Source organism: Falco cherrug, chromosome Z, assembly GCF_023634085.1.
Source record: "Falco cherrug isolate bFalChe1 chromosome Z, bFalChe1.pri, whole genome shotgun sequence".
Classification (NCBI taxonomy): Eukaryota; Metazoa; Chordata; class Aves; order Falconiformes; family Falconidae; genus Falco; species Falco cherrug.
In genome coordinates, this window is record NC_073720.1 from 51,438,255 (window position 1) to 51,510,343 (window position 72,089).

General features: G+C 41.3%; 3 protein-coding genes across 11 annotated transcripts in view; 1 reads left to right on the plus strand and 2 right to left on the minus strand.

Moving 5' to 3' along the window:
- The first annotated feature begins 6,312 nt into the window (after nucleotides 1-6,312).
- On the plus strand, nucleotides 6,313-31,995 carry MARCHF3 (membrane associated ring-CH-type finger 3). The gene is given in 5 exon segments (XM_005437062.3): nucleotides 6,313-6,468; nucleotides 6,470-6,579; nucleotides 9,030-9,237; nucleotides 23,176-23,385; nucleotides 26,792-31,995. Coding segments are annotated over 5 exon segments (843 nt in total). The 3' UTR covers nucleotides 26,951-31,995.
- Nucleotides 31,996-33,944: 1,949 nt separating this feature from the next.
- LOC102048360 (translation initiation factor IF-2) lies at nucleotides 33,945-56,201 on the minus strand. 9 transcript variants are annotated; one of them, XM_055699580.1, is made up of 8 exons: nucleotides 54,992-56,196; nucleotides 54,240-54,350; nucleotides 51,053-51,157; nucleotides 44,193-44,364; nucleotides 35,884-35,945; nucleotides 35,309-35,425; nucleotides 34,485-34,578; nucleotides 33,945-34,071 (listed from the first exon to the last, which is right to left on the minus strand). In XM_055699580.1, exons 1-4 carry the CDS (start codon nucleotides 55,764-55,766, stop codon nucleotides 44,354-44,356), a joined length of 1,002 nt encoding a protein of 333 aa, XP_055555555.1. In that variant the 5' UTR covers nucleotides 55,767-56,196; the 3' UTR covers nucleotides 33,945-34,071; nucleotides 34,485-34,578; nucleotides 35,309-35,425; nucleotides 35,884-35,945; nucleotides 44,193-44,353. The 9 variants fall into 9 exon arrangements, with proteins under 9 accessions (XP_055555555.1, XP_055555553.1, XP_055555551.1 ...); XM_055699578.1 differs by having other exon boundaries at nucleotides 35,855-35,945; XM_055699576.1 differs by lacking the exon at nucleotides 44,193-44,364 and having other exon boundaries at nucleotides 35,855-35,945; nucleotides 54,992-56,195.
- An 11,628-nt stretch (nucleotides 56,202-67,829) lies between these two features.
- PHAX (phosphorylated adaptor for RNA export) overlaps nucleotides 67,830-72,089 on the minus strand; it is a 10,928-nt gene continuing 6,668 nt past the window's right edge. The window contains exons 4-5 of the mRNA XM_055699360.1: nucleotides 70,840-70,923; nucleotides 67,830-69,180 (exon numbers count right to left, since the gene is read on the minus strand). Coding sequence (XP_055555335.1) covers nucleotides 68,911-69,180; nucleotides 70,840-70,923 — 354 coding nt within the window. The 3' untranslated portion in view covers nucleotides 67,830-68,910. The remainder of the gene's footprint in view (nucleotides 69,181-70,839; nucleotides 70,924-72,089) is intronic.

Here is a 72,089-nt window from a genome sequence, read left to right on the forward strand (position 1 = left end):
AGCAAGTCTACCAATTGCACTGATCCTTATGTCTGCTAAGGCTGTAGGAGAGCTGGCATTTCCCATTACGAGTTCTGGGCTTAGCTGCTTTGAATTCTTACTTCAAAGAACAGCCCTAGAGCATGCACAAGATCACACAACAGGACTGGAACTGAGTCCTGAGAAAAAAGTAAGAGTAGCTGATGAGCTGGGTTCTTTGGGAGGCAAATGCAGAAGGAATGGGGTATGGCCAGATGTGTGCTGCAGGGACAGGAGCAGCAGGTTGGGAGCTTGTACTTGCCCTTCAGACATCTCCCATGGCGCAAGGTTCCTAAGATGTAATTTTCAGCTGACAGTTTTCAGCTGATCTCTAAGAAACATAACGGGAGAAGTGCGGATCTATCCCCCATGTTGGCAGACAGCATCTAGGGCTGCAGCTGGAACAGCCAGTTACTCCATCAGTTTCTTTTCTCAGTAGCCTCAGTAGGATTGAAGCCAGGAGGTGATCCATGCAGCTCTGTGTGGTGGAGTGTAGAAGGAAGTGTCAAGAAACATTCAAAACAATTCCAGCTATGAATGCTTTGGAAATGACGCACAGAAAACTACTTCACAACTGTCAGAGTTACTAGGAGTTTCAAGTGCCCCTGGGTGTTGTGTTCTTTTGGAAAGGTTCTGGCCATGCTGTCTTCACAGTCCCCTGTATTGTTTCTTAATAGGTAAAAAATTAGTTTCAAAGTACTCGGAGTTAGCAATTTTAGTTCTTCTCTTGCATTTTTCAGAGGCAACAATTTTGAGAGACAAAGCAGAAAGCCATCCAGACACTGCAATGCCTGTTTTAATCTCTGGAGCATTTTAACATAGCTGCAGTGGAATGGGGTTCAGTCACAGCTAGATTAACCGCCTAAGTATTTAGCTTCTCACAGAGGTTTCCCAACCAGTCCTGACTTCTGTCCTGCTGTAACTAAACCCCTAATAGTCGTTTAATTAAAGCAGAGTTGCATGGTAGTGTATCTCTATAAGGATCATGCAAAGTCAGAATAACTGGAAGATGAACATGTTCTGTATTGAGAAACTACTAAAAAAAATCACTGCCTTAATAGGCAGGACAGCATAAAGATAATGGCTAAACCTCAGTGGGGGAAAGATGAATTTCTGTTCTCCATTTGAAAAAAAAAAAGCATAATATACATTGTAATACTTGTTTAATAGGTTTGAAGTCAGTGAAGAACACTTTTTACACAGTCTCTGATAACCATATAACAGAGAACTTTGGAAACCAGTAATTTATTCATTACTTAAAATCCAAATATTTGCATTCTGAGTAATGAGCTAGGATTGATAGAAGAAATAAAAGTGGAAGATATTTCTCCACAAGGTGCAGCATTCTTCCAGATTGCAGTATGATGCAGAATTGTATCTGTGTTTCAAGTCTGCTGACCTGTTCTGAAGTGAAAATTTGTCCATTAACACTGGTCACTGGGGGCCAAACTGTTAATCTGTGCAAAAGAGATTGGTTTATATCTGCAGAACCTGTTGGGCAGACTAAGGCAGTCATGGGCCCATGTAGGAGACAGCCCTTTCAAGTCAAACAGTATGAGGCCAGGTTTCACTCCTGGCCTTCAGGACAACTAGTTTACCATTTTGACTTGGTACTGGATTGTAATTTTAATCTTGAACACTGGGTTGTGGGTAGATTGGTAAGAGAACTATTCTGGTATGTGAAAGTACATAATCAGGAAACAAAAACATATATCTGAAAACTGGGGGGGGGGGGGGGGGGGAGGTGTTAATAATGGCTGTGTTTTATTAATAATGCAGTGTTTCTTGGTAAAATGTCCCCAGATGGGAAGGTAGTGGCTTTTCTTCCATGTTTTTAAGTCTTGAAACTGATTGATACATGCTTGAGTTAAATTTCTTGAAACTGATAGGGTGACTTATGAGACCATGGAATAAGAAAGGTGAATGAATTTACAAGTTTGATACTGCATGACTATGAGAGATGCAATATGTGCTATTCTTAGCAAAGATGCTGAAAAAAAGGGAAAGCAAGCAATTCTCAAACAATCTCGACATGAATATGTGTAACTTTACAACCCGATGCTTGAAGTGTTAAGATCTTTTTGTCTTGTGCAAATCTAAGTCACTCACAGCTTCAGCAGAAAAGCACCACAGTCTACTGTGGTAATTTAACCCACCAGCACAATGCTTTATGAGTTTAAGAAGTGAGGTCAGTTCATGCACAGTAGGAAAGAGTGCCACGACGATTCCAGTTGTAGGTGTTCATTGTACATGTAGATGGTTTCTTCTTTAAATTCCTTTTCAGGGCAGTAATGGTAGTTTTTAACATCTCATATTTGAGTAGTATTCAGTAAGAGTAGCAGTGCCTCCCTCACTGGCATTTGTTGAGTCTCGGTTTCTCTTGATACAGAAGTTCTAAATTTCTTAAAAAGGAAAATAAGCGTAAGAGGATATGCTATAAATACCTTACAGCATATAAAGAAATGTTTGTTGATCTCAGTGGGGATGTATTGTTGGCAATAATTAGCGGTTGACTAAGCCCAGAAGTAGTTTGTCTCTGGAACAGATTGCAAGTGTTTGGTGGCATTTGTTTGTGGGACTAAGGAACTTTTCCAAAGTACTTGTGCTCACAATGTCAAGAAGAAAAATACTTCCAAATATCTGCTAATAACTACTGAAGCTCTAAAAAGCAGTCTGGACTTTTGAATGAATTAAAAAACTAAGCAGGGGAGAGAGGGTGGAGAGGCAAGGTAATCAGATGATGTTGACTTACAGTTTAATGCTGGTGGTAACAGGCAGCAGATCAGGAGAGAAAAAAGGAATGTAGGCTATCCCTAACATTTGCTAGAATAGCATCCTGTAAATTATTTGGGGGCAAAGGATGTAGGTTGCACTTGAATCTTCTACTCAGCTCTAACATGACCTCAGGTAATTTGCCTGAGTACATTCTGTCTCATTCCCTTCTGTAGTTTCTTGCTTCATGGTGACAGACAGTTTTAATTTACTAAGTGCATGTGTAGTACCTGCATATTTTTTTGAGGAAACAGGATAAATAACCACAAACGACTGTCATCATCTGCCTCTGTAACTGTATAAATCGAACAGGGGAGAAGACCTGTTATTATGAGACTTGTGATTTTCATGTCTGTAAATCAGAGCGCTGAATGCAAAAGTAACAAGAGCATATATGAGACTCGCAGTGCTTGCTGAGGGGATATTTACCTCTTAAGCCAGTGAATGAAGTGGAAGGAATAGATCACAGCTAGGACACTCTAGTAGAATCTGTTCCACTATGTTCAGCCACCAGGAAAACCTGTACCAACCTCTTTCCAGCCAGGAATCTGAAATTTCTGAGGTCACAGAATAGCTCTGAGAGTTTAACAGTTTTGGGTGTATTTTTTTCCTCACACACTTATGGCACAAAGAAAATATGTGCAATATCTTTAGTTTTACTCTGATACCCATAAACCCACATATATATTTGTATATAAAATGCAGCATATATATATAACACACTAAAAAATAATTCATTTTTATCTCAGGATTTTTCAATTTGTGATCATTAAACAACCCTGAAAACAGGATATTTATATAGCTGATTGAAGTAATTGCACAAGAAAGTGAAGACATATACTAAGAACTATACACTTACCAGTGATGGTTGGAAGATAGTGCTGTAAGTGGAGATTCACTCTAAAAGACAGACTTTGCCAGCTCCCGTCAGATCTCTCTCATGCCATGGAGGTGAGAAGATGGAGTCAGTGACTGGTACCAAAGGCAAAGCAGAAAAACTAGAATAGGGAAAAGTTCTGGTTTAAATATTACACTAGTAAGGTAGTCTTAAAATAGATTTTGCACAGATGAGAGACATGCAAGAGGAGCAGATGTAGTAACAAGAAAAGAAAAAAAGAAATAATCACTAGGTTTCTTCAAACATACATCCGTCATGTAGAATTCAGCCACTTTACTCTGAATTTTCTGACAGCTGAAATAAATGTTGATATTCTGACTTCCCCCACTTAACATTGTTTCTCTCCCTAAACAACATCTAAACACATTTTCCTGCTTTTGTTCTTAATTTTTCCTCTTCTGTTAAGGTACTTGTGACAGATTTCCACCTCTTTCACATGAAAAACATTCTGATGGGACATAATACATACATACGGGTAAATACTGACTTTGGGGTTTGTGGATATTAAGAATTATTATTCCTTAATGAAGTCTTTGAATTCATGTTTGCTTAGGATCTCTGTGCTTCTCAGGACAATTAATCTTTATTATTTATCCTAGGGTTCAGTATTGAAGCACATATTGTCTAAATCTGTAATTGTACTGCTTTCATGCACATACACTGATTTAGTGTCAAAATGATTCTTCTGAAATCAGGAAAATATTTTGTAACTTCCAACTTTCTTTAAAAAAAAGAGTTAGGTAGAAAGAGGTTACATGTATTTGCTATGCCAAAGTGGGATATTAATGCAGTACTGTACACAGAAATTTGAATTAACATCATCGGTGGGATATAGCTACATTATTCCTGGTGTGCTTTAAAGCTCTGCATTTAGTTGCATCATCTGATGCTTCAGCGAATGCTCTGAACTCATCAAGTGGCTGATGGATGTGTTTGTAAAAGCTTGGATTGTTACTTCATACACAACGATAAGCCCACTGTAGAATTTAATGAGGTCAGTGAAGCAACCAGAAAAGAAATACATAATTTAGTAGCATGGGTCTGTAAGCATGGTACCACCTAGGCTTTCTAAGTTAAATGAAGCAGCTACTCAGCTGATGAATATTCTTGATAAACAGTCTCAGCATGGATTTTAAAACTGAAATGTTGCTCATACCATGGTCTCCTTGGAGAGTCCATGGCTCTTATTCTATTAAAAAGTCTGCATCTTTTGTGTGTTAATGGCTTGGAAATCAGCCATTTGCTTAATTTTCATTGTGAATGAGGGCCAGAGTCTGATTCCCTTTCCCATTCCCTGAACACTATATGCCCTGTAAGCTGTCTCATCAGCCTAATTCTGCTCTCTGTGGTATGCACGATCTGAAAATAGCTGGGAAAATCCTGTAAAATAAACACTTTGCTGAGCATTTTGCTGTTTTAGATACCTTTCTAAGTGGTCTAGCATTCCCATCACATCCTTACACTCTACTGCCAAAGACATCCGTTCAGGAGACTGCAGAAAGTTAGCACTGCCATTTGCTCGAATCTAGTGATATCAGATTACAGGATTTCTTTTAAAACCCAGAGAAATACCTCTGTTTAAAAGAGTGTATTAATGTTTAATTTTTAAACACTCTTCCCTGCTGCAATACTGGTACTACACAAGTAACAGTGGTGTCCGGGTTAAATGCAGTGCAGACAAACATGCCTGATTTCGACATGTGAATATCGTAGTAGTAACCTGTAGCATTTAACTGTGACTTCAGCCAAATGCCTCAAAGTACGCTAGGAAGTCTTTCCCTGCTTTTGCAGAAGGATTAATCCACCCATTCCCCATGGAACCAATCCACCCCAACCCATGGTCGGTTGTTGGGTGGGCAAGCCGGCAGGCATGTGGCCTGCTGTTCTGCCTGCTGTCACAGCCTCCTCTCACTGACAAGCACACCCAGCAAGGACCGTCATACAAAAGGTATCAGGAATCTACACTCCCAGGCTCTTTGTTACCAGCATAACCCTTGCTTTCCAATTATCACCATTTCAAGCATCATACAAAATACACTTTAAGTGATGGGAGAAAGAGCAAAGCAGAGAAGAAAGACAGAGGCAGGCTGCCATTTCTACCTCACCTTGTGGCACAATATCACTGCACGATGGCTGTTATCAAGCAGGTCTGTGTGACAAAAGCCCTGTACAGGATTATTTGCCAGGTCTGTGGTCTGCCATGGGTTAGTGATGGAAGGCACTTAGCAGCAGTGGAGTGTTTTCATAGGAGATTTGGTGCTGACCCGCCACTTCCTCCTCCAAGACATAACTTTCCCCTTTGGTGGACAGGGGCAGCCTTTAAATTTACAAACACACAAGGTGAAGATTGTATATTCCTTCGCAGCATTTGCTGGGGGGAAAAGACAAAAAGGTGCAGTTTTTACATTTATCACTCATGACTTCAGGAGTCTGCAGAGAAAAAAAGCAGCACAGAGCCCCAGCCTGCTGTTTCCGAGATGTACAGACTGTTTTTCCATGACACATAACGTTGTAAGCTTCCTTTCCCTGCTGAGCGCATTTCAGAGGGCTGGGGCAGGGCGGAGGGATGTTTTTTCTCATGCCTGGTATCAATCAGTGGGGCAGAATTGCAAACAAGGAGGGACATGCCCCTTTCTGCTGCCACACCACCCTGTCCTCCCTCCTCCCTAGATGGGGACCCGCTGCCCACCACCATGAGGATGAGCTACTGCAGCCACCTGCCAGGAGTCCTGCCGGAGAGCCCACACCCGCCAGCACCCAGCGGCAAGACCCTGCTCAGCGGGTGGCAGCCGTGGTGGCCCAGCCAGCAGCTGCCTGCAGTATGTCATGCAGGTGTCAGCCAAAGATGGGCAGCTGCTCTCCTCCGTCATGCGGACGCTCAACACGCAGAGGTACGTAGGGAGTGGCAGGATGGGCCAGGGCCCTTCTCCCTGCATGGGCTCCCCAGCTGTCACCCACCTACAAATCCCACGGGTGCTTGAAGGGAAGATGCAGTGACATGCTTCATGAGGGCCTTACAGGGTGCACTTGTAATTAAACCCTCATCCTATCTTTATAATAGTTAAGCTGCACATGTAATTAAGCCCTCACCACTATACTCAGCGAAGAAGGGGGAAGCAAGCTGTCTAGCGCTGCTGCTGCTCAAGTGCACCAGCTACAATAATTTGCCTGATACGTAGTGGGAGGCTTCTGTGGGCACCAGCTGGCATGGGATGCAGTGTTTAGCCTGCACGCTGCCACCAGCACTTCTGTGCCACGTTTCCTTCACACTTCCTAAGCCAGCATGCTGAGCAGCCAGACAAAGCTATTTCTGGCAGAGAGGCACACACAAGTGTTGCTGCTTCAGCCATCACCCAAGTGACTGAGAGCAGCTTTTTCTTCTGTTGGTTTAGAATGGCAGATTAGTTGATGAAACATGCCTTTAAACTATACCTTACAAAACGTTAGCCTGCTTCAGGTTTACTTTGCTTTCATTAGAAGCAAGAAGAAGTAAAAGGATGCTTTTCCGTATCCAGACCTGATAATTGGGTCAACATCAAGTTTCGCTTCACTGGTGTGAAGCTGGAAAGAGTGCATAGGTCTTGAAGTTGCCCTGGATTTTCACAAAACAGCGAACATAATCCAAGACCCTGCACTCATGTGAAAAGTGAAATTATTAACTGCTGCTGCATATGTGATGTGACAGTTTGAAAGGGCTTTTTCCCCTTTACTTGTAGCAACTTTTTTAAACCCTGTGCATTCTGCACAGCTCAGATGTGTGTGCAGAGCATTGAGCATAACTTCATACCCTTCTACCAGGCAGGCTGAAAAAAGCAAGTTGGCTTGTTTACACTTTTCTGAGGTTACACTTGAGTGAGTCTACCTGTGGCAGCCTGCAAAGAGCCAGCAGGGGGACAAAGGGAATAGCTGTGTGCCACCACATGCTATCTGCCAATGACAGCAACAGTGACAAAACCTGCTTTTCTGAGGATATCACCTGAGTGGCTATGTGGTAGGGTATGGCATATGAAGGCACGGACTCTGTTTGTGGTGTAACCAGAGACACGTTATTGTACAGAGAAACTCATATTTATATCTCCGAGCCCGGACACAAACCGCAGCTGTATGTACCACCAGGCTCAGGGCAGAAACCCGTTCATGAAGTTACATAGCTATGTACCACTACAAGCATGCAGACACCTTTTTGCTACTAGATAACCATATTTATCTTTCTTGCTTTCCTTCATAATACCCAGCTGTTCTCTCATGTGCCAGATCAGACATTCTCCATCGTCCTCTCACATATCTGTCTTCAGACATTCTCTATCCTCCTCTCCCACAGTAGGGAGAGCTTTCATTTCCCAGACCTCAGCCAAAAGATTGACCTTCTCAGCCTTGACAGGTGCAGGGGCTGAGTTGAAGCTGCAGTGAAGTGTATCCATGGTTCAGCAGCACTGGTGCTTGCAGCCTACAGCTTTCCTTCCACTGTGCGAAGTCTGAGCACCCCAGGCAGCCACATGACTGCCTTCCTCTTTCCTGAAAGAATACTCTGTAAAATAAATAAACTCAATCATTAAAACCAGAGTCTCTAGATTTTCATTGGCAGGAGGACTGCCCGTGCCCCTTTGCACATCAGTACCCCACCAGCAGAAAGACGGAGGCAATGCAGGAGAAATACCCATGGGCAGCGGTGTGCTAGGGATGTGTTTGGCACAGTCCTTTTCAGTGCTGTTGATGTCACTCCTTGAGCTGCTCATGGGCTGTTACCCCAAAGAGAGGGAAACCTTCCCCAGGGACAGGAGCTTCCTGCCTGCACACACCTGCCTGACATGACCCTGCCTTCACAGTGCTACAGGGCAAGGTGCTGTTGTTTCAGGTCCAGCAGTCTTTTGCTGTTGATCACTGAAAACAGCTTACCCTATAGGTCAGGGGATCATCACTAGCACAAGAGATGCTACCCTGTAGGTCAGGAATGAGGGCATGGATCACCACTAGCATAAGAGGTGCCCAGCTGAGGCAGGTGTAAAACTTCCCTGATGCATTTAGGGATTTCTTGAAGTGGCTGCACTGCTGCACTGTGAAGAGGTGGGAAATAGAAAGGTACAGAAGCACTTGGTTGTCTGTCTTTCATCTGCCACTCGATGTTTTTCACTCTTAACATTTTTCCCCCCACAGAAGAGGTATTTTAAACAGTACCAAAATGCCTGTGACCATTAGCCCAGCAGCTTGGTGTACTAACTGCAGAGCAAAGTACACAAGCTGTATGTTTCCCACATAGTTAATTCATGACATACAGAGAGAAAGAGGTAGAGGCTGCAACACAGCCCTGTATACTGACCAGTAATTTTCTCTCCTTCTCCAGTAGCCCCTTCAACGACCAGCCAATGTGCAGGATCTGCCACGAGGGCAGCAGTCAGGAGGACCTGCTTTCCCCCTGTGAATGTACAGGGACCCTGGGGACTATTCACCGCAGCTGCCTGGAGCACTGGCTGTCATCTTCAAACACCAGCTACTGTGAACTCTGCCACTTCAGGTTTGCAGTGGAGCACAAGCCCAGGCCACTGGTGGAGGTCAGTACATGGAGCACATCCCTGAAAGCTTAGCTTTAATGAGTAAATCATGTTTGTTTTTATGTAGGTATCACAGAGCCTTTGCAGCTCCACCAAAGCCAAAGCAAGCTATGAGCTTTGGGCTCTGCAAGATAAGCACAGAAGCTCAGGGAAAGGGCAGGAATAACAAAACCCTTATTTTGAACTAAATCAAAACAAGAAGAATGGGTTCCATGAGTTTGCTTGACTGTAAATGTGAGTGAAGGTTTGGGGAACAGGGTACCAGCCAGCTTGGCAGAGGATGGAAGTAACAGTTTCTGTGGAATGCAAGACAACCACCAGTATTCAGCATATTAAATATAGGTCAGGAATTACTTTTTTTCTCCCTTGCTTCTGAGAGTCGTAACAAACTGAGGACCCTTATAAATCTAGTTTCCATGTAAAGCCCACAAGGAGAAGTTTTTCTTGCTCAGTGTATGGCATGCTTAGCTCTTTGTAAGTGACCTTTTGGCCTCTTCTTGTCTGTGTACCAAATTCAGCAGTGAATTGGACAATTGTTTCTCCCTTACCTATTAGAATTAAATTTTGCCAACTAGAGATGCTTTAGTGGCTTCTTGAAGTTTGCCAGGTTTGGGGTTTTTTGTCCTCAGGAGAAGAAAGAAAAGAAGAAAGAAGCCAAGATCACTATCTTTAAGCTGTTAATGTTCTTTCTCCTCCCCTATTTTAATGGGGACAGGGGGAGTAAAAGTTATGGTTTGTGTTGGAATTAAAGGTGAATTACAAATAATGGCATTTTATAAAATAAGAAGCATCTTATTGTACCGGTTGGTGATACAGGCATTTTAATGCCAAGCATGTGTCCAGGACAGCATGCCTTTCCTGTGAATCTTCATCGTTCCTGTAAACTGTAGTGGAACTGGTTGATAGAGATATGGTATTAAAAATAAGGTGGGGGTTGAGGGAGGCAGATTTTGTTTTCCTCGTGTTCACATTTGAGAGGATACAGGATAAAACTGACTGCTGGGAGGTTGGTCAGGGACCTGTGCAGTGAGGGAGGGAGCTCACTGAAGACTATCAAAACTGCTTTATCTTGGATTAAGTTAGATATGTGCATTTTATATCTAAACCTAAGGATATCTTCATTTTTCCTTAAGATCCACAAAAAAGAGATGTGACATGGTATTTAGCACAAGACCTGTAGTCTTGTCAAGCCTTAACCAGAGCAAGCCTAGGCCAGCTCTGTTCAGTTGCCTCTAGCTTGCTGTTTGGTGCTTCTAGCAGGACTTCAGCCTCTCCCAAGAAGCTGATCCTGGTTTGAGAAATGCTGCTGTTGAGCATTCTCAGGCTGCCAGTGAGTGAGCAGCAAAATCTTTATGACTGAGCATTCTCCAATGAAGATTATAACGTATTCTTTCAGTCAGCTGCTCTGAGCCTGTGCCAAGCAGTTTTTGGTTGTGGTTTTGGCACAAGGACAATGCTACTCTGAATTTGCCTTCTGAAAAGAAAGATAAGTGATACTGAGGCAGTGCAACGTAAACAGTTTCATTTGAGAGTCCAGCTTCTTCAAGATGTTCCCTTGCAACAGCTGTTGTTGAGGCTTGTTTTGCACAAATCACACATGACATTGTTCAGAGCTAATGATGCTTGAAGAAGTTGAAAGCAAAGCTAACCCTGCCCAGGCTGGAGCAGTCTGGTTGCTTCATCATTCCAGGATGAACTGAGGCTTCTCTTTGGCAAAAGCAGTAATAAATAATAGCAACAATAATAATAACAATAATAATGATAAAGCTGTATTTTCTTTTTCAGCTGAGGACAAATGAGAATCAGGTACAAGAACATTTCTAAAACATAGTTCACACTGTTAATTGATGTTTTTCTCTTTACTACCTAATCTTTTCTTGCTTCTCGGCTACTATACCCACAGTATTTTAGTGCAGTAATCAATAATTACATGCAGTTGCAGAGAAGTCATAAAAAAAGCAACTGACTTTTTTGAAGTCTTTTGTGATCTTATATGAGGAGAACGTTTTCAGTTTAGGAGGGAATTGAAGGTGTAATTTTGAAGTTGACAGCAGCAGAGACAGAGTAGCTAAGATGAGCTGTATGCAAGGGGATAAATTAAGCAGAAAGATATTAGCCAAACTTCTTGGTTTCTGTTAGTATAATTTAAGTTTGTCCTTAAAGTTCGTATTTATTTAATACTTATTGCTTTGAAATCCAAAGACCTCCTCACGCAAATAATTGCAGCAAATCTGAACGTTCACAAAACATGACTAAAGCAGATGCAAGTTGCCAGATTCTCCCAATTTCTGTGTCCTAAAAGCACTGTCCTATCTGCTTCCCTGCATTACCTAGAGTATAAGGGGATGGAGGGAGGTGTATCAGGTATAGCAGGATCATCTTTCACAAAAACCTGCTGCAGTGTTTCAATGAGCGACAAGGCAGAGTGGCCACCTCCTTTTAACTCCATTATGTATGTGTGTGTGCATGCATGTGTGTTTCGGGTGGGGATTTTAGTAGGATAATTAGGTCTCCAAAGATTCATCTGAACTAGATAATGGAAATGGTAAATGGCCTTTCAGTGGAGGTGAATGATGTGTTTACCAATGCATTTTAGAAGGTCAAGAGGGACTATTGTACTCTTAAAGTAATTTGTAGAGCATAGCCTATAGAAGTTTATCCAGTAACTCCTCAGCAGGCCCTATCTCGTGCAGAGAATATATCCCATCCATTGGTCAGTGACAGGTAATATAAAAATGCTTGAAACAATCATCATATTCATATTTTCTCCTGAAGATTTTCTATCGGGAAGAAAAAAAAAAAAAAAGCATTTCTGACTATTGAAAAATGTACTATTCACTTTCTTAAAGGGGCCAAAAAAAAAAAGAAAAAGAAAAAGAGAGAACATGGTATTATATTTTCTCCTTATCCCTTCATTGGATTGATCACTGCTTCTTAGTGGCTTAGCTGTGGGCGTGAAGGAAATCTCAATGGAAACAAATTGAGATACTTCATTTGCTTTATCTAGAGATTTGCTTTATCTGACTTCATTCCTGCTGTTGGCTCCCAGGAGAGGCTGTAACAGTGGTAGGCTTGAAATGAAGTGAGCAGTAAGTGTTGGCTGACTGGTCAGCCATATTCCTGCCTCCCTTGTGTGCATTATTATGGAAGCAGCAGAGGATTTCTTGCTGGGCTTCATGATTGATCAGAACGGGCCAGTGAACCCATAGCACTTCTTCCCCATCCCCTCACCCTCACCATGTTGCTAGTTTGCCATTAGTTCATTATGAAATGAAAGCCAGTGCTCCATAAAAATTTGTTGCAAGATGGCTTTTTGCCTTCTTTTAAGCAGTTGCTCATGTTCACACTAAGTGTGTGGGCCCATGCACTCAAACAGGAGATCTTTAGCTCAGATACAAGGGACATACCTACAGCTATATCCTGCCTCCTGCCTCCATCACACATAGGGTACAAAAATGTAGAAGCTTCAGATATTCTTGGCCAATTTATTTTTTTAACTCAGATTATTTTCTGCAGAAGTATTGTGTTTCTGAACCATGAATCAGACACTATGGTGGTTACTAATACCTCCTTCATCATTAAAGTGATTTGTTTATTGCCATCCACCATCAGAGCTCTGCGACTTGCTCTGCATCAAGTCAAAGAAGCACACACCAGAAAATGCTCACATTTCACCTCCTCCACAATTTTTGGTCAGAGGTTGGTCAGCCAAAAGGAGTGGTCTCCTTTGCAGTTCCTTGTCTCCATACTTTTGGCCTGCATGTATCAAATGTGCCCTGCTGTGTGATTTTACAGTTTTTGGTAAGAATTCCTTTTTGTTGAGCCCTCATTAGTCACCCATTTAACAGATTTTGTTACACTTACACTGCTTTGCTTATGGAATGAGCTAAGTGGGAACTGTCACTGCCTCCAGATGACCCTGCTTCTGGTAGGACTTCTGCTAAGAGGCTGGGTTGATGTTCCTCAGCCCTCCACTGGGATCTGGAACTTCTTTATTTCTTAGCCACTCACGAACTTGTCTCTCCAGCTGCACTGGAGAGATCATGATACATTGTTGCAGAGGAGCAAGAGACTGATTATGATCAAAACCAGTTTTTTTCATGCTGAAGATCACTGAGTCCTTCTGTTCATCTCCCTTCTGCAAGGCACCCGGCAAGCTCTGGCTTTGAATTTATTCAAATTCAAAGTTAAAATCTGAAATCACTGACATCAATCAGACATAATCTATTGGAGGATAACCTTTCTGTAGCATTTTCAGAACTGTCATTTGGAGTCACATTTTTGCTAGGCAATATGTTGCTATTTAGGCACTTGGCAGGCATCAGCAGAGCAAGTCTAGCCATGCCGCTTGATTTCAGAACTCCTCTTTCAGATAAGGGGATTGTTTGAGATATCCACAGCCCTACAGTCAGTTAAAAGGAGCTATTTGCCAGTAACCTTAAAGACGTCCATTTACACATTACCAGTACATGCATATCCAGTCAGTCCCTGAGCTCATATTACTGCAAAAATCAATTCAGGAACTGCAGGCAAGGTCTGAATCAACCTCTTCTACTGTGTGCTAGACTCACAGCACCCCTGTACAGTCTGGTGGAAACTAGAGGTGTGTGGGACGTGTGCTTGGGCACATAGATGTCTCATTATGAATGTGCCTAGGAATGACGCTTCTCAATGAGAAAAGCAGCTACTGCTGAGTAGCCCTGCTTCTCTGTCCCATGTCTTGGTCACTCCACTTCCCGTGAGAGCCTGGCTGTATTTGATGCAGAGGACCCAGACTGAAGCAGCAGAAACTCTAGACACTAGAGGAAAGAAAACCTGCAATACGGTGGTTGTATGCATAGACCTGATGTTCCTTGTTGCAAATCTGGAAGGATCTCAAAACAAACACAGTGAAATCAAACTGCGGTAGTTTCAGTTTGTGGCTTTTGTAGACCTTCTGCTTATATCTAAAAGGGGAGTTGCCTGCTTTTTTAATGCAGCCAATCCACAGAAAGAAGCACACTCTAGAAATGGGTGACATTATTCAAGTAGAAGCTTTTGCTATGTTTCAGCATAAAGACTAGGCAAGCTTTATATAAGTATTTAATATCATCTTCATTTAAATTTCCATATTGCATCTATGTTACTTCCACTTGGTTTAGTACAGAAACAGACACAAAACATGGGAATACAACATATTTATGTGCAACGAAATTTGTTAGACAACAACCAGCCACAACATAAATATTAAATAAGAACATTATGCAACCATATAAGTCAGGCTTGTATTGCCTGTAAGTTATCTACGTGTTTTAAACCAACCAGGATTTGGTATCTATTGGTTCATTTCTAGCAAACAAACAGAAAGCACTTGATTAACAATATAAAACTCATAAGCTAAAGAGCATGACTTGAAAAAAAAAATAGTCAGGATAATAATCACAATAATGGGCAGAAATTAACTTCAGTTTTTCCGAGCCTATTGCTGGCTGTACAGCTCATTCTAGAAAAGAAAAAAATTAAAATAAATTTAGAAAAAGCCTTACACTTACATCTATGCAGGAAGTAGTTAAAATGAGCTTACATTATAATTTAAAACTTCCAGAAGCCTTACACTGAAATATGAATTTATTTTTTGTGCAAGGCTTTTGAGTCACATTGATTTTATCTGTTGGGAATCTTTTTACTTATTTTTCCTCTCCCTGCTCAGTGAAGCAAGTCATTAGCATTATATTAGTCTAACGAAGAGATACCAGATTTGCTGCACATGATTTGTGGAAGTCTCATTCTTAAAGCCAGAAGGAAAACAGTGACTCAGCATAGTCACCAGCAAGGAAAACCTTCATGAATGCAAGTTTGGAAGGACTGCAGCTGTCAATAGAGCACATTAAGAGTGGGAGCAGATAACTTAAGTATGTACATCATTCCTCCCCTCTTGACCCAAAAGGGCAAAATAAGAAGGGCAAGGTGATGGAGATGCTTTTGTACCTAGCTGTCTTCAGCTGCAAAAATGTCCCCGAGACCCAAGTCACACAGGGAGAATTTGAAGCAGTCACCTAGATTTCCAGTACAAGTATGTCTGAATTACAGAAAGTATTACAAAAATAAATAATGAACTCCCCAACACATACAGTTTGAAAAACATAACCCCTTCAAGGAGCACTTTTTACACCTAGTATACTGTACTCTATTCATTCTTAATGGGGAAAAATCCAGAGAACACAACAAGCTGTTACCTCTCCTTTAAAGAGAAATGAAATAGTTGTTTTATGTTCTTTGCAGAGAAGTCTTGTTACAGTGCTTGACTTTTCCCAAGCACAAATCTTATAGTACTGACAGCAAGAATGCAATCAAGAGCAACCCACCCCCTGCAAAAACAAGCAAACCACCCCCCCCACCCCCCCCCAAAAAAAAAGAAGAAAAGAAAAAATTACTTGTCAATTACCAGACTGTGACTTCAAACCATCACATCTGTAACTGCTCTTTCCTGAATTTAAAGGACTAGCAATCAAGGGCAAAAAATGGTGAGGAAAGTTCTCAGGAGAAAGTAGCCGAACAGAGAGGAAACAGGAGCTTTGGAAAAGGCCAATTGCTGTTGTTTAAGATGAGGGAAGATGCTGTGAGTTTTCAAAAGTACAGCTATTTTTGTTTTACATAATGGTTTTGGTGACTTTTGTTTAGACATCATGATTCTGTAATGCAGTTTTGCACTGCCTGGTTATCATGTCTGTCCTGGTAACATTTCCTGCCACCAATAGAAGCCAGTCAGAGTTTGCTTTTTCTGGAGAAAAAAACAGTGCTAAGATGAAAAATTTTATTGTATCTGTCTTTTTGGAGAACTACCAAGCATTTATTATCTATCATGTCTTTAGTTTCCATATATTTGAGCCTGTAGATCAGATATCTGCAAGATGTGGAAATATGTGTTGCCAATAGCAAATCTGTGTTGCTTTTGATTTAAAATGCAAAATGTGATTTTTGTTGATTGATTTTCTTGAATGCATACATTTGTCTGCCTAATTGGGAATATATTAATCTAAAATAGAATGGGAGCTTTGAAAAACATACAGATAAAAGGAAATACTGCTTCTTCTAGAGTTCCACAAAACCTATTTTCTTGAGACATCTGGAAATCTTTTACCTGTTAGAAACATCACCTGAAATACAAACTAAAAGCGGATAGTTGGAAAAAATAGCAGTAAGCCAGACTGATATTAAAGAACATAATATTGTATAATTGGATCTGCAAGAAATTTCACAGATTTTTCAGCACAATTTAGCACGTTCTGTTGTCTGTTTTCAGTATCGGAGAATTACTGATCCTGTTTTTAGACACTGAGATTGTGTAATCCAGAAACTAAACACCACATCTACCAGCCACTGTATAATTGCTATGTGGTGGAACATTCTATATCAGAGTCCTGGTTTTCAGTTGGCAAACTACACAAGGTCCAGATTGCAAATTCAGTTATGGTGTGACAGCAACAGCCTGCAGTACTCTCCCTACACTTAGCTACCACCTAGGGTTGGTTCCTATCTGCACTGTGGTTCAATCTTTTTAGAAAAAAAAAAACCAGACAACATTCAAAGGTGTATCATACACCACCCTGAGAATGGATAATGTATTCTTCCCACTTACAAAACCATGCAAATGAAATTAATTTGCTATTTCAAAAAGTAGCTTTGTCTCATTCAGACATGCACAATTAAAATATTCCCTGAAACTGGAGTTAAAATAAGGGTTAAACTTAAATAAGAGCAGACTCAGTTACAAAGAGGACATAACATTAGCATAATAATGTTACAGAGGTCAGGTCTTTCAGCTCCTAGCTGACAGTCACACAGGCCTCTGCCTCTAGGACCAAAGGAGCATGTCTGTGAGCTGTCACCATGGCCTTTCTAAAATCACTTACTGAAGACAGTAACACTGTGCCAGTAACTAAATTTTTGATCTAAGCAGGAAACCCAAACCCTGAAATATTTTTTCAACTGAAAAGTAACTGTCAAATGTTTGTTTTCATTAAAAAACATTAACGTAGAAAAGTTTATCACTCCAAATGTTTCATTGCACTGAAAAAAAAATACGTATAATTCTGGTCTGGGCGACTTTATTTTGAGTTACATGTAGTTTGTCTTAGTTCTGAAACGTTTCACTGACAAAGGTTAAAACTTTTTTTCAAGTAAAAAAGGATTTGAACAAAGCTGTTCAGATGTAATTTTTTGAGGGTGTCATTGCATTTTTTAAATGGTGCTCCTGGTCTTTAAAAATGTTCTTCATTCAAGAGAAACACCCTAAAAACCCACGCAATATCACTCTTTCTTTGCTTAAAGCCCAAGGCAAAATGCTCCTGTTGGTCACTGCTGGCATGAAACCAGAAACAACAACAATTGCGGGCAGTTCCGCTTGGGTACAGAGTGCTTTCATCAAGATTCACTGTAGAGCTATCAGCATGAAAAGAATTAACTGATATGTTTGATGTATAATAAGCTATTTTTAGTTCAAAGGGAAACACATTTGGGGAAGACAAATCCTTCCTGTCTTCTCCCCCCCAGCTTCATATGTGGTAACTATTTCAATACTTTTAACTAAAAAGCAGTGTGAAGGATTTTCTTCATACTCTGTGGAATCTTCTTTGCTGCTGGTATAATTCCAGCAACATTTACGTAAAATCAATTTTCAAAGGAAAATGTAGTGAACTAGAATTGTCTTCCCAGTAGAAACAGGCTGTAGCCTTAGGATCTGATGTGGAAAACACTATGCACATACTTTACTTAGCATTTGTGAGTCATCTAATTGAAGTTAGACTTACAGAGGTGAACGATTTCAGGGTTTGGCCTTTGGCAACACTGAAGCAGCTCAAACTTGTGGAGGCGTTTTACAGCAGCTTTCTACTGGCAGCTCATTTTGGTTAGGTTAGATAAATTCCCAGAGTGAGCCTCTCCAAGGTGTTCTGGTCCTCAGTTTCTGCTTGTTCTGATGATGTCCTTCTCCAAATGTGAGGCTTCACTTTGCTGTCACATTGCGCGAATGCCTCAGTTGTGTCCCCCTTCAGACGAGCAGTTCTCCAGTTACATTTGCTTAGGCAGGAAGAAGTAAACTGGTTAGAAGGAAGCTGAGCCCATTCGCTCATCTCAGGAGTCTGAGGTTTCAGATTATTTGTGGATGTGAAATAAACACCTCTGTACCTCCACACTGAAAACATATTTGGGACAGTTTCATAGATGTGGTTTCACATGCAATTTTAAATATCAGATAAATTTTTGGAAGCCAGTAGTGGGCTCATAGACCACAAACCTCCCAGGGACTGTTGCAAATCCACATTACGTTGCTGAGCACTAGAATTTGCATTCAGCTGAAAGAGGAGTAGAGGCCCTCTGGTGAAGGTCAAGAGCTCTAATTTTTCTTATAATTTCAGATAATACAATTCAACTCTGCTTTGTGAACTGCAACAAATCCTTATATGCGCATTACACATGTCAGTGTATGAGGTGAAGGAACATCAGGTACGTTGCCAGTGTTTTCTCACATCAAATGCAGTACATCAAAAATCCCTTTCAAAACATAAGTAAGTTCCTTCATAAAACTGTTTCAGCTTTGGGAGTTTTAGCCTACACCACACCCTGGGAAGCTGTTTCAGAGCTGGATCCTCTGCAGGCTGGGATTTTTTTTCTGGTTCTTACCTAAATTTATTTATGGCCAGCTATTACTTGTTTGTTCTTACGTCAACATTGTCCATTAGCTTAAGTAGCACTTCACTGATGTCCCCTTTCAGCTCTCCCTTCTTGTGGCCATCCCCAGGATGCATTTGGAGCATGACTTTTCTGGGATAAATAAGTCAAACTTTTAAAGTCCCATCATGTGGTGTGGGCTTTCTGTTTTCTTGATGCCCTTTCTGTTTTCCAGTTAAAGCAATCTTTCTGAGCACTGGAGCTCACCTTCGTGTCTCAGCAGAGCTTTGCCACTGCCTGCAGACTTAGGCAGATGTTTCTTGGATCTTCAGCTGTGGGGCTGAAGATTGCAGACCAATTGCTGCATCTGCCCTTTCGAGAGTGCCCATTCCTTGGTGGATGGATGGTCTGGGTCATTTCAGCAACACTGGCTCCTAGCTGAGCTTGGCTGAGTGGAGAGCACCTGTGGTGGGACAGTGTGTGGTCCACACAAACGCAGCAGCAGCAGCAGCAGCCACCGCTGAAGGGATGGCATGAGGGAGCAGAGAGGTGTCCTGCAGGCACAGCCATGAGCTCAGGGTCTGGGGTGTGTTTTGCTTCTGAGCAGAACCCATTTGCTATGTGTCACTGTGAGGGATGAGGTGGGATCCCATGCCTCTTTGAGGGACTGTTCTTATCAGGTGTGTATTAGTCTCCAGGCACAGTGTCTTTGTGTCAGTCATAAGCTACTATTGGGCTGTGCATCAGGCACTGTGCTTACCTGTTCTTGAATTCATGCTTGCTCTCATTGCTAAAGTCAGTTCATGTCTTATTACTGTGGCTCCCCACCTGTGTATCAGGAACATGAATCACTGTTCACTTGATAAAATGGTGCTTTACCAGGCAGGCCAACGTTTTGCTTCAAACGACCCTATGACCATTTTTATGACCTCTTCTTTCCTCCCCTCCCCCAGAAATGGAAATTATTACACTGACAGTCTCAATTTATTGCAGAAATAATTGAGCACATTGACATATTTTAATGAGACAAATTTCAGTGTATTGTAGTGCAGATCTGATAGTTGCATCTGGCCTGACATCTCATTCTTTCCCGGTCCCTACTGTACTGCCATGCTATGCTAATTAATCAGCTCAGCTCTTTGTTGGGATCATTGTGTGGGTTTCAGTTTCACAAAGGGATTTTCTGACTTGGCATTTTAGCTATAGAGTAACTTGACAGTGCACATTTCCAAAACAAAAGACAGAAACCTAGAATCTAAACAGAAGTAGATTTAGAAACACATGTGCACTACTTCAGGAGGAAGATATGGGCTGTGGCTAACATCCGTACAGCCATTGAAATTACTTATTTGTTGCTTTTGACTTCTACTTCAGAACTAGCTAATGAAATTTCTTTACCTTTTAAGGTTAGACTGTAGAATGGTGGGGGTTTAATTTATTATTTAATACTACTCTTGTCTGTCTTAGCCTCATCTACTATTTGAATTGCTTGGGTTTGATTCTTTATTCAAATGGGTCAGATGACACAAGGAGTGCAAGGAACCATCAGTCTGTGAAGTTGTCTCACACCATTGTTGTCTGCTGTTGTGTTAAGTGGCACACCATAAAGTGCTGTCTCAATTCAAGTGCTTTGTACTGGGTGTCATGAAAGTCGTAGGGCAGAGACAACACATGCCTTAAGTGTGTGCTTCCTCACATGTTCTTGCTGTTCTTCCTTCTCATTCAGATCACTAAACAGTACTTCTTGCACTAGCGGAGCTGCATGGGTGCCAAAAGGATCACAACAGACTGCAATTTCAGGATGCAGCCTTCACTATTTGAACTCTGAAATGTTACAGTGCATTCTTCACTACCCAGTTACAGGGGGGATGGTCACCACATAGCACTGAGATGAGGAGATACTGGCATTTAAGGTCTGCCCTGGTAAAGTGGTGAACATGCTGCAATTCCCATTGAGATCAAGGAGAAGTGCAGGTGCTCAGCAGTTCTCTTGCAGGTCACTTTTTAAACAAATAATTTTCACAAAAACTTTTCACAGTCATCTTTAAAAGCAGAATCTGCGTGACCAGGTGCTTTCAGTTCATCTAATTTTCTTGGCAATTTCACATTACAGGGATTTGTGGAAATTGAACAAGGCGAAGGTTGCAACCAGTCATGTCTAGAAGCAACCAAATATAACCTGGAACTGTTATGCACACACCCTTGGTGGTGCTCTTAAGTAAGTGGAATGAAAGCTCCAACGAAAACAGTTTGAGTCTTTCACACAACTCTATAGTGTTGTCTATAAAGACACAATAAAAGAAAAACCTGTTCAAATGTAAATGTATGTCTCCTTCTTTAATAGCCTACATCCTGCAAATAATGTTTATGAACATATTTTTCTGTTTTCCTAATTCCTGAGTTGTACATGAAAATGGATCTTAGGCTGCTGAGTTACTGGTTTGCAATTAAATCTCACAAAAGTCCTGTGAAGTAGTTAATTATTTCCATCTGAGATGTGGTGAGGCTAAGGCAAACTTGTCTACTGGTTTGTGTCTTTCTAGTGACAGATCAGTTCCTGGATGCACTCAATTTCTTGACTGTTGTTTTACCCCATATAAAGATGGAGAGAGAAATGCTGTATTTGTTTTCATGGTATGGCCAAAGCAGGAAAAGATGAAGCAGGGTCTGAAAATAACAGAGGGGTAGGACACCTAGATGAGAAATATTCATTAGATTGCACAACACTTTCAGTCTTACCTTCTTTTGTCAAAACTCTTGAGTCCTGCTGTTCTTCTTGGTTACGGCTGTAGCACTGTAATAGGGAAGAAGAAAAAAAACAGAGGTGGCTGGGGATAAAGGGTATTAACTGGTTAAGGGGTGAAGTTGCCTCCCCAGCTTTAGTTTCTGGAGCTAAAGAGACAAGACTTCTACTGCCATGTGTAATATGCTGGGAGGAGCAAGAGGCCAAAAAGTTTAAGGACGCATGAGCCTTATCCCTGTCCGTTGGCAAAGAGCTGCAGTGGCTTTAGCTTCTTGTTACGCTGATAATAGATAATGCAATAGCTCTCTAGAGGAGTATGACTTTCCTTGCCTTCAACACGGTTCCACACTCAGAGCTGGGGGCCTGGGAGGGATGTGCTGACTGGGAATTGATAGCCTACCCTACGCCCAGCTCTGCCCATGCAGGCAGCTGGGGTTATGACAGCTCACTCCACCTCTATTGCCTGTTCCCAGCTTTGACTCCTCTGCTTAGATTGTGGACTGCCTGGGGCAGGCACAGTCCTGTTCTCTGTGTGGTGTGTTTGCCCTCCGTGGCTAGGGTAGCATGTACAGCTGCCAGCCTGGCTGGGGTTCCCAGGTGCCACAGTAAGAAATGTTTGCTATTCTTGGTAGTACCATGCATATGGTTATATGCTCAAAGAGTAACACCCCCCAAAACCCCCAACCAACCAACCAACCAACCAACTAACCAACCAACCAACCAACCAACCAACCAACAACAACAACAACAAAAAAAACCAAACAAACCACCAAAACCAAAAAGATGTTGCAGAATGGTTTTGACCAAATCCTACAGCTTACATTGGCAAAAATTGCACATCTTGGTAGTCTTCCTGTTCAAATATCAACTTGAGTGAGGAGATTTTTTTATTAAAAGGTCTCAGTGTACTGTTGTAGGCTGAAATTCTTTCATCTCTGCTGTCTAAAATCCTGTTTATAGAAATGTGCGCATGTGGGCTTGATAGCTGTTCAATCAACCTTCACTTTAGCAGATGACTTTCAAGCACTCTGTTCTGCAAGATTACTACCCTTTTAGTAAAAGTAACCTTCTGTGCATTCAACTCTATCTGCATGTGAATACCTGTAAGCAAGTTGAAAATGGCTTTGCCAATATTACAAGCAGAATGTTAAAAAAAAATCTTAAAATAACATATGAAATATTAACAAACATTTTCTGCATTCTTGAGTTGCCAGGAGAGAGCATGATTCTTTCCACATTAAGAAGAGTTTCTCAAACAGTTCAGTGGCCAAATGCCAGGGGCTACGCGATGCAAAACTCTTCCGCTTCTCAAAGGCAGCTTTTTCTGCAGCTGAATAAACTTACACGTGACTAGAGGTGCACATCAGCAGGCACGGAGGGGGAGAAGTTGCACTGGGAGGCCTCTAGGAACAGCTGAAGTCATGTCCTGTGTGAGGTCCATGTTCCCTCCTCAAAGCAGCAGGTCCATGTTTTGCAGGTGAGCAGCTCATTTTGGGTACAAAGTCCTCCCTGTGCTGACACTGACTTTGTCTGCATTTTGCCTGCAGTGGCTGAGGAACCCAGGCCCCCAACATGAGAAACGTACGCTGTTTGGAGACATGGTGTGCTTCTTGTTTATCACTCCACTGGCAACCATCTCTGGCTGGTTGTGTCTACGAGGAGCAGTGGACCATCTGCACTTTAGTAGTAGGCTAGAAGCTGTTGGCCTCATTGCCCTCACTGTCGCACTCTTCACTATTTACCTCTTTTGGACCCTAGTAAGTACTGGTTTTCTGTTCAGCTCATGGGAATAAGGGAAAAAACAAATCGGTGTATTAATTAACACAGGGTGCTGTAGAGCAGGTGGACCATTGTATGAAAGCATTGCTTATATTTACCTTCTGTACTGATAAATTCAGGTTACATCTGCAAGAAACCTCTTGGTTCCACACCATTCAGGTTCTCTGGAAAATGAGAAAGACAGTTTGCCTTTGGGATCAGTGATTCCCAAATCCCAGACACCAGAGGGTATAGCAAGACAGAGACAAGGATGTAACAAGGAGGAGTTCAAGGCAGGTGCTACAGGAAGGCATTTCATCAAAGATGATGCATGAAAGGTGAAGGCACAGTGCACAAAAAAGCTTTAGGTGAACAACCTGGCTGCCACAGAGGATTCAGGTTTTACTCTAATGCAACATCTAGCCAATTTTACAATTCAAAAGCCTTGGATGTGGGTTTATCTCATGCTTTCCCCATTCCTCGTGCTCATGGTGCTGTGAGAAGTTCACAGCAGAACACCCCTTACACCCAGTTCTGTGGAAGTGAAGCTGCCTTTACAGTGCAGGTTATCGCTGCCTTATTCCTGTCCTGCATCCGTGTGTGCTGTCACTCGTGTGCCAATCCATCCTAAAAGCCACTTGTTTTGTGCCAAGTTGTTAAACTGAGATCAGTTCCTGGCCCCAACACACCAACATTTGGCTCAGCAGAAATGAAGGGAACGCAGAGGATCACTGTGAAAACAAGTGTTTATCAAGTTATGGTCTAGGAGTTCACTGAAAACCCCAGGTTACTGTTGAGTTTGACATTTCACATCTCTCACTGTGGTGGCCAGAGGAGAACAGAAGAGCAGATGCAGACACGGAGCATTCACACTGACAGGGTAATGCTTGTGTGGTGGTGCAAGGCTGTGCTGCTGTGAGGGGAAAAGCTCATCTGAGGGTGTGCTGCCCTGAGTGGGGGCAAAACCACCCTACCTGTGGTGCTGGCATGGCCACTAATCACACAGGACCAGCACTCAGCTCTCCCCCTCAGTGGGTATGGCCACACACTGTATGGCTGACCCCTCCTCAGCAATTTTTGGTCAATGTAAGCTGTTGAGATGGCACTTCAAAACTGCATTAGTAGAGCTAGCCCACAGCAAGAAACACCCATGCTCACCCTAGAGTAAGCCTAGCTCCAAGAAAACTATGAAAAGTAACATCTCATTTCTGTCATTTGTAACAGTGAAACCCTGTCCCATCCATAAAGGACTGCAGGCTAATTTTAGCAGCACAGAGCATCAGGGAAAGCTCAGAGTTTTGCCTCAGCCTTCTGCAGTTTCTCTTTTTGTTGTTTCTGCTTGCATTTTCCACGAAGCAGCAGCACTCCCCTTTGACAGGGTGGCTGCTTGCTCCAGCAGTGAGGTGGCACTTGTATTTCCTGCAATACCATGTGTAGACATGTCTGTCAGGTGTTCAAGCAAAGGTTGTTCAATTTCTTTTGTGTATGACTGTCTTAGAAACTCAAATGCTGCCCAGTTTACCTAATGTACATGATTCAGAAGCACCAAAATGGTTGGAAGTTGGAAAGAATAGTTTGGCTAAGTAGTTGGATTTAATTCAGTGGGCAGAGCAGAGGGACATGGTGGGGGAGAGTCTCAGTCTTTCTTCACAGTACAGAAGGTGCCCACATTGCCCTCACAGCATTAGCACCGGATGGAAGAGTTTTGAAGATGTTCCGGTGTATCTGCAGATAAATTCCACAGGCTTGAGGAACTTTTCACATGCTTCCTCAGAGGGCAGATAGGCAAAGTCAAGGTAGAGGTTTAAAGCAACCGCTTTACCAGTGGCGCTGAGTACCCTACATGTGGAAGACATGCCCTCTGTCTAATGAGCAGGCTGAGACCCATCAGTCATGCAGGAAAGCCCCAGCCTGTATTTGCCTTGTGGGAGGCTCCTACTTCCAAAGCAGGGAGGAGCAGTCTCACACGCAGAAGTACTAACTCCATCAAGTGCTTCAGCAGCACCTGCCCTTTCGTTTTTGAAAATGGGAGAATCCTGTACTCCTTGCTTAGCTATGGCTGTGCAGGGAATATATTGAGTGCTGTGGGGTAAGTTACACATAACAAGTGATATAATGCTCCTTTAGGTCCTGGGACAATAAAGAAAATTATAATTGAATTTTACTTCTAATAAATCAGCTTATTTTCTCTGGATGAAAAAGTTGGTATATAGATTATTTGCACACCACAATTATCCTAGTGATCACAGAACAGGAGAGATGCTCTTCTTAGCATCCATGAAGCTATCTTATCCCTTCCTCTAAAACAGCCAAGTTCTCCATAAAATGCTGTTGCTTTTTCTCTGCATTTAATCACTGTAACTGATACACACACACACAAATCCTGTTATTCCCAAGAAGAAAGCTTCAGACACAAAACAGAGATCGCTATCTAAACTAAGAATTCAGGGCCACACTCTACTTTCTCTTGCACATGGGTAATCTTAACTCCTGTAAGATCAAGTAGCATGTTGGGGTACAAAAGGATTTGGCCCTATAATTTCCAGTATAACATAACTGCTGGTTTAAAACACAGTCTAGCCCAAATTCTTTCAGAGTTAGTTAGAAAGATAGATACTGCACTTGCAAAAAAGCAACCCAAATCAAAGAAAAAACGTACACAAGCATATCATCTTACAGAGACATAACTCTCACTACACTTGGCAGTCACTAAAATAAGCAGTAAGCTATTTAAAATAAATACAGGGCCAAACTATCTCACACACACATAGCAGTCAGTAATTTCTCTTCCACGGTTAGCAGAACTGCATTAAGGTTGAAATTGGTTAGCTGGTAACAATAAAAAAATTCAAAGACAATCTAAACTGAGGTACACACTTTGGCAGATGGCTCACACTCACCTTGTTGCATCTTTGCGATCTTGATTTTGATGCATTTAACAATAAGGCATTACATGGTAGAACATACAACCCTTTCAGCGTTTGCACGCAGTTTAGCTACCTGTAAAACTTCACTACTCAGCCAGTTACCTAATGTGTCAGTTTAACAGGCTGCAGCACAGCAGTACTCCAAACTCATTCTCATTTTAGGTGGCTAGCAATACTTCAAGCTCTTGGGAAAGACAGAGGCACAATGTCAGATTTTTCATGTTATACAAAAGGGAATGAGAGGTAGGCAATAGCAGAAAGTAGGGCACAGGCAGCTTTTCTTCTCTACTGTGGCAGCTTGGGGAACAAGCCATCTACATGGTAGGTCTCAACTTTGCATACCACTTTTTGCTCATTTTTATCTTGCCCAATTAGGCTGCTCATCAGCTTTTTTGTTCCACTTGAATGCCCTTTCCCCCAAACCCCAGTTGATTCTTGGAGTGAGTCTAAACACAGTGCATCTCTCTTCTTTCCCCAGGTATCGTTTAGGTATCACTGTAGATTATACAACGAATGGCGCCAGACCAATCAGCAGGTGATACTCCTAATCCCAAAGTCGGCCAGCAACCTCTCCAACCAGCAGTCCCTGCTGGGCTTCCAGCCCCTCAAAAGGAATTCAAAGGAGACAATCGTTTGATTTGGGCTGTTCTACACAGGGGCCATGCACTAGAAGTATTTTCCTCGAACTCACTGGGGTCGGGTACTGTCCACAACCTAGGAGCATGCTATTCTGATTTACAGACTCTTTGCAGAGTAAGTCACTGCTTGAATTCAAACCATGGATGCTGCAATCATAGGACAGTTACTAAGCTGCCAAATTTATTTATTTAGCAGATACTGTATGGAATTCTGCAAACTCATGCTAATACTTGCTTCATCAAGTGATGCAAACTTTTTTGTTGTTTAAAATATTAAACTATGATAACTAACAGTGCGAAATAGGTTTTAAAAGTACTTTGCTTTCATCATTTCCTGTTCCTCTGGTATTATTTCTTTAGATAGCTGAACAGTAATTGGTGTACTTTCCTAAACACAGCAATGGCATTTTCCCAGTTTATTTTATTTGAAGGGCCTTTATACCAATATTTTTGGAGTATTAAAATGTGTGTAATAAGTTCTACAAATCGGCATATTATTTAAATGCTATGAAGTGATTAGAAGATTATCTTCTGTTTCCTATTTGGCAGGGAAGTTCTAATAGGAAAATATTTCAGTAATAAATCTAGCGTGTGCAAAAGAAACGACAAAAATTGGAATGGTCTTCCTACTCAAAAGTATTCTAAAGAAAAAAAATACTGTATTTTTTCCACTCGGAAGCAACAAATTAGGCACCATATTTGGCAATGAAGTGCATATTCTGCTGGTTTACATTTACACCAAGCTGAATTTAACCCTAATTGTATTTTTCCCTAACTTATTTTTCTAAGAGAACTGTGCATACATCATGAATGAGATCATTAGACATGTTTTAGGAAGCAGGAACTTGTCTTCCATAAAAATTAGCATTATTTTAAAGCTGCAGAATTTTCAGTTTGACAGATAGATTTAGCAGAGTGTATGTAAACCCTGGTTTCTCATTGTAGCACTAAAACTAAGGCACTTTTTAAAAAATGTAATATACAGCCAACTATGGTGACCAAACTGCATTTGGTGTTTAAAGACAAGACTTTATTCCTGGGTGGCATTATCTAGTTCCCCTTGGGTTTATGCCCAATTCATTCAGCAATTCTTTACCCTCAGAAGAGACACATTTATGTAGGGAGACTTATTTTACACAACTAAACAAAATTTCATTAACAAATGCTGCTAGAATTAGAAATTGATACATGAGAACGTTTGAATAGATTTTTTTTTTTTTAGAAGTATGCATCGATTGCAATGCCACCATCTGGCTTGTTTTCCAAACTTGGCAGGAACTGCAAATAAAAAGGAACATACAGTAAGAAAGCTATTAATTTATAACTCCATAGTTCAAGATGTTATGGGTGTCTACCATCAGACAAGAGCCTATTTGATGTTGTGTGTGCTTTGTGGGAGATAAAGCTTAGTACACAAGACCAAAGCTGTTAGCTTCTTTATTGGAAGAATTTACTCTTCTTCTTTGGACCAGTCTAGCTGTAGTCATGTTATTTAACAGTACTTTGTCAATTTCATGGGGATATACGAATCAACTACCTATATAAAGCAATAACAGCCTCATTCAGACGTAAGACTAGTTTCACAGCAAGCCAAGATAGGTAAGAAAATCATGAACCTGCAGATCTGTACTCATTACTCTCAGCAATAAGGTCAGAGGTCAGCAGTGAATACATGCTTCTCCAAGAGAAAACTATACAAGAATCTAAAGATATGGGTATCACAAACTCTGTGATGGCCTAAAACCTGTAGTACCTTTTTTTTTAAAAAAAAAACACCCTCTTAACCTCTTCCCAAAGGCAACTAACTGTCTGGATGGAAGACTGCACGTGCACGTAAGCAGAGAGTTCTAGGTTGTAAGGAAACTTGCTAGCCAGGGGTGCAGAAATCAAAACAGTTTAGCTGGGTCAGGACACTGTCAGCGTCTTAATGCCTACACCCTTGCTTTAGGTAAGCTTTCTTCAGAATTCTGCTACTACTTTTACTTCTTTGGGAGGTGCCCCAGAAAGTTGGCCTACAAAGGAAGTGTAATTCTTAAGTACTAGTCTTGGTTTTGTTTCATGAAACAAAAAAATAGGATACAGAATTAAGAAGCAACTAGGAAAACAACTATCAAATCAAACTGCAAGGTATATGCACACAGATCAGCATAATAACTTGGTCTAGCCCACCTGTGTTATTACAGATTTCTTTTTTTTTATTTCAAGACAGTTGATTTAATCTGAAGAAGGCATGTTATTGTGCTGTGCTTAAACTGTTCAGCCTAGTACCTGTATGAAGTAGTAAAAGCCAGTCCAGTAAGAATTAACATATGAGAAAAGACAATGCAGAAACAGTTATACAACAGAATTTGAATACAGCTCTAAAGAATTCATTTTCCAAATGTGAAGTTATGTTACCCATTACTTATAAGAAATTCTTACAAGCCATTTGCCACTGTTGCATTTACATGGACATTTCACCAGCTTCAAAATCTACCAGTTCCAAGCATTCAATGCTCTTTTAACTTTTTGCTCAGTTCCAGGAAGAAACAAACTCCAAAAGATTTACTTTTTAATATCTTTAACAGTCATATATTATTCAATGCTTTTTCAAGCATTAGATTAATGCAAAATGGACAGAAAAAGTCTCCACATAGACAGAATTACAACTGTTTTCCATACACACTTAGACTAGACCGCTGAAGACTTGTTTTGTTCCTACAAATTGTAAATAAGCAAGACAATCCATATCAATACAGCCTTCTATTTGTCAAAAAATCATGTAAGCAAATTTAAGCTGGTTACACTATCTTAACACCACAACCAACATGTTTAACATGAAACCATCTCCAGAATAAGAAATTTAAATAAAGGAAGAGTACCAATAAGGAATTTCACTGCATCCTTCACCGTCTAAGTGCTCACATGATCAGCTGGGCTACATTCTTTTTTCTGTGTGGCTTTTTTTGTTTTCATTTGGTTTTATTGTTTCATTTAAGTTTTTTTAACAAAGCTGTTCTTTTCTATTAAAAACGTTTTAGAGCCTTGATTGCTCTGTAGGAAAAAACAAAGTTTCTAGTATGCAAGCATGCACAGTGTTGAAAATGCCTTCCCCAACAGCACCTCAACATGAAGAGGTCAACAGCAACTGGGTAGTCTGCAGTGGTATAATCTAAGAAAATTGATACCCAAAACCACAGTGGAATATTTCTATTCCAGCAAAGTTTCAATAAAACAGAGACTAACACATAAATCTGGGGGGCATGGACATCGTTTTTCAAATAGCACATTGTTTAGAGTCAACAATTCACATCCTGCAAGAAAGTTACAGGTATTTCTTTTATAAAAATTCTTTTTTGGCAGCAGAGGAAATAAATGCCATCAGGCTCACAGATTAAAAATTCACATAGAGAAAGCACAAAAATATGTTGTGCTTTGTTGCAGAATGGCTGTGTGATCACGGCCACGACTCCCTTAAAGATCTTTGTGAAACAAAGTTAGCGTAAGTTAGCTGAAGCAGGCCTTGCAGCTGTGCTGAGGCATGCTGATAAGGAAGCTGAGAAAAACACTGACCTTGTGCCTAATGTTGTAAATAACTTTGAGGAATTCGCGTAGACAAGAGAGGAAAAAAAAAAATATGTAGCTAGCTATCCGCAGAAACCGCAGGTAGGAGGACGTGTGAAAATGTAACCCTTTAGAGCTTAGCCAATCAGCAGATGACTAGTAGGCATAATTAACTGGAACTTATATAAGACATAATCGCGCCGTAATAAATCTAAGCTTGCTCTATCACTCATATTGAGTCGGCCGCTTGCTTCCCCTCGCTCGTCAAAGTGGCGCCCGAACAGGGACCCCTAACCTTGTTCTTCACCGGACAGCGAGGACGGAGAAGCACTGGTAGCAGCGACCAGAGAGCAGAAGATCGGCTGATGCTGGCATCGTACCCGATCCGTGCTTGAGCCCAGGATAATTAAAGAAGGGGTTCGCCATCCGTGAGCTGCTACCCAAGGGAAAAGGCTGCAACAAAGAGGACTTTAACGAGTGCACAATGGAAAAAGAGGTAGCGCTAGCACTTTTACAATGCTTTTTAGAAAAGCGGGGGAGTAGGCCCTTTAAAAGATCTGGCCGGGTTAATTGTATTAGGTAAAGCAAAAGGATATTTTGCAGATCCTGAGCATATGTTTGAAGTAGAAGAATGGCGTAATTATGGGGATTGTTTATGGGATTTAGTAATAGATGATGATAAGGCAGCAAAAAAATTGATGAAATCATGGCATGAAGTAACTAATTGTATAAAAAGATATCAAGCAGAAAAGCGCCTTGCTGCAGCAGTAACAAGCCGACTTGCAAGCGCAGATCCTAATGCAGGAAAAATTATGCCATGTGAAAATTACATTCCAATACCCCCTTTATCACAAACAGTGCTCTCTGTACCACCTATAGAGGCCACTGTACCACCTATAGACCCTTCGTGTCCTCCGCCCCCCCCTCCGGCGAAGTAGCCTCGGGGGGGCCAGAGGGCGGGGACACATGTGACAAAAGTGCTGCTGAGGAAGAAAATAGCAGTGGGCAGTCAAATACAAAATTAAAAACAAAAAAAAACCAAAAAAAACCCAAACAAAAAGTACAGTAAACAAACTGGTGCGTTCTACGTGTATTAATTGGCAAAAAATAGCACAAGAAGCAGCTGCTCAGGGAATATTTGATATTGCTGAGCAAGTCAACCCCCCACAAGCTTTCCCTGTAACGTATCAGATAAATGCCGCTAACCAAAGACAGGGAACCTGGGAGGCTTTGATTGGAAAATATTAAGTCAGTTACGTAGTACAGTGAATGAGTCAGGCCTCCACAGTGAGCCCACCAGATATACCTAACTTTATGAAAGGGCCGTTATTGTGCCAGTGTATTCTGGAGAATAGTAACAGTTACACCAAAGGCATTTTAGTAACCCTGCCCTTAGATTCTTCTGTAGAAACAATGCTAGAGCGAATGAGTTGGGTGCCAGTAGGTCAGCAAGCCTTGCTAGTGGAAGCAATCCAAGCAGTAGGGAGAGATTTAGTGCAAGCCCAAAGTCAGGCTTTTGCAGCGCTTGCGCCTCTGCGCCCCCCTGGGGCTACCGCGCCCCCAAAGCCAGCGACCACCACGCACCGAGACTTCCCCTGCTATCGATGCGGGAAGCCAGGACATACCCGTGACCGATGTCAACAACGTCAAGTGTGGTGCCAAAATTGTCAGCGAGGGACCCACAGCACCAATGTCTGTTGGCAGACGGGAAACGGGAAACCGAGCGCGAGGAGCCGCAGCGCGTCGACCCCAATTGCGACTCCTGTCACCTTCACGACACCCCCTCCAGGAGACATGACCAACTCTTATCGGCAGACACCGTGTTATAACCCGCCACCCGAAGGAGCCTCGGCCTGGACCTGGCAACAGCAGTAGATACAACATTAATTGACAACCGACCACAAAAAAATCGCAACTCGTGTCCGAGGACCTCTGATAATTAATGGACAAAGTTATGGTGCTCTATTATTAGGGCGGTCTTCTGGTAGTTTAAAAGGGCTGTTGTAAAGTGTGTTGCTTATAGTAATAATTGTTATCATTGCACTCATATGTTTAAGCTGTGCTCTCTCTTGTATTCAAAAATTACTCAAGCGTGTAACTGCACAAGTTTTGCTTGCGCAAAGAGAAAAAGGGGGAAATGCTGCAGAATGGCTGTGTGATCACGGCCATGACTCCCTTAAAGATCTTTGTGAAACAAAGTTAGCGTAAGTTAGCTGAAGCAGGCCTTGCAGCTATGTTGAGGCATGCTGATAAGGAAGCTGAGAAAAACACTGACCTTGTGCCTAATGTTGTAAATAACTTTGAGGAATTCGCGTAGACAAGAGAGGAAAAAAAAAATATGTAGCTAGCTATCCGCAGAAACCGCAGGTAGGAGGACGTATGAAAATGTAACCCTTTAGAGCTTAGCCAATCAGCAGATGATTTGTAGGCATAATTAACTGGAACTGTATATAAGACATAATCGCGCCGTAATAAATCGAAGCTTGCTCTATCACTCATATTGAGTCGGCCGCTTGCTTTCCCTCGCTCGTCAGTGCTTCTGAGAAGGCTCTATTAAGCTGGCAAGGATTACCATGATTTGAGGAACCTGGCTGACTGGAAGTTTACATGATCATACAGCTTTTGTTAAATGTCCTTGGGTCTTTCTGTTACAAATACAAAGAGTTACCTCAGAAAAAAAAAATCGCGCAGTAAAAGGTTTAGGAACTCAATATATTGTGCATTTTTAATATATGAAATAATCAGCCTGGCACAGTCTAATCAAGAGTCAGCATGCAAAGCTGTACAACCTGTTATTCCCTGTGAGTAAATAAATGCTGGTTTCCTTTCCTATGAGGGGTAATGGAAGACAGGTTCAGAAAAACACAATTTAAATAATCACTGTATTTGAATCTCGAATCAGAAAGCATCACTGAGTTTAAACAGGTGGTGAATACTGCAGGGAGCATATACTAGTACCTTGAGAGTTTTTTATCTAAAGAAATCTAATCTCTCTATAATATTTTTGCAAGTAAAGCTACCACAACTTACGCTGAACTACACAATCCCAGGAACTGCAAGAGCAGCTGGAGGCGCTTTAGTACTTTGGCATAGCTGCAATAAAAACCTAATTTTGTATTAAATGCCATGAAATTAAGATTCAGTTATAGGCCAAAAACTATGGCTGCCAAAAGATATGATTTCCAACACAGCCAGCTCTCTCCATTTTTTTGTCCATTTTGATATGCACACTTAATTACTGTTCTGTATCACCTTTTCTAACTGACTTTAATATGCCTACTAACAGAAACATGGCAAAGTAGCAAACTCAAATGTTGCACTAGAGAAACTTACAATTGTTACCCTTCCCTTTTTGTTTTTTTGGGGTTTTTTTAGAAGAACTGGTGAACACGGTAAGGTAATGGATAAAACTCAGAATATGAACAATCAAATATATCATATCTCATTATGCTCCCTTGTATTTCAAAACATTTTATACTGTTACTGCAAGTTCACATCTTTCCATTGCCTTCAGAGTTGCATTTCTTCAGCATCCATGAGACATTTTCTCTGATAGTATCTTCAAATTTCTCATTTCCTGTATCAGAGAAAACAAGAGATTTAAGTTCTCAAAACTTTAGGTAAATTTAGGTGTACCTGCTTAAGCCAAACTTTACAATAAACAACTGGTCTGGAGGAAACTGTATCAGGAATAGAGTTTAAGAAAAAAAAAAATAATCCCCAAATCTATGAACTTTAAAACCTTAAGAAGCATCTACTTCTCTCCATCAAGGGAGAGAAACCTTAAGAAGAATCTACTTCTCTCCATCAACAGAATACTTGAATAGAATTTATACTGTTCTCAATTACACAGCTGCATGCTTTCATTAAATTACTGATTAAACAAAACAAAAATAAAATCCACACCCAAACAGGTGTTTTTCCAAAAATTTATGACTTAGATGTCTGTTTCTTCAACCTAAATGATGTTGTTAACCTGAAACAAGATACCTGCTGTCTGTAAATGTCTGCTTTCTGCACAGGTTCAGCTGCTTCTTCTTCTTCACATATAGTTCTTTCAGACAGTGCTTCTCTGAGAAACCTCCTGCAACAGAGTTTTATCTTTAAGACTTGACTCCTCAAAAGGTGTGGTGCCAATCTACTTAGACTTTGAGAAATGGGAGTTCCAGCTGGGAAAGCTACTTGTAATGATTTCGGATATATACTTTTCATGTACTGCTGTGCAAAAACAGCATTCATAACACCTTAGTTTTAAATCTCTTAATAAAGAGTTTTTGTAACAAGACACTCATCAAGTTCCTCCAAAATCTGCTTTTTTAATATATTTAAATGTTTTCTTTCAATTGCAAGATGTCATAGTGACTGTTCTACCCAAAGTTTTAACTCCCACCTTACCAGAATTAATGCTTCATTGCTTAAAGTCAGTTTCACTGTAACATTCCCCATCCTTCATAAACACGGAATTTTAAGGAAAACTAATTTAAAAGACAAATCACTGAAGAGTTTACTAAAACCTTTCCTTGTCAAGGCATATTCTAAGGCACTGCCTAATTTCTGCCATGAGGGCAGGCTGTGTTTAAACAAGTCATTCTTCTACTACTTATACTCAATATATGGGAGCAAAAATTCACACACGTGAATAGATTGCATTCCTAAATTCCTAAATAAAAGACAGACAGGGGTACAGTATCCTTGGTTTGAAAGCAAAAGGAGAAAACTTTACTGAACATTCATGTATAAAGTCCTAAGACCTGCATCTTTATAAGGGATGGCACCACAGAAAGACAAGTTTAAACACATCTGAAGTACTTTACCTCTCCCAAAGAATTTTTCAGTACCATTTCCACATTTTTACCAGTTCCGCAAGAATTCTCCTCCCAGAGGAGGTTATTGGGAGGCATAGCAGTTGCTTCAATATTTTCAGCTCAGATCTGTTAAAAGAAGTCACACACAAGCATTATTTGCCAGTCTTATACATTTCTAAGTTATTTATTGAGTTAATGTATTCCTTTTAAGTGACATTGATGAATCTTCTCCAGTTAAGAAAATACGAGTGTTAGCCTACCTACTTCCACAGTTTCTTACAATAAAACACCCCTATGTTTTTCAATGCAGGCTTTTGAATATGTAAATGTACTTGTTTATGGTCAAAATTATCGTTCCACATAGAAAGCAATTTTCTGAAAAACATGGCTCTGTCCAACTTCTTCCCAGCAATTGATAAAAACTAATGCCCAACACAAATATCAGTAATTATTTTTTGAAAAAACTAAAAAGCTCATGTCTTATTGACACGCACAAGTTGGCCTAAAGCCCATTTCAGCAAGTTGAAGCTTGACATCTTACTGTAACAGACTGACCTGCCTTCAGGAGGTATCTTGAGCTATACCTGCAACTAGCCGTAGTGTCTCCTGTTTTTCAGATCATCTCCCAGCCTTCCACAGGTTGATCCTGTGGATAAAAAGGAGGGGAAAAAAAATCCATCAATGGTCATTTTCTCTTACACATTTAGGTTGTTTTACGTATAAGGCCATGAGGCACATTAAATTTTCAGTAAAATCATTTATTATCACTTGATCTTCAGCACGTAATTGGAATAGTTTTAGTTAAGTTTGTCTTACCTCTTATTTCAAATTAAAGCTTAATACATTCTGCTTTTCAGTTCTGATGTTATAATAATAAGTTACATCAATCTTGTTATCGTTTGGTCCAGAAAGACACATAAAAATTAAAATCCCCTTAAAAATACATAATACATTTTTTGAAGCACAGAATAAGCAGACTTCTTAGAAAACAAAATATACCTGTCAGCCATCTTAAAAAATGTTTCTACATATGCACACCTTCCGCTACTTACTCCTTTGCAAGACCTACATTATTTCTTCCTTTCAATTATTTTTTGCCTATCAACTACCTGAAAAGCATTAGCAAATCTAACTAACAAACATGCACAAGTCATCATTACAGAATGACTGTTTCAAAACAAGAGCAGATCATACATTCTCCCACCAACAGTTTCCAAAAATTAAATAGCTGCCACTGGTGTCTGAAAACAGATAGTTAAGATCATCTAAAGTAAACAACCTTATTTATCTTAATGGGTGCTGACATTTCAGTTGGTCATTACAACAAAGCACACCATACTTAAAGAATTTTAATATATTTTCTATCTATTTTTATATATATAGAAACTGTTGAACACTTGTGAAAGTTCCCCGAGTACAGTTTATTGCACAGCACTACAGGCAGTTGCTCAAATCTAGACCCTTGACAAAGTGCTATAACCATGAACCATCTGTGACTACTGGTAACAGAACTGATGCTCCTTCCATGGAGCAATGGATGCAGAGTAGAAGTAAATAAAAGGTGGGTAAACCCATGTGGTACACAAAGTAGGAGAATCCCGTACAATTTAAAAACCCAAAGAGGAAAAAATGTCAGGTCCTGACTCACTAGAAGTAGTCCGATTTGTCTGAATTTAGTCATCTAAACCCTTAGCAGTCTAGACCAAGACAGTTGCCAAAGTTTCTTCCATTCAGCAAATGAAATTAGCATTCTCAGCCAACACTCCAGGCAGGTAATGCAGATACACATGTATCACCATCTGGAGGAGTCTGTCTCTTCATTGATTAGAAGGGACTGAGACACTCAGAACCAGCCCCATCTTTGTCATCTAAAACATCAAGATCAGCTGCCTTTTAGTGAAAGTAAAGGATATGAAGTTAGACAAAGCCTATGTGCCACTGAAAATCAAGAATGCAGCTGACACACTTCTGCTCACAGCTAAGGCACAGACAGGACAGGAGAAGGTAAGAATTACTTGGACCTTCTCTGAAATGCAGGCTGCAAGAAATTAGGTCTTGTAATTCTGGTGTCCTAATGAGACAATGCTCAGTTCTCTCTTCCCTCAGATACAGGATCTAAGAAATCACAGTCCCCAGTTCCCAGCCTCTCCTCTCGCAGAACTGTATATAGCATAGCACACTTTTTCTTAAGCAGAAATTACAAGTAACAGGTAGGGGGTGGTAAATCTACTGAACATAAACAGTGAGCATCATTCTGAAGGCAACATAAGGAAAAGTCTTGATTATTACTCAAATGAAATACCCTTTGATAAAAATACAGGTGTGTTCCCCCCAGTATAAACTCCAATTTCTATTGGAAAATCCAAACTCTATTCTATTCATAGAATTAAATACTCTGATCAAAAGGTGGCTTTGGCATAGGAACTGAGGGCTCCTAAAAACTGTGGATGCAGCCAAGGAAGAAGGAAAACTATGGTTCAGAGATGCTATATGCAAGCCCAAAGGACACAGGCCATCAATTACATTTAGACATTTATTTCGCACAAGTATGTATTTCTTCAAGGGCTTTAAGGCAGAGAAAGTTCTTAAAAGGCTTCTAAAGGAACCTAATGTCTGCTTGCATAATTCTTATCAGTGACAACATTATCTGCAAAGCTTTACAGGCAGATCACTCACAAAGCAGAACTCTGAAGAGTGATGCAACACTTTGGTGGCTGGGGAATCTAGCAATAAAACAATTGCTATAAAAAGCATTAAAAATCATTAGGAAGAAGTCATCATCAATCCAGAATACTGTATGAAACCTTATTTTGTGACACACTAGTTTCTTAGTGGCACCTCTTAAACAGTGTGCGTTAGCTTCACAATCAACATGAAGCCTGAGGGCTGAAACGGTGCTGAGGATGCCTTCTATCTCTAATCAGCCCATTGTAAAGTCATGATATATGTGCATTTTCAAACACCTGTTCAGAGGTGTTCTTCAAGTGGATGAATTTTTCACCAGTGTGTATCTCCTCACTCGGACATCTCCAGCGGTAGAAGCTGAGTGGGAAACACTAACACTATTGCTAGCTTCACATTTCTCCACATCAGCTCTCCTCCTCTTCCCTCTGGTAGTATGCACGTTACAGCCCAATGAAGCCTGTTAAACTTGGGAAGATGGGCCCAAAGGACATTTCAACTTATATTGAAGAAAGGCAGAAATATGCATACATCACACGCTGGTTTTACTTTTTCCACCTTTCTGATAAACTTTCTTCCTCTCTTCCCTTCTTCCCACAGAATTATGCAGCAAAAAGGTACAGGAATATAGTAAACAAAGCATGTTACATGACAAAATGAAGCCTTAGGTACTTTGTGAAGGATTGACTATAATGTCAAACAGCTGATTAATGCTTTTGTAGCATAGAATACTGATGGATTACTACATTAAGATCATAAAGGCGTATCTATGCATTTGTTAAAGACTGCATTCCTGGGTACATGGAACATGTAAAGAAAAAACCCTTAGGGGGCTTAAGCCAGTGTAGGAAATTTACGTACAAATCCATTGGTACAAGCAGTTTTGCTGTTTCATACCCGCACTTGAGAGAAATCAGCCTTGACCAGTAGTATGTTATTCAGAAAAGTTAAATACCAAACTACTTTTAAATGGCAGCTGCAACTTGCCAGACAAAAATTCTCAGTATTGCTGAACTATGGGGTCAGATGTAGAAAATGCAGCTAGCTGACAAACGGGGCAATCATAACAGCTAATACCTTATAAAAATTACTCTATATTTTGAATTATTTGGCTAACAAATAACCCTGTAATTAACTCTGAAAAAGGATATTAACCATGGCACCAAACAGACCTACAAATGACAATTCATTACATCCTCAGTGCTGACAAGGGAACAAACACCATTCTTCTAAGAGCTACTGGTCTAATACTCAAGCAGCTTTGTGTCATGGGGCTTTACAAGTGTGACAGACACGAGGAGGCAATACCAGAGTGACTTGGAAACTGTAATAAAGCACCTAATGAATGCATTCCCAGTAAGAACTGTCTTTTAAGAGAGAATGAGACAAGCAAGGGGAGCACATAAATACCAACATTTGCTGCTACATTCTGTCACACCTCTTCACACTCCAGCAGTTTCCATTATGCATCCATTGCTGCATCAAGTGTCACTTTAACATCTCAAAGTTTTTCAGTTACTCAACTGCTCCTGCACCCAATTCCCCATCTCTGCCATTTCCTTCTCTTCCTTACACAACATTTATGAGACCTTTTCTGTTCCTTCCACAAGCCACCCTCAAGCTCCCAAACTTTATCTTGCCATATTCCAGACTAGAAAGCACTGAAAATACCAGTGGTGCAAATGAAAGCTCACCCAAACCTCCATGCACTCTGCTATTCAGGTGACATGGAATTAAAAACACCAGGTTAAACATCCTCCCCTGCTCTGAATTCAAACTCACCCATATTCAACTTCCTCTTCTCCACCTCATCTACTACAAATACTGTACCTTAAACTCCAGTGAAACTTACAACACACTTTGAAAGACAACTACCTGCTCCATTTTTCTGAGATCTGAAGATATGTTACCTCACTTTACTCAGTCAAGAAAAACTGAGCTTCAGAGTCAAACCATTTATGATGTATGTGCAGCTCAGTGTACTTCAGATCCTGCCGTCAGTAATTACTTTTTAGCTTTCAGGTGTCTACTTCCTGCTTCAGTTTGCTGCTGCCAATTCTGAATCTGGGAAGAAGTTCCTCTAAAGGAATAGGGGTTGTTGTCAGTGAAAAAGGACTGATTTCCCATTACCAAAGCCTTCAAGGCTTGCTGAAAGTACAGTGGTTAACTGTCCCATGAAGAAAGCCAGTTTGTCACATACTTTAAAAATCACATCAAGCCAGTAAAAGTTAGTATTGTACATACAGAATGGAATGCTTCTCAAAGAAAGACCAAGTGATGACAACTTTAAGGTTTACCTTCCCTGAGCATGCCTTTTTCTGTTTGATAGTGTATTGAGATTTTTTTAATTACAGGACAGACACAGGAGCCAATACCCCACAATTGCCTTGTCTGGTTAAGTCACCAAGTTTGCTATACAGGCACTCTAGTTAGGGAGTCAAAGTCGAGAGATAATGAAAACAGGCAGTCTAGAAGTCTGACACAGAGGACGAGTGTAACTGGCTGTCAATGTTTTAAGTCAGATAAAGAATTTAATTTAAGGAATGTAATAAAAGGAGTTGACTGTCACAGTGGAAACTACTACAAAGCTCTGTGTTGGTAACAAACCAGACCGGCATCAGTAATAAAATAATTGTCTTCTTCCAAGTGAACAAAGCTGAAGTTAGTGCTAGCAAATGGAAAACAAAACCCTACTGGTTAACAGCACTCACACTACAAGAAAAAAAAAAAAACAACAAACCAAACACACAGCAGCAAAATGGGGTTTTTTGATGGACAATTACAGACAAACTGGCAGAAGCTGATTTTGATAGCCCTGAAGTTCACAACCAACACCTCTGCAAATTTAGAAGCAAGTTCCCTGAACCTAGCTGTCACTCCCAAGTGAGCAACAGAACACAGGTAATTAACTAAAGTAAAAAGGAAAAAAAAACATCTGTTGACTGAATCACCAAAAGAAAGATGATGGGAACCTAAAGGCAAAAATAAGAACCAAGAAACAAAATTCTCAATCCAATTCTTGTGTAACCATCTTTTCCAGAGACTCATTTGCCTATCTAACAGAAAAACTGGGAAGACTCATACTAGTATCTGCCAAGTTTATTTGGAAAATTAAGAAATCATGTCCCCTGCATTCTGCAAGAGTCCACAGTACAGGAGAAATATAATTCAAAATGTATCACAGAAAGGATCAAAGGCAAATATTACTAATATTTTATATTTTTCAAAATAATAAATGTTTTGTGCATTTTAAGCTGATTAGTGAGTTACAAAAGCCCACTTCAGAACCAACTCTTAACGTTTCTCATTTTCACTCTAGATTTTCCACTGCAGTGCACACAAAGTTACTCCCATCAAATAAGCTAGTACTGAACACATGGCTTGTCATAGGTTGTGTCATATTTCTTTGGGTGTGATCTATATACTCTGTGACCTGACTAAGCATAATTGGTTTCTGTTCAAGACCTTGCTCTACAAATACTCAAGTACAGTTATTTGATCTATTTTCTTAGTCTCATATTTTATCCTAATCCTGGTAAGATCACTCCATTTTTTTAAATTTTTTTTTTTTTTTTTAGAGTCCTTGATGCAAACTGGATCTAGGATAAAGAGAGACACCAGACAGACAGAGACTGCATATTCCAGCTCTGGTTTTGAATGTTGCTTTGTGGAATCCTATGCTAGGTTGTCCAATTACTATTGAACAGTAATGAACTGTTTAGAATGTCAAGAACTTTTAATACAGAGATCTTGTCTAATATTGTCCCATCATTCTGCAAAAGTTTCTTCAAAAGCCAGTTAACAGTACAACCTTTCACTCACTCTGTAGTAGCATACTGCATAAAAAAATTCAACTTTGTCAAAAGGAGACAATAAGAAATTTGAGAAAGTACAGTAGAACAGAAGACAAATTCAAGTCATGACACTGAACATACAAGTTAAGGGAAAGAAAGTCCTTTAATATATATTTGAACTTTAATATAAAAGTCAACAACTGTACTTGGCAAGACTGAAGGGTCACTGCCATGGTTTAACCCCAGCCAGCAACTAAGCACCATGCAGCCACTCACTCTCCCCCCTACCTCCCCCTGCCCCTGGTTGGATGGGGAAGAGAATCAGAAAAAGGTAAAACCTGTGGGTTGAGATAAGAACAGTTTAATAATTGAAAAGTAGTAAAAATAATAATTAATAACACCAACAATTGCAATGAAGAGGAGAGAAAAGAGGAATAAAACCCAAGGGGAAAATATAAGTGACACATAATACAATTGCTCACCACCTGCTGACTGCTGCCCAGCCAGTCCCCAAGCGTACATACCAAGCTCCTCCCAGTTTCTATACTGAGCATGATGTTCCATGCTATGGAATATTCTTTCGAACTGTTCAGGTCAGCTGTCCTGGCTCTGCTCCCTCCCAGCTACCTGTGCACCTCCTCAGTGGCAGAGCACGGGAAACTCCTTAACTTAGAGTAAGCACTACTCAGCAACAACTAAATCATCAGTAAAAATACATCAGTATGCTGCCAGCATTACTCTCATACTAAATCCAAAACACAGCACTGTACCACCTACTAAGAAGAAAATTAATGCTATTCCAGCCAAAACCAAAACAGTCAAACAGCTTGTTACCTCCTCCTGAAAGATGACAAGATGGGTAGACAGTTTACCAATTCATATGTGATATTCCATCAGTTCTTTTGTTATGGTGACTACAGAACTGCTTGCTTCAAAGAACATTTTAGCACTGTTAAGCTGCAGTAGATCAAGTTAAAACATCAGTTTCAAAGTAGCTTTTATTAAAAGAAAAAATGAGTCACTAAAACCCACACACAACACCAAGCTGCAAAGCTCTTCTCTGCAGCTGTAACACAATGAAACACCTCTTCCTTTAGGGATTCGATATAGTGGCTCGATTAATGTACTGCATTACCCTACCTGAAATTATAATCCTCTGAATATTCATTCTAGTGTTAAATTAAAGTGTTGCTTGTAGACAATACTGAAGTTCAGTTTTCACACTGGCCAATGTTTAGCTTTATGTATTTAATTACTGTAGCACTGGTTTTGAGTATGCATAAATAGAAGAAGCTAAACTGAAAACATCAGTTTGCTTGTTTTCAGAGAACTGGTAATTTTTAGCCAACATAAACAAATCGGTCACGTGCCCTCAGATTACAGGATCAGTGCCATGATTCACAATGCTTCGTTCTACCACAACTTGAAGCTCAAATAATTGGTTTGGGTTTTTTTTTTTTTAAATTGGCTACATCATTCCTGCTGAACACTACCATATCCAGCTGAGGAGCACCACAGACTTATTATTGAACTTGTAGTTGCAGAAGAAATGGAATCTAAAAAAACTTTTTCAAAATAATAAACAAAACCCACAGAAACGGTATACCTGAAGAGAGAGAACAAGGTGGCTTCAGTTATTACAGGATTTTTAGACTAAAAAATATTTTTTATTAGATCTATTTCAATAAATTTTTCCAAGTGAGATTGAAGCCGCGAAGATAAGCAACTGCACACTTTAAGACTGTAAAGACTGAAACCACTGAAAAATATGCTAATAAATTCAGCTTGTACCAACTTTTCTGCTGTAACATCCCACCTTGTTTTTAAAAATACTAACTGCAACAAGTACAGCCACAGAAACCAGGTTCAGCTGAGGCATCAGGATCCCTCCTGACTGAAATGCTCAATCATAGCAGAGGAAGAAAATTAAGTGCAACTGATTTCAGCTTGATTATGCTTCCTTGCTATAAGAGTGAAAAGCAGAAATCATTCAGTCTGGTAAAACTTTCATACTTTTGCACAGGGTCAGAGGACTCAGGATGCTGTCTTCTCAGCAAGCCCTATTAAGAAATAAGTTTTATAGAAAATATGGAATACCTTAATGATCACCAAGACTATGTGACAGCTGATACGTAATAACACATGAACTTTCCTGCAATTCATACTAATCCCAGTACTAATCAATTTTTCCCCATAGTTCACTTTCACATGGTGCTTCCTACTATTATTGCACTTCCCAAGGATTAAACTTGCTGCCAAAATGAGACCTGAGAATGTAAATTCACGTTCAAAGGTATGATAAATTTAAAGCAAGCTCCATAATAAAACCTTCTGAAATGCAAGTACTTATGGCATCTTTCCATTAAACAAAACAAAAATAAAGTACATCAAACAAACATATGAAAAGATGTTCTCACTTTGGCAGGGTAAGTCTGTTCAAGCTCTTTTTTTGTACAGCTTCACTTCCGCATCATGGTGCTGTCTTAGTTCACAAATGGTTTGGGCCAGTTTATCTTGACATTCGGTTTGATGCCTACTATCAGCCTCATCTAAGCAAGTTTTATGCATCCTCCTTGCTTCACTGACTTCCTAAGAAAAACAGATAAATAAAGAACATCCAGTAACTATGAGACAAAAGCTTTAGAAGACTATCTGCTGAGCAAATAGCAGATTTTAGCTAGCCTTGTGGATCATCATTAGATTGGTTTGACACTGAAACTTTCAGTAGAAACACAGGGCCACTTCCCCAGTCTGATCTGCATAGTACCTTATTCTGCAATAGCCAGTTATTGAAATAAGACCTAGGATACCATCAGCATGTAGAGACACTTATCCTTGTACAACGTGTCTGCATTTTCAACAAATACACCTCAATATGATTAGAAACCCATCCCTCTCTTTCTTAAGGTATCTTCTATGCTTGCACAAAATGAAAACACTGTGAAATTAAACAGTCACTTTCACTAACCAGCATTTTCCCTATTTATTTGTATGCTTGTCCATGTTCTCTGGAAAAAACGATTCCAAAAACATGAACAAACCTGAAAATACAACTAGCAAGAAAAAGTGCACATGGAACAAAAGACAGTGTGGTTAGGTGCATTTGTTAGTGCTCTAAGGTTCCTCCTGGAAAGCCTGAAGTACTACAAGTGACAGGGAGGGTGGCAAGAAAAAGCTCTAAAAGACAAATATTCATCAACTTCCATTTCCAGTATTCAAAAGCACCATATTAGAAAGTTCTGAAATTAAGTGCAAGTCCATAGCATCTGTTTGAGTGTCTATCTCCATTTTATTTCTCTCAAAGGGATTATGCAATAAATCATTAACCCACTGTCTCATTACTATGAAAAGACATGTACATTGCAATACCACAGGTAGAATTTAGCATGAAACAACATCATATGTGATGCTATTTTATCACATGAGCTCTGAGTTAATGTATTTTTCCTAGAAAAAGAAGTTGGAAATCTTCCAACTAGAATAGAGGTAAACCCCGCCCTGAGTGGGAGCTTAGATCAGATGACTTCCTGAGGTCCCTCGCAACCTAATAGAATGGCTCCACAGTTGTCTTCTTCCCTTTAAAAATGTGAATTCTTGAGACTAAAGCATTTACTTCCTTAAACATATTTTCATGGAATTCCAAGTCCTCAGTGAGAGTCTGACACCAGTTTTCAAGATCTGCCTTCGGTATGGCTTCAGCTGCAAGCTGTTCCTTGGCACTGCTAAAGAAACTTCAAGCTTGAAGAAAAAGAAATTCAAAAATAACACAACAATGATTATGTAGCATAACTCACATAACACAATGACCTCAGCTACCTAGAAGTACAGCTAAATACATGTTATGGTTGAACTTGACAATCAAATCCAGTATTTATACCACTAATGTCTTTTCCCCCCCACTTTTGCAATCACTTGCACAAGTGAGTTTTAGATATTTCACACTGGTAACTAGCATTAAAAAGCTACTTAATTAATTTTCTTTACAAAACCTCAGTGTTCCTACATTGCAAATACCAGTTTTGTGATCTCTTAAACTCATCCTCCTGACGTGGTGTTGCTTAAGATCACAAGTCATGCATTTCAAAGGGTTAACAAAACCAGCACAAGACTTTTTTCCCCCCTCTTTCTTCTATCAGATGCCCAGAAGATGGAGGACCACAGGAAGAACAGGAAGAACACCACAGGAGAGCAGGGAGAATCATGAACTGTTACTTGTCAGTTATTCATTATCTGTATTTGTGAAGTCAGTCTCCCCCCAAAACCATTCTACAATTAATACTGTTTATTTTGACTTTTGACCTGTTTTCTTCAACACAAGTACCATCCCTTGCAATTTTACAGTCTGCAATTTTAGAGGCACTCTATTCCACCATTCATGTTGTTAATAAACTGCACAGTTCTGGACACAGGCACCTGCTCAGTAATGCTTCCAATGTTGACAGTGAACCACAGTTTGTTCTGCTTGTGACTAGATGACAGGTTTGCATCCGTTTTTTTATCTACAAAGTTGCATTATACCAGAATGACAGCTCTTACTATGGATGTATTATATATAAAAACTCCTCATTGGCTGACAGAAGCTTGATGGTTAAATATTTCTTCTTCTCACCTCTACAAATTCGATATTTGAAATACTGAATTTCTCTCTCCAGATTTTTCCTATCACCAAGGGCTGTAGCCAGCGCAGCTTCTTTAGAATTGAGGGCTGTTTCCATCTCTTGAAGTCTGATCTGGGCTCCATTAAGATCAGATTTTTTTGCATAGCTGGAATAAATCAGAGAAAGTGGTAAAAAAGTCTAGAAATGCCCCCAGAGTAGACCGCTGACTAATAAAACAAGGTGCAATCTGAATCTTAAACTTGAGACACATCCAACAAAAACACTCTGTCTTGACTTAATTTACTCTGATTTAAATCAACTCTACATTTCTACTTTCTCATCTGGTATAACACTAGCTTAATATTCTGCTTGGGCTGTAGAAACCTAAATATAGGGAAAACTCAAGAGTGCAGTAGCACTCTGACCATACACTGACTCCACAAATCTGAGGAAAGATATCCAAATCCTGTCCATCCAAAGATGTCCAAAGTGTGCCATCACTGAAACGGCACCGGTGCAGAGGTACAGGTGTCTTTTTCTTTATGAAAGCGAACACAAACTTCTCAAATTACCACTCAAAGTAGTTTTTGTGTCTACACAAGCAGTCAGTTTAATTCAGTCAAATTTAATTCAGTCAGGAGAAAAGTCAAGTAATGCCACAAACACAGACCCATGCTCTTCAGCCTATATTCATTATTGAAATAACGCTACAACAAGCTACTATCAAAAAGAGCGGAAAGGAAAATCACACTCAGGAATCAAAATTACTGTTGTCCTTCAGATGGCACAAGCAGCTGTGTTTAAACATGTAACACAAGTTCTTCCATCTTGAAGTTGATTCCTTTTCACTCTGACATATCTACATTTCTCTAGCAAAGGCAGTAGCACACAGAAGTTTATCATCAAACTATGTACACTTTTCAGGAGTGGAGACATTCAGGCTCAATAAGACAACAGCTAGCACATTCTTCTTCAGTTTTCACACCTCTGCAGAAGTGAAAAAAGACAGAATTCACAACACTAAACCAAGGAAACAAAATTGGACAAAGATTCTTAAGAACAAGACTGAAGTGTTAAAGCATTAATACGTTCACTACTTTTGTAATCACTGTACTGCCCAGAAGAAACAACAGCAACGCTTCCCAGAATAAGGTAAAATAAAACCACAATTTCAAAAGGAGAGACTCAAATTTAAAAGATACTTTTCCAAGATTACATGCAAACATACGCAATTGACATCATGCTCAAGAGAGGTGTGTGCACAAAAAAAAACATCTGTAGAAATACAACTGTTTGGCTATTTTGGCACTACAGCCACAAGGTAACAGGCTTCACTTAACAGACTTGGCACTAGCTAATCCTGGTCCTGTTGAGTAACACCACACTCACAGAAGTGGTAAACTGCAAGAACCTGTGACACACACACTCTTCTACACTCAACTTTTTTTTTTTTTTTCCATTTCTGCTGCTCAGTGCTATTCAGTCCCTTCATGGGATTTTACATACCATTTTTTAGACCCAATGGTTCAGAGCAGTTGGGAGCACAGCTTGGACAAAAGCACAGGATTTTTGTTTTGGCCATGTAGGCTCCTACTTCCAGCTCTCATGCATTATTCACTGGAGGCCTCTGTTGTGTCCCTCCCCTCCCACCCAGACCATCAGTTAGTAGCTAGATCTCAGGTATCATTTAAAGTTCCTTTGAAATCAATCAAGTGCAGAACGCCCCCACCCTACAGGAGATTCTTGCCTTCCATGCCCACACACTCATTTCTGCCAGTACTTACAGTCCTATCATAAAGCTAAGCATTACCAACATTAACCAAATTCTCCTCAAAAAACACTGGTTTTCAGCCAATTCATGACATAGCTACACAAGTGTTGTAACTCATGATAATGCAGCCTATATTTGCACACTGAGTTGGTTTTCCACTGCAGTTGTAGAGAAATATGAAAATTAAAAAAACAAACTACAGTCATTAAAGCTTTAGGATTTGTTTAGCTAGCAGGCAGTTTTCCATGGTTTTTGCCTATGACAGGCAAAACAGTAAGGCTATGTTTTGGAAGGATGTGATTTACAGTAGCATAAGAAACATCTGTCTAAAAGCGCTCGAGTTTTTGTATACAGATCAACATGACAGTAAGAGTAATTGGACAAGCTTGCCTTTCCTGCAAATAAATATATGTAACCTGGTTTCAGCTTATCTCACTGTCACCCACTTTATTTAACTGGAGACAGTTGCTGTGTGTTTGAAATCAACACTAAGCATAAAACATCTCTAGCCACTTATCGCTCAATAGTGACCCTTCTTCAAGAGCTCAGTCAATCATGTAAATTCCACTACTCTGACCAGCAATCCAGGCAGAACTTCACACGTGCAGTGCACACCTTTCAAGTCACTGCCCATTACCATGTTATCATTACACGTCCACGAGACCACCTTTAAGCCTACAGCAAATCATTCCTTGCATTGTTATGTCTTATTCTGCATGGAAGACACTCTCAGATAACTTAAACTATAATCATATATTTCAATTGCTTAAATTACTGTGCAACAAGTTAATCACTCCCCTCCTTACTTCTCCAGGCGCTCTCTCTCAGAAGGTGGTGGTGAAGTGTCATCCTGACTCAAACCTCAGAGCCCTCCCGTCCTGTTACATGAGGGTGCACTCAGGCAAAGTTTCAAGGATGCTGCCAACATCACTTCAGTCAGAGGGCTTACCCTCCAGAGCAACAAGTACATGGCTGTGGCTCTCTGGCAGCCAGGCACTAGCCATTGCCTTCCCCACAGGCACAGCTGTGGGGCCAGCAGGTGCAGGCAGAAAGACAGGTGAAAAGGTTTTGGCTGTCAACCAGGTGAACACATTGCCACCTGGTTCCTTCAGTGCTGGGACAATGAGGCTAACAGTTTGGAATTAGAAGGCAGGGAAGCCAAGCAGCTGGGATCACTTTCTAAAGAAGCATTGACAAGGCGATCAGAAGAGGGACACAAGTCCTCAGTCTTTGGAGGCAACTTCTTTCAAGTGTGAAAGAAAGTTATCTCTTCAGGGAGGATATTACACATCATCCAAGCAAATGGACTGCAACAGAGAAAGGTATTCAGTACCTGACGGAATTAGCCATGAAAGAGATGATTTATTATGGCCAAGATGGTGCACACTTACCCACAGATCCTGACAAAGTCCTATGCACACAACCCATGTGGCAGAAATTTGTATTAAGTGCACCATCATCACATACCACATCATTGGCAATAACAAGCTGGAAAGATGAAGTGCCACCAACAGTGGATGAGGTGATTCACCATGTCCACAACTACAAAGACAGCATTTCTACCTCCCTCATCTCAGCTATGAAGAAACTGGTCCAACGACTCGATGAGGATATATCCTACTCCCCACCTCTGTGGACCCCCATCTCAGCTATTAATCGCAGGCACCTTTCTGCTCAAGAGGGAGAGTATAGGAGGTATGTACCACGGGGTACTCTGTGTTTTTACCTGCAGGACCACGGAGAGGACATGAGAAGGTGGGATGGAAAACCTGCCTCAACTCTGGAGGCACAAGTACATGAATTGAAAGGAAAAAAAAGAAAAAATCATGAAGGGGTTCCTTTAGGAAGGCTGCTGCTCCAACCTCTAGTGAGTTTCCCAGAGAGAAAAGTTTCCCAGAGTGGAAAAGCTGACTGTACTCTCAATCCTCTGGAAATGAGTACTAATCCATTTTTACAAGACCTAAGTGGGCATGACTGTGATTACTCTACACAACAGCCACTCTGCACCACTTGCTGCCACGGTAGGTAATCCTATGACCAGCGCTAGAGGGACGCTGCCTCCAGCCAGGCAGAGGAGAGGAACAACAGGGTTTACTGGACTGTGTGGATCTGACGGCCTGGCATGACAAACCCACAGTACAAAGTTCTAGCAGACACTGGTGCACAGTGTACTCCAATGCCATCAAGCTACGAGGGGGCAGAACCCATTAGTATTTCTGGAGTTACAGGGGAATCACAACAGCTAACACTGTTGGACGCTGTAATAAGCCTGCCTGGGAATGAGTGGCAGAGGCACCCATCTGTGACTGGCCCAGAGGCTCTGTGCATCCTTGGCATAGACTACCTCAGGAGTGGGTATTTTAAGGACCCAAAAGGGCACTGGTGGGCTTTTAGTATAGCTGCCTTGGAGAGAGAGGAGATTCAGCAGCTGTCTACCTTGCCTGGCCTCTCAGAAGACCCTTCTCTTTTGGGGTTGCCGAAGGTCAAGGAACAACAAATGCCAGTCGCTACCACATCAGTGCATTGGCGGCAGTATCACACCCACCAAGACTCCCTGATTCCCATCCATAAGCTGATTCATTGACTGGATGTGACCAGCACGACCCCCTCACCCTTTAATAGCCTCACATGGCCAGTGCAAAAGTCTAATAGAGAATGGAGACTAACCATGGACTATCATGGCCTAAATGAAGTCACACCGCTGTTGAGTGCTGCCATACCAGATATACTAGGACTTAAATATAAACTGGAATCAAAGACAGCCAAGTGGTATGTCACCACTGATATTACAAATGCATTCTTCTCAATCCCTTCAGCAGCAGAGTGCAGGCCACAATTTGTTTTCACTTGGAGGGGTGTCCAGTACACCTGGAATCGACTGCCCCAGGGGTGGAAACAACAGCTTTACCATCTGCCATGGACTGATCCAGGCTGCACTGGAACAGGGTGAAGCTCCAGGACATCAGCAATACATTGATGATATCATCATGTGGGGCAATACAGCAGAACTGACCTGAAAAAAAAATTATTTCAAATGGGGCTCTGAGCAATAACATGCCTTTGAACAAATTAAATATTCAGGCAGTAGCCCTTGAGCCAGTTTGAACTGGGCAAGATGTAAAAAATGTGCTCTACACCGCAGCAAGGGAGACTGGTCCTTCCTGGAGTCTCTGGCAGAAAGTACCAGGGGAGACTTAAGGTCGACCCTGGGGCTTTTGGAGTCAGGGATGCAGAGGATTGGAGGCCCGCTATACTCCAACTGAAAAAAAAGATACTGCCAGCTTATGAAGGGGTTCAAGCCACTTCAGGAGTCATTGGCACTGAAGAACAGCTCCTTCTGGTGCCCTGGTTGCAGTGCTGGGCTCGATGTTCAAAAGGAGGGTCTCCTCTACACATCATGCAGCTGATGCTACATGGAATAAGTGGGCTGCATTGATCCCACAATGAGCTTGAATAGGAAATCCCAGTTGTCCAGGAATCTTGCAAATGATCATGGACTGACCATAAGGTAAACATTTTGGAATGCCACCAGAGGAGGAGCTGACACATGCTGAAGAGACCCCATTCTGTAATAAATTGCCGGAACATGAAAAGCAATATGCTTTGCATCAGTCCTGCTGTATTGTAGGAAAGCATTGGAGGTGGAAAGTGGCTGCATGGAGTCTCCTACAACAAGTTGCAAAAACTGCTGAAGGAGAAGGTGAATCAAGTCAGTTTGCAGAGATGAAAGCTATCCAGCTGGCTTTAGACATTGCTGAATGAGAAAGATGGCCAATACTTCATACTGACTCACGGATGGTGGCAAACGCCCTGCAGGGGTGCAACCAAAGCACAGTAACTGGCAGCACCAAGGTAAACTCATATGGGCTGCCACATTAGGCTAGATACTGCTGCCCAGGTTGAGAACCTGGTTGTAAAGGTACATCATGTAGATGCTCACATACACAAGAGCTGAGCCACTGAAAAACACAGAAATAACCAGCAGATAGATCAGGCAACCAAGATTGAAGTGGTTAAGGTAGATCTGGATTGGCAACGTACAGGTGAATTATTTATAGCTTGGTGGGCCCATGACACCTCAGGCCATCAAGGAAGAGCTGCAACATATAGATGGGCCCAGGACTGAGGGGTGGACTTAATCACAGACACTATTGCACAGGTTGTCCATGAATCTGAAACACACGCTGCAATTAGGCAAGCCAAGCAGTTAAAACCTCTCTTGGTATGGAGGCCAATGGCTAAAACATAAATATCAGGAGGCCTGGCAGACTGACTACATCACGGTCCCACAGACCTGCCAAGGTAAGTGCCATGTGCTTACAACAGTGGAAGCAATACCACATGGCTAGAAACAGATCCTGTGCTCCATGCCACTGCCCAAAACACTATCCTGGGCCTTGGAAAACAAGTCTTATGGTGACATGGCACCCCAGAACGAACTGAATCAGACAATGGAACTCATTTCCAAAAGTTTCATAGACACTTGGGCCAAAGGGCATGGCACTGAGTGGGTATATTATAACCCCTAGCACGCACCAGCCTCTTGGAAAATCAAACAATGTAATGGACTGTTAAAGACTACACTTGAGGACTACTGAAAGCAATGAGTGGTGGGACTTTCAAACATTGGGATACACATTTAGTAAAAGCCACCTGGTTAGTGAACGCCACAGGAACTGCTAGCCTGCCCAGTCAAAGTTTTTACATGCTGTAGAAGGGGATAAAGTTCCTGTAGTGCACCTTAGAAATATGCTTGGGAAAACACTCCACATCATTCCTGCCTCAGGCAAAGGCAAACCCATCATGGGACTGCTTTTGCTCAAGGACCTGGGTGCACTTGGCAGGTAATGTGGGAGGATGGGGAAGTTCCATGTGTGCAAGGGGATTTGATTTGGGTGAAAATAGCCAATGAATAGAACTGTGTGATGTTCATTGTTATATACTATTTATAGTCACTGTTACATGCCTGTTTGCACCCGCTTTGGATTTGGAGATCTGAACCTGACTCCCTTCCAGTTGCCACAGCAACAAAGACTGACTGGTGAAACCAGACAAGCACATCCCTGACAGAGTCAGAACTGGTTTCAAGATGCAACAATCCAACACCTCATACCATCTTCCCTGCCTTGAAAGACTGTTATAATAGACAGCCCAATGTCACAGACTAAATGAACTCTGAACAGAGTTTTGAGGGATGGACTAAATGATAGGAGAGGTGATGAGGTACTGGAAAACACAGCATGACATAAATGGTATGGAATAAGGAGTGGATACTGTCCTGCTTTCAGTTGTAATAGAGTTAATATTCTTCTTAGTAGCTGATGCACTGCTGTGTTTTGGATTTGGTGAGAGAACAATGCTGGTAACAGACTGTTTTAATTGTTGCTTGGTGATGTTTATACTATGTAAAGGACTCTTCATTTTCTCAGGCCTTGCTGGCGAAAAGACTGGAGGGGCATAAGAAATTGGGAGGGGACACAGCCAGGACAGCTGACCTAAACTAGCCAAAGGGATATTCCGTACCGCGGAATGTTATGCTCAGTATATAAACTCCGCAGAATGTTATGCTCAGTATATAAACTGGGGGGAGTTGGCCAGGGCCTGCGACTGCTGCTTGGGGACTGACCAGGCATCGGCCAGCAGGTGGCGAGCTTCCCTTTGGATTTTATTCCTCTCCCTTTCTCCCTCCTTTTCATTATAATTGTCATTATTACAACTGTTATTATTATTGTTGTCCTTTTTTTTTTTCCTCTCCTATTTTATTTTAATTATTAAATTGTTCTTAACTCAACCCTCAAGTCTTACATTCCTTTCTGCCTGTCCCCCCTATCCCTCAGTGAGGGCAAGTGAGTGAGCGGCTGCTTGGTACTTACATTTCTGGCTGGGGTTAAACCACAACGTGACCCCAAGACTGAATTTAAAACAGCAAGTGGGGCCTAATTAGCGAAAAAAAGGCAAAAACCAGAAGATTCTCTTTTGCTAATGGTAAACTACCTTAAATTTTACTTCTGTGACTGCTGTAAACACAAACAAGGAAGCAAATAAACAGCTGAACCAAGTCAAGCGTGTAAGCAGCAAAACGTAATAGCACAAACCGTTTCTTTGCAAGAGTGGAGATCCTGGCACCGTGCCATACAGCTTGCACTCGAGGTTATCTGGCCAAATGAAGATACAGAAGGTGTGACCTTCTCTGTCATCTGAAAATCCTGCAAACAAACAGAAGTTAGTCATCTTCTGTTTTAAGTAAACCCTACTTAATATCGACTCCTGTATTCTCGTATCACTTCGATAACATCTTTCGGAAAGGGCACTTAGGAAAGCCAGGACCCACAACAACCACTACACGAACCGCCATCACCGCACATTTTTCGACCTTGAAGCCGCTGAAGCCTCAAGAACAGTGATCCGTCTGTGGGGCTGGGGGTGGCGGTGGACGCCCCCCCGGCTCAGACCCCGGAGCCCTCCGCTCCCCGTCACGCGAGGGTGCGCGGCGCGGCGTTCCGAGGCCCCCCCCCGCGGCGGGCCCAGCCGGGGGCCGCAGGGCGCGGCGGCGAGGGCGGCGCTCGGGGCCGGGGCAGGGCCCGCCGCGGGGGCCCGGCCACCACCGCCCGTCGGGGGGAGCGGCGCTGCGCAGCTCCCGTGCTGCCATCCAAAGCCGAGGCGGTACCGCCGCCGTGCCCTCCCGGTGGGCGGGAGCGGCCACCACCGCGCAGCCTGGCCGCCCTCCCGTGTCTCCCTCTCACACGTCTGTGCGCGCCCCGCCCCGTGTCCCCGTTCACCTGTGCAGCCCCCCCGGCCCGTGTCCCCGTTCACCTGTGCAGCCCCCCCGGCCCGTGTCCCCGTTCACCTGTGCTGCCCTCCCGGCCCGCTCCCGCGGCGCGTCGGCCCACGACCAGGCGGGCCCCGCAGGCGCCTCCCGGCTGGTGACCCGGCGGCCGCACCTCCGCTCCCGCTGCTTCACCCCGCGCTGCAGCACGGGCACCTCCGCCTCCGCACCCACACTTGCAGGTGCAAGCGGCCGGGCGGGCATCCCGCTGCCGCGGCAAGGACGCGCACGGGCAGGCCGCGGGGCGCGGCGGCGCGCAGTGAGCCGTGGCGGCGGACGAGCAGGGCCCGGCGGGACGCGGAGCGAGGCGGGAAGGACAGCGGGCGGGGGCGCCGGGGCCGTGCGGACTGGGCTCGCAGCTGCGCGCGGGCAGCCGCCCCGTTGCCGCCGCCGCCTCTCGGCACTGCCACCGTCGGCTTCCGCGCCGCGACCTAAACGTGGCCTGCGGCCCCCCGCCCCGCGGGCCCACCCCCGACCCTCCGCTGCTGCCGGGAGCGGCCGCCGGCCAGCCGCAGCCCGGGTTGGGCTGGGGCCGAAGGGGCCGGGCCCCGCGCTCGGCTGCCGCCGGCTGCGAAACCGGCTGACGCCATGGAATAACGGGGGAGGCTGATCCTGCAAAACTTAACCAAACCCCTGTGCATGTGCCCAGACTTGGGGTCAGGGGTATCAAGGTGCCTGGAGGCCCCCGAGGAATGTTGGGCACGTACACCACTGCCGGGTGAAAGGTGTGGTTAAGCAGAACAGCTTGTAACAACTCTATAAAAAAAATGGAACCGACTAACATCAGATGGAACATTCCCCTCCAGATTTGGAAACGACTGTTGAACGCTGCGGCTCTGGGGTGGTAGCTATTGCTCTGAACTCTCCTTTTTTTCCCCCCCCCCTTCTTTCTTTCCTTGTTTTCTCTCTGTCTCTTGCTCTCTCTTCTTTTGCATTTGCAGGTTTATTGTTGGGCAAATAAAGTTCCTTGGCTCTTGACTACGTTTTGAGTCTTAATTCTGTTCCCATTGAATGGTGAATGCTGTACCACTTACCTAAAGGATGACGCGCCTGTGTTTAGTTAGGGTGGGAGATGTCCAGGGACCCTTATTGCAACATGACGGATGCACAGACTGCTAAGTCCTTGGGTTGGTTATCTTTAAAAAGGGACATTTTGTCTTAGATTCCTGTTGTACATGCAACATGGCGAAGATGGAGGCTTTAAACAGGGCCGCTAAGGAACAGTCTGCATAGAGATAACTCCTCAAGGACATTGTCCAGGCACAAGATATGTTTATGTTGTTAACTTGAAGATGTGCTGGGTCTTTGAATGGAATGTGCTGATTGTCCAGGTGTGAGATATGTAGACATGAGTGACTTGTATAAGGAGGGGGCTGAGGGCTTCCCTCAGTGTGCATGACTTTGGTGGAGCGATCCCCCATGCACCCAGCGCTGCCAATAAAGGATACTTAGTCACCAAGAAATTTTGACTTCGTTCTTTAAATCACCGTGAATACAAACAACCACGCTCGGGTCTCAGACCGACATGCGACGGTTTCCATTTTGGGAATGTCTGCTAAAGAACAGTTACACAGAGTAAATGCTATGGTCTGTGCTTTCAAGGAACAGAACAAAACTACAAAAAAATGAAGAGAAATGTTTTTCTGTAACGGCAAGGGTTAGAGAGAACAGCTACAGTCCTGCAACGTGTAGCAGGGCAGCTGTTCCTGTCAGCTACATTCAATGTTAAGTATGTGAAACTTATAACTCGAAAGTTATAAAGTAGGTATGTTTATTGTGCGCAGATGCACGCATGCCCTAAGTGACGAACCATCTCATATTTATACAAAAAAACAAATGAATGTTCAACTGACGCCTATCCAGCCTATCCATATTCGTTACCTAAACCCCCATACTCTCACTTCGTATGTTAATTAGCTTATCAGTCCTTTTCCTGGAATGTGGTGGTCTTGTAAGTTTGCAGCTAATTCATGTCCTTGTCGATCATCTGGTTTTCTTTAGCGAGGAGATCTCTAGGTAACATTGGAATGTTTCTCATCCTTTTTATAAATAGCCCCTTTGTTAGAGGAAGAAGAGTAGGTATTTCCTTAAAATGATATGGTTATGTGACCAATCACCACACCTACACTCCTTGAGCAGACATATACAATCACAATCGATGTTTATTGTCCCTATTTTGCACTACTTCTCCACATCACTTCGCACAGGATTTTCATGTCAGAGCAGAAAACAAGCTTGTACATACATGGCACCATACCAGAGCCTGATCCAAAGTCCAGTTAAGTTTACACTTCAGTGCTGAGAAAACTCCCCGCCAGGAGATTCCTTTTTCTGTTGTGTTATCATATATACATCATAAATACTACGGTGTGTAGCTCTGGCAAGCCAGCCAAAATGTTGATTTCTTTGCTTATCTAATGCCGACTCGAGACCACTTCTGGGGGCAAAGCAGCTAGGAGACAGAATCTTATTTTTCCCTTGAGATGCTGCCACAGCAGGAGTGGGGAGCACAGGGGTGTCTGCCAGCTGCTTAGGAAGACAGCAAAATCTGGAGACTCCTCATATGAGCAGATGGGGTAATAGTAATACTCCTCACTGTTTTTTGGCTTCAGTAGTGCAGAAACGATGCCAGTTAGGGAAGTCCTGCATGGTCCATGTGTTTCTGATTGCTGCTCTATACAGTAATGGCTCATGTATGACTACATTACTCTTAATAGGTCTGCTCATGCATAACTTGAAGCCTTGCCTAAAAGAAACTTCTAAAATATTAATTTTGCACTGTATTTCACTAGGATTCAAACAGAGCTATCAATATTGTCTGCATGCAAATGAAATACAAATTTAAAAAAAATCACAGATTTGTTAAAAATTACTGTTTAAGGTACAACGAAAACTCAGTTCTTCATTTCTACTGAATCTTTCACAGTAGAAAACTTTACTTAGTCTTCTGTGGGATCTCCTCCTCCAGGAGTGCAGGAGGGAGCGGGCTGGAAATCTGGACCATGGGTGGCAATCAGTTAGCTGAGGGGAATGTGCTCGAGCTTGTAGGTCAGGAACCCTGGGAGGACAAGGAGTGTGAATAGATAACAATCAGCAGGATGAGTCATGCCAAGAGAGAATAGGGGAGTGGGGAAGGGATGGTGCCAAGGAGAGGTAACACCTTGCAGTTAACTGATGACTGTAAACACTTACTTAAAGTGTCCTTTGTTTGTAGTTAACCACCAATCAGGGATTGCCTAGTATGCAATGCTTAGCTTAAAGAACCAATCTGTTTAAAGCGTGCAGCTTCTGAAAACATACATTAACTCGTGTTTGTGTACAATAAATCGACATTTCTTTGCATCAAACAGCGTCCCGTCTCTCATCGCGGCACAGGAGAGGCCAAAATAGAATAAATGCATTTGGGATGCAGCCACACTGTATGTGCATGCCTGTGACAAGCTGCAACTTTGATGAGAGGGGGGAGGGGGAGGAGAACACAGCCTAGACAGTGCGGGAAAGAGAAGCAGTAACTATCGCAGTGCTCCTCAGTATTTGTTGTTGAAACCACAGCTCTTCAGTTTGCCTTGATCAAGCAGATCCTAAACCATGCAGGGATGCGTGTTTAAAGGAATGTACAAGTGGGGGTGGATGACTGATTTTGGATGAGAATAGTCCAGGGACTAGTCTACCGACGCTGCTGAGGTACCGATAGGGGAGATGTGGTGATACGACTGTTAGTTGTAGTTGAAGTCACTTCCCACGGAGATCACAAAAGCCCAAAGGAGACAGCAAGAAACTGCAGATGGTAAAGCAAAGCAGGAACTGATAACTGTATGGCTCCACATGAAGATCTGATTAAGTTCACTGTAAAAATGACTGTGAAAAACTAGAAACGTTATGTTTCTGCAGAACAGGCTATAAACCAGATTACAAATATAGAATCTCCTTGCTAAGAATGCAATCATAAGCACAGATGCCTTATGCTTTTACAGAAGTACTAGTTTTGGGGAAAAACTTTTTGCCAAGAAATTGCAGGGGTATTAATCCTACTAGTATATGAGAGCGCTTTGTTGTAGCTGGTGACAGAACAACTCCGATTCACTTTGTAAGGGTATGGTTAGGGTTGCCAACTTCTGTCACTTTGTCATTAGTTTTATAAAAGCGTGGTATTGTTTTTTTCCCAAGACTAATTATATGAATTCCTCTGATTAATCACAACTCAAAGTTTTAGTTAGATTCTTGTCCCTTTAGATGTAGAGAAAAAATACTGTTGGAAGTGTGAGTCACTGCAAAGTTAAGCATCTTAAAATTAAACACTTGCTCTAAATCTAAACTAGTATCTGACAAGTAATACCAGGCATAGTGAGTTTCCCAGTTTCTCTGCATTAAGATGAGCACTTACGCAGATGGTGTGCTCCACATCTCTGAGCAAGTGTAGCACAGAATTTCAGAAAACTGGATTTTAACAGCCTGTTTGTCTCATATATGCTGTGCTCTCAGCAGTCAGAGATCCTTTCCTCAAGAGAATAAGCACTTGGGAAAGGCAGGTGAAAGCCATGGGAGAAATACCTAACTATATCTGACACCATGAGTCACTGGCTCACCAGGCTGGATCCTCCATACTGCCCGAGCATAAAACCAGTGGTGCTAGCTCACAGAAAAAACACAATGAAACCCAAACACCACAACCCATGTGCAGCGGTGATGGGAAGGGTCAAGAAGAGTGACTCAGACTGATGCACAGTATTAGGATTTCCTTGCTGTCATCAGAACCTTAGCTCCAGACTCCCTAACAACAGAGTTATGAGGGAGTGCTTTTTGAGACCTTCAGTGAAAATACTGAAAACTTTAAATATATACAGTCTGACTGTCCTACAGTAGCTGATGTGGGTGACAGTGCAAATATGCTGCAACAACATCTAGCCGATTTCAGATGCAAACATGCTCTTATATTTAGTTTTATATACCAACAGCTTCTTTTACATGGATGGAAAGATAAGGACTATCAGTGTTTGTTCTAAGGGTGTTATGGGCATTGGAAATACTAGTTTTTCACACTACACACCTGAGGACAGGGAGGCATATGAAAGCCTTATGAATTTTCAAAATAAGTTAGCAAGGTAGTAGTTACGATTGTAAAGTTTGGCATCTAGGTTGTAGAGTTATTCTTTTAAAATTATTTATGAGTAAGAAGACTTATAAAACTGCGCTGTCTTTCAGAGTTAGGAACTGTGAATACCTCAACATGTCAAGGGATTCCTAACGCAGAGTATTGGAACAGTAAACCACAAGACAGTTTCAGTGCAAGTAAAGCTAGTCTTCCTCCTAAGTCTTTTGCATTTTTCTATAAGGAAAAAAGTGTGAGAGGAGGATAGAGAATGTCCGATCGTTACTGACAGGAGATAAGAGAGATGTACAAGAGAAGGATGGAGAATGTCTGATTAAAAGAACAGATGGGTCTTATGAAGGAAAGAAAGAAAAAAACATGGTTATCTAGCCAAAAGGGGGTTTGTGTGCTTGTAATGATAATATAGCTATGTAACTGCATGAACAGCTTCCACCCTGAGCCTGGTGGAAGATACAGCTGGAATTTGTATCTGGGCTTAGAGATATCAATATGAGCTTCTCTGCTCCATAAAGCATCTCAGGTTGCACCACAACCTGAGTATGTGTCTTCATATGGCACAAATGGCACCCAAAAGTGGGGCTTGGGTAGGAGGCTCATGGAGCCTGAACCGGTGGCATAGCGGAAACTAACTTTGTGCACCCGTCACCTACAAAGAAGGTGAGCAGTCGGGAACCATAGGAGGGAAGTTATCCTGAGATCAGCAGCGCAGCCTGGATGTATTGCAACAGCTGCTTGCAGCTCAGTAACAAGCTGTGACTCTGTTAGAATGGATCCATGACAAAGTGCCGGACTTTCTGCCTGACGGCACTTTGCAAATTACTTTGCAGACAATTTTATGATGCTGCCACAGAGGGGGGACTCTGCAGCAGGAAAGCATTCAGCAGCTTGGTGGCAAATCCTGACTAGTCTTCACCAAGCATCCATGAATTCCAGTAACAGTGCTGAACCAGGGGAGGCTGTAAATTCCACTGACAGCGTGACTCTTCTCAACACACCATCAATGATGGAGACTCTGTGTGCACCTCCTCTGCCCCCAAAGCTCCTGTCACCAATTGCAGCAACCCTCACAGCACAGCACCAAGTGTGGTAACAGGACAACTCGGGCAGCAATTCCATTGGCACCGAGAAACCTTTTGATCCAGGTCCTATATATCCGGAAAAGGAACCAGACCTTTTTCCTCCCCACTCCCCCTCCCCACCCCCGATGAGTTGACGGTGGTTTTGGGGAGGATGAAAGGGGGTCTCAGGGATTGGTGGTGGGAATGCAAGCAGGAAGCGCTTATGTGAAGGTATCTGGGAGTCGTGATGACACATCCAGTATTTTAGCAGCCAAATCAGTCTCCAGAGTGGCAGCCTGTGCAATACGAGGTTGTTAAAGAGTTAAGAAAAGCCATGTGGGAAGGGGGGATTCATAGCACATTTGCTATGTCCCTTCTTGAAGCAATGGCAGAATCTTACACACTTGCACTGCATGATTGGAGGTCATTGCTTCGTATGGTACTAACTCAGATGCAGTATATGATGTGGTTATCTGATTTTTGTGAGCTATGTTTAGTGGCCTTAATTGAAAACCTTAACTGGGGATTTGAAACACTTAAAGATATTCCAGGGGTCTGCATTCTGCAGGTGAGCTCTGATCACCTTTAGAGACAACTGCAGCAGATGCTTGGTGGTACTTGTGTGGGGAAGAGGAATGATGGCCAGTCCAATGCTACGTGAACAGCAGCACTCTGAAGAGAGTTGTAAGCATGCAGGAGTGCAGGAACAGCCATAGAAGTGGCTGAGGTAACATACAGCTGACATTTTCTCACATCTCGCTCTTGAAGCCTCTTTCCCTTCCCCCAGTACTGATGAAATTTCTTAAAGAAAACTACTCTTCCCAATACAACTCTATAGATAGGAGGGTCAACCACTGGGTTATGAAAGAAATGAAACCCCAACTTTTTTCTGAAAGTAGCCTTCTCAAATAGCCTTAGTACAACTTCACAAATGCCAACAACATTTTTAACTCTAAAATTCTGCTGAACAAGACCAGAAAGCATAGCAGTAAGTCATTGTTGAGTCATCTAATTCCGTTTCACAGGAAATACTTTTCTCTCTTTTCTGCCCAGTGCAAGATCAAGAACTGATAAATAAATGAAAGCAGTAGCATAGCCTTGTTCCCTGCAATATGACCTGGTACACACAGAGCAATGAACTCTGAATTGCAAATCATAGATAATTCACAGGTTTTTGAAAGAGATTCATTAAATCATACTGCATGGTGTTCTGAATTAAAAGGCTAAAAGGAGTATGTGTTGAACTGCTAGCATCTAGCCACTTTATCCTGATCTGAAAGGCAAGGCACATGCATCTACTGTTGGTCATTTTTAAGAGTTTCTGAACCACGATGAATACATGGCAGTTTTGAAATTGCATATAATTACATCTGCAGGGAAGAATATTCTGCTTTTGCACATTTAAACTCATTTCCTCATAAAAATATCTGAAATCTATTACTCATATCAAGTAGTTTTACAGGGATGCTTTAAGAGTATTATTAGTTTCAGTTCACAGCTAGAAGGCTTAAGATTCCCTAGACAAAATTGGTAACTCCCAAAAGCTCCAGAAAGACCAAAAAAGTATTGTGTGCCATTTTGTGTGCAGTTCTGGGCCCCATAATTTAAAAGGGCTGTTAAGGAACGTGAAGTTGAGGGGCAACTTCATTGCTCCCTACAGCTTCCTGAGGAGGGGAAGCGGAGAGGGAGGTGCTTCTCTTCTCCCTGGGGTCCAGCAACAGGATGCATGGGAATGGTTCAAAGGTGCATCAGGGACAGTTAAGACTTGACATTAGGACCATTTCTTTACCAGGAGGGTGGTCAAATACTGGAACAGGCTTCCCAGAGAGGTGGTTGACGCCCTATGATTGTCAGGGTTTCAGAGGCATTTGGACAAGATGATCATTGTAGGTCCCTTCCAACTGGAACTGTTCCATTCCATTTCCTATTTTTTAAGGGCTTGTTGGAGGAGCCTACTGGTTCCACTCTTAGAAATTTATTGGGCAGGGACTATGATTTCTTAGATATCCCCAGAGTGCAGAGTCCCCATAAGCAACGTCTTTCTCATTGCTCTCATCTTATAACTTCTCACATAATTGTTAAGATGAACTCACTCATAGAATTGCTTTAAAGTTTGTCTCATATACACACTCCTCTATTCTCCATGGGATTGGTGTACTGAGAAAATTGCAGCAGCCCTATGTCTCCCTTCCACACGTGAAAGCATTTTTCTGCTAAGGGCTGCTAGAAAAGGGTAAACAGAACTGTAGCAGGAAGGAGGGGAGGGAGGGAAGACAATGGTTTGCAGAGAGGCCAGGCTATTTGGCCTTTGCATTTCCCTCCGCCTACAGGAAGCTCATGGGGGCATTAACACTGCCAGAGACAGCTGCTGAGCACAAAAAATTGAGAGCGGAGGCAGTCTGCCAAGGCAGGGATAGCAATGCAAGAAAAAAATTAAATTTATTTCATTACCCAGCTATAGAGGGTAGGGAATCCTAAAGTCCCCTCTCTTCCTGCTTGCTTGGCACCCTCTTCTTTTCATTCAATCATTCTGAAAAGGGCAAAGATGATTAGAGCTTCACAGCTGCAGTGCTCAGGTATTCATCTGCTCTATACTATTTTGGCTAAACTGGGAGCATACAAGCCTGCAACTACATAAGAAATCAAAGGAACCCAAGAACATCTTCAGCTTGTAAGCCTCAGAGGAGACAGAGATGTTAAATTATGGCACCAGATACCATCAGATAACTTCTGTGGGAAATTTCACAAAAGTCTACTAAGTATTCTCTTAATCCCTGTTATAAATATTTTGACAAAGTGTAGTTATAATTTATCCTTAAAAAAGAAGAAAAAAAGGAATGTGAAACTACTGTTCTCCTTCCACATTGTACACATGCATATACTAGCATGCTCATCAAAAAGACAATTAGTAACAGAAACAAAGTCTTAATTATAGATTGTATCCAAGAGCTCAAATTCCATCCCAGTTTGTTAAAAATTTTCCCAAGCCCATCTTCTGACATATCCTTTTGAATTGTTTCAGTTTCTTTTTCAATTTTTCCTAATTGGTCTAGATCATGTTCCACATCCTGAGTGACATTTGGAATGTGGATACAACAGTGGTCCAATTTATCCTTGAGATATCCACATACTCCATGTTCTTTAGGTAGGAGCATATCTAGTGCCATTCTATTTTGCAAAGTCATTCTGGAAGTTGCCTGTAATTGTATATTCAATTCCTTAAACCCCTTTTTGGTAAGGTTTGCTAGTTTTTCCACTTGACCAGTTAACTGATAGAGCCATGCTCTGTTTCTATATGAAGCTATAGGATTTAAAAGTGATTCCAGTGCCCAGCCAATTTTCACTCCTGTAGATGGTTCATTCCAAGTATCATCATTTATCTCAGATCTCTTTATTCGTTTCAATTCTAAATTCTCTAAGGATCCTCTAAATGGTGATTTCTTCCAAATTGGACACAATGTTGGCATGCCTAAAGTAATTTGTTTCACCTTACCATGTAATGGTAAATGTGTGGTCCAGGTTCCATCACTTAATGCCCAAACTAAATGTTCTGGACTTCAAATAGTAGTTTTTCTACAACTAAACAAAGTTCCTTTTCTAACTGTAAAAGTGCTGGTTAAATTGAGAGTGTTCTTAAGACCTCGACAAAAACAACCATATTTTAAAACAGTGGCCAATGGAGGAATTCTTTGGATTACTAAGTCTGCACTACTGCAATCATACACTTTTTCACATTTCCACCACAGCACTATTTTATTTTCCTTCTCTCCCGATGAAATTGATCTATCATTGACCCAGGGTAATACTGAAAAAAACCTTTTCCATCCCAGCTAAAACACCAAGAACTTCTTGCCATATACTGAAAATGGGAAAATACGGACATAGACCATATAGAGTCCCATTGGTCTACTAATTGGGTACCTCGGCCAGTTTTGTTACACTTCCATTTCATGATACTTCTGCTCACGTTGGTTTTAAGTTGTTCAGCATAAGAACACCATCCCAACTGGGGATTTGGACCCCCAGGAAGAAGAACTCAAGCTACGGCACTAGGTCGGGATCCTGTTATAAAATCATAATTCAATAGTTTTTTACAATCTGTTTCTTTACCTGGCGACTTCCACTGTTTTCTAATAACCTTTACTTGTTCATACCATTGAGTTACTGGCCTTTGTTCACAATAGGTGGTCTCATTTTTATATTCCAGATTGGTCAGATTCATGGTTAAAATTCCCCATGGAATAGATTCACCTACTGCCCTCGGTACTGGCAAACAAGCAGTGATCTGTGTGACATTTTGTAAATTTGCAAATTCTTTCGTCAATCCTACCATCAAATTTTCCTCAGCCATTTGTTTGGGAATGTCAATCACTTGTTGTTTCTACTTGTCTTTTGTTCCTGTCCACCAAGCCAGCCCATGATCCCACCAACACTACCAACCAAAATAAAATCCAAAAAATAATCATAACCTGATATGAAAAATTAAACATGTTTCAAAGTCAATTTTAAAGTCTCTGGGTCACAATTAACAATCTTCCACAAAGTAGGTGCTTTCTTCACTCAATAGTACGGACACAATAGCAAAGCATTGCCATCTGGCTTGATGTTTGGAACTGGATTCAGTAAGAGTTGCTGGAGATACCCAGCAGCACCTTGGGAAGTATGGGACAACTATTAAGCTGCATACAGTGTAAAAACATTTTCTCATCTCACTATCCCTACCTTTAAATTCAAATTATTCTTCGTATCTTCCTTCCAAGGCATCACAGTAAACGCTGAGTCATTCCATGCTTGCTTGAGAATTTTGGAAAATAGGAGTTTATAAACCTGGAGGACAAAATATTTTAATGAAATCATCTACTTGGAAGTGGAAGGCAAATCTGTAATACTGTAATTATAATTAAAATGATGCTTTCATGATCCACTATGAAACTGAATCACTAACAAATCAATTTTCCCTGTGATACCAAAAAGCATTGTTTTCTCATTTGCATTTGGGATGTAAGAAAAACTTCTTAGGTTACAAACAAGCTGTGCTTTCAAACCACAGCATGTTTCCCTCATTTTCACTGTCTGCTTCAGGCATGACAAAGACAGCTTAGCTGCTATAACTTAATGGACAGAGGGCAATATTTGTCCCACAATGCATTTGCAGAAAAGATGATGCCTCAATGTCATCTGCCCATCGGAAAAACTTAAGAACAGAAAACACAACACTTACATTTGGATTTTTGTCTGTAAAACAGCAGCTACTAAAATCTGAACAGCCAGGTCTATCTGTTCCCAGACAAAACACAGTCCACACAATCAAGTTTAGTTCCAAGGCACAGCTGACAGCAGCACCACAGAGCTGCTACCTCTGCAAGTATTGGTTCAGGACAGTCTAAACAAGCTGAGTATGTCCAAGTTGACAGAGAAAACCTCTAGCCTTACCCACGCTTCCTACTGTTGCAGTAGTTCTGGGGGAAGAAAATAAGGAGGAATGAAAAGCTGGTTGATAAGTAAGGTGAAGATGACCACTGTCTGTCTCTTAACACCTTACAGCAACTTCAGATACAAAGAGAGATCTGTATCAATGTGCACCAACATCACAGCCTGTTTTTTCTCACTCCTGCACCTCTCTCATCTCACCTCGCACATCTGCATTGGTCCATTTGGAAACTGTGGTGACTGCAGCAAGGCTCCAAAGCCCCGGGCTCCTCAGCTCCAGCACTGCCCAAGCTCTAGCCAAGGCTCGCTGACACAAGCCCCTGACTGTCACACACGGACTCACAATGTGGCTGCTGCCAGGCCACCACCACCACACACCAGCAGAAGCTTATGCAACCCACAAAAAGGGGCAGGGGGCCTGCGTCAGGCTGCAGAGAGGGGAGGATCAGCCCCCCCAACTCCACTAACAAACCAAAACATGACCTGCAGCCACTGCAAGCTACACAAAAACGGGTGCTGCTTTGAAAGGTCTCAGTTGAAAGCCGAATGAAATAGAAAAGAGAAAAACACAAAAGATAAGCAAAAGCCAGTTAGTCAGGCACTGGAAGGAAGGAATGGGCACTATCATTCTCCTTCTGTTAAAAGAAGACTTCATATATTCTTTCATTACCCCTTACTTAGGAAATCAACATTAGAAATAGTAACATTTAGCAGCAAATTACATAAAAAAACACCGTTATAATTTTGATTCTTTACAGAGAGTTAAGACATTCTCAAGCAGTTCCCAAAACCAGGATCAAACGGTAGTCTCAAGCCAGTTTGGTAGTACAAAATTAATTTTTCCCTTACAGAAGTTACCAATTTAGAACTCCAGCCATCACAGGTTTGCTAGGAAAGTTAATGCACAAAATCAAAACTTCTTGTTATTTCAGCAAGAGCAATTATAACAGCAAAGGCATGCTTTGTATCTGATGAGTAACTTCTTAACAATAGGGAGGTCTGGCACATGAACAGCAAAATGCAGAAAAGTCAAAACTCTAATTAAATTTACTGAAATATATAATGGAATGTGCTGTATGTTTAAGAACTCCTTCTTCACATATTTTAGTAATTCAAATACCAGCTCTTTACGGTACTGAATTGCTCAATATTCTAACTTTACTATGTGTTTCAGTGATAAACTTTGTTCCGAAATCTGCCTCCAGGTGAAGAAAATCTCCGTGCTCAATTTTGTTGTTGGGTTTGAAAGTGAATTCATTCATTCATATTTCAGAAATATTTTATACTGGAAAATAATTGCCTAGACACAACTTGTTAGTGACAAAGTATTTTAGACATCACACATATCAGTGTTGCACATGTTCTTCAGTTATATTAAAAATATTCAACGTAAAAATTGTGTTCAATTGAACTCTAGAACTACGCAATAGTCTTCTGCATCAAGTAAGAAAATCATCTTTTGCATACTACTGTTTTCTTAAGAATTAGCAGAGAAAAACTTCAGAACTTCTGCAAGACAACCATTACTTTATCCTACTGCACATGCGAGAAGCGTGGAAACAAGAATTGTAAGGTGAAGAGTTTATACCTGCATGTAGAGTCTACAAACCCTTGAGGGGAACATGTTAGTACAATCTCACTACTCAGAAACCATTCATTTATAGCTGTTTTCAAACAAAAAGATCTGTATGAACTGTGTGTGTGTCTACTCATGGAAAAAGTCCACACAGAACAGGTAGGAAGCTCAAGTCACTATTATAATATGAAGGATTAACCTGCTGCAGAAATTTAAACATAATTGCTCAACAGTGCTCGTAACAAGTTTAGTATTCAAAAGTCATTAAGTTAATTTTATAAACCAATCTGTTTTTACAGGTCTTACTCCTACAAACACTGCTATTCTTATCAATACATTGCCATATTTAGAACATACAATCTTTTATATTAAAAGTAACTTTATACTGTTTTATCTGTTCAACTGAAATGAGGATCATTGCTCACTTGATTACTTTTGTTAGCTTCAGCAAATTAAGTATGATGTATTTGGTTGAAGTATTGCCTTAATTCCTAAACCTAATGTGGCTCAAAAAATGTTCCTAAGGAATAAACATGATGCAGAGCTATTATCTAGAAAAACATTACACTTTTGAGGACTCAGCAAACAAAAAATAGGACAACTAACATCTTTCATGCTGTTAAATTTAGCTAAGAATTATATCATGTTCTTCAGAATCAAGTATTTCCCATGTTTCTGCAGCTTATGAAAACAAGAAGTCATGGGATTATAAGAAAGGCTCGTTTAATATGTTTTATAGAGACTTTGTCATCAAGAACACTACTAACTAGAAGATCTCCAAATCATGAGCATTATCAATTTCAATAGTATCTTCATGTTCCATCTTTGTTTCATGATGCCCCTCCTGCAGATCATCCAGGGAAGCCAGAGCCTCATTTGTATCACTAGCAAAAGTCTCACGAGACGCATCATCATATTCTTGCAGGTTAAGCCCTTTAATGGCCTTTTTCATCTTCTTTCCTAGAACTTGTATTCTCCTCTTCTTAGCTGCTTTTTTGTTTTCATACTCTTTTTGGTTTTCCAGATAGAATATTTCCTTGAAAGAAAAAAAAATAGAAATATTCATATTTCTAGTTTTTCCTAAAGAAAACATAAAAAAATAAAATTTTAATTACAAATACCATTCAATATTTAACTAAGATACACATTGACAGAAGTATGAGGAGAGACCGCACTTAAGTGCCCCATAAATAATTTTATTACATAATTACTCAGGGATATCAAAGTGCACGTAAGTAAGTATCACTAAGTTTTCATTTCAAGTTTGCTGATGATATAAAACTGGAAGGAATGGGTGGTAGCCCAAAGGGTCATACTGCCATAGGGAGGGACCTGTAGAAAAAATTAAACCAAAGGTTCTATGACAACTTGAGAAAAAAAAACTTTCCTCCACAATGGAAATTTGAATCCAGCTCTCATGATCTTTACTGTCAAACATTTGTAAAACCCATTACCATCTTCTATACTACAAAACACAATTGTTACAAGTTTTCTCCATACTTCAAGGGGGAGAATATAATACAGCAGAGCTAAATGCTGCTACAAGCTTTTCTTTCCTTGTTTTTTTTTTAAAAGAAAACAAAACTTGCATACCGAAAGCATTAATGCTTTTTTTTTTCCCCAAAAGCTGCAAGTCAAATGCTAAGAATATGCAAATCTGTGAGCGTTACATATGCGACAATGTCCATGACAGGATTACACGCATTTTTCCCCACAGGTTTGTATGACAAATGATGTCTCACACCATCGATCAAGTTCACTGAGTGAAAGCTGCCGTCTCATTAAACACTTGCCAGAATCAGCAAGAGAAAAAACCCCCACACAGTTACAAGGGTATGGAAAATGGGGTAGAAAAGCACTTTTTTTAATGGGGTAAACTGATCAACCTTGCAACTTTTTGTGACCATTACAAGCTATGAATGGTTCATTGTTGGTTTTTTTGTTTAAACATAAACCAGACAATCACAATTTATGTTGTTTTGTTCCTCAATTCCCAGTGCAAGGTGCTGGGATGGTTTACAAAGTGAGTTGTAGCCACCTACAAGCAAAATAAACGAGTTTTTCTATTAACAAAAGCTTCAATAAAGTGTCCAATACCAAACCCAAGTTGTTTTAATTGAATGAAGAAAATACCATCTCAGCCTATTTCACACCCTAAAAGGAAAGGCAATAATATTTACAAGCTGCCAAACTAATGTGGTGAGCATCACGGATTAGGCCAGTGAGCAATTCTGACTAGGTTCAGACCAGTATCTGACTTAATGAGGACTGCTGGCTGGTGCCACAGCTGGAGCTACACAGAACAGAAGTATTTATTGAAAGAACACAATTAAATCCATGCGTAATAACACAGAGCTCCAAAGGGAGAAATACAACTGCAGATAACACTGCTGTAAGGAATACACAAATTAAGAAAAATCCAGTGTTTATCTCTCCACACCCTATAGTGTCATCATCCTCAACAGATCTTTGTGACTGGCACTACATAAAAGGCATTTTCTCTGCCTAGCACAAACAGTAATTCATAATTTTTTAGTGTATTTTTTTGCTTATATTTCGGATGTGAGAAGTTTGATTCTTTGGAATATAGAATTAAATTTGTTGGAAGTTAAGAGAGAGATTAAATCAGAACATTTCTAGTATAAAAACCTCAAAATTTACTTTGGATGATCATTTGCACTCTGGACAATTTTACCTTGATTTGCTCTTCTTTGATGCTAGGTGTGTTCTTCAGCAGGTTTAAATAAACGCCCCCTGGTGTTCTTCTTCTAGTTCCATTCTTAACAGGGAAAGAGTAAATTAGTAATGGCAAGCTTAATACATTCAGTGTTGATATAAAAATACCATCTAACACTGCTTTGTATTGAGACAGAATATAAAAAATTAAGTTCTGCTGTGTTATCTATTACATAAAACCAGCCATAGCTGTTTTATTTATGACTGAATTAGTCATAAGAAGGTCAACAACCAGCTTGCTACATTTGGACAGGTGAACTATGAGGTTACAAAAAAACCCGTTATAACACAATACCAAACTGTTCAGCTACATGCAAGTCTGATTTTGGTAGTGCAGAAACAAAATGCTAATATTATTCTAACTACTCTCACAACTATCTACAACAACATATACACTAGGTTAAATATTCAGAACATTCTGAACACATAAACCCAGTAGAATGCCAAAAATGAGTTTCATAAAATTACATAGGTCTCAGGTTTTCTTAATTGTGCTCAGCAATTCTACAACCGATCTGCATAATCTGCATTTCTGCCTAAGGAATATGAAACACAATGTGGACTTTGAAGTTTCTCGCCACAACATATTAGTTCCACATTTCAACAGTTTTCAGTGTTGCAGTGTACCATACTGAAGCATGGAAGGACTCAGCTTTGAAATCTCTGTAAATCATAAGCACTAATTACCATACTATTACTCAACTACCATAGTATACAGTTGAACTGTTACTCCAGTGCTTGATATTGTATTAAGTGTGATACTTTTCTGCTAAATAACAAAGAAAAATACAACCCAAAAGTTCTACCTATAGAGATGGTGAATTTTTTAAGTATGTTCTTGAAACAGCAGATGACACGTATATCAAGCACAAAACCCCAACCAAGAAAAACGGTATGACCTGGCTTTCCAATAGCATACTCTGATCTGCAGCCAAAGCCACCAAGAGTCATGTTCTTTCATCTCCTTGGTAAACAGTTGTAAATAAGTACTTAGATCTTTCAAGACAATAGACTGCTTCTCAGACAAGTTGCTAGCTGGAAAGTTGTTGCTTTTTGGGGGGGTGGGGTGAGGGGTGTGTTTTTTCCTTTGTTTGGGTTTGGTTTTTAATAGGGCTATTTTTCCCCTCTTTTTCTCCTCTCTACTTCCAATGACAGAAGAGATGTAAAATATAAACAAATGCCTGAAAGTACTTACTAATTCCCTCCCAC

What these genes read in the sequence shown, in the direction of transcription:
- LOC102048360 (XM_055699575.1), bottom strand. Translation starts at nt 55,766, where the DNA reads ATGTTCCATCTGATGTTAGTCGGTTCCATTTTTTTTATAGAGTTGTTA. An exon ending in GGGCCGGGAGGGCAGCACAG is followed by an intron (nt 54,351 to 54,991) that starts GTGAACGGGGAC and finishes GTTTGTTTGCAG; the next exon opens with GATTTTCAGATGACAGAGAA. An exon ending in TCCACTCTTGCAAAGAAACG is followed by an intron (nt 46,540 to 54,239) that starts GTTTGTGCTATT and finishes GATTTATTCCAG; the next exon opens with CTATGCAAAAAAATCTGATC.